Below are 70,981 nucleotides of genomic sequence, written 5' to 3'. Positions count from 1 at the left end.
ACATATGGTGGGATGTCTGTACAGCAAACTGCATTGTGTATGTTGTTTGTGGGGCTCACTTGTAAAAGTGACTCCCTGTATTTTTTTAACTCAATATTGACTCCCTGTATAAATACAGTTGAAATAAAATAAATAAAACGATTCATTATGGGTCACACATATTTTTTGTAAATGTATTAAAAGACCAAAATGCAATAATAATTTGAGAATCATCATGAAGGGTTCATGATATATCAGGGCTTGTGTATAATAACCTAATTGACAGGTCATAATAGTGGTAAAAACACAGATATTACATCTGCATATCTCTCTTACCTGTTGGGTATTGAGACTGCTTGTAGATAGGAGGACTGGTTGGGAGCAAGGGGAGAAGAGCTGACACAACCACCCATTCACAAAGAGCAAGAACGAATACACTTCCTTGGCCTCTAACATACCTGAACCACCTTAATCAACTTGTGGCCTAAAAGAAACCTGGCAATTGATCTCTCTTTCTGGGCTTGATATTTCTGTGTCCGGATTGAGCTTCGAACATTTTAGGATTGTGGTAATCATTAACCACTTGTTTGTTAGCACAACTTTCCACCATCCCACATAAGTCCAAAGGCCCACAAACCAAAAGGTGTTGTTCCATAGTCCATGAAGCGGGACCGATAAATGTCAACATTATTGCCTATAAGTCTTTTTGTGTGGGTGGCCTTTAAAGTAAGAAGTGTTTGAGCATTTACCCAATTTTAGGAAATAGGCCTGCTTGTACACCCCCTATTCTCCTCACCCTCCATCAGCCCACATGTTGGTGGATGGGTTTCAATATGACTGTCATTTCTGCAGTCTACACTGGTTATGCACATCCCACAGGTTATTGAGGTTATCTTGTTTTGCAAGACAGTATCACAGCGCTAGAGTATCTACCAAGCGGTGTCAACGTAATGAATTATCCCTGTGCTATGCATTAGGGCCAGGAGTGTTCCTGACTATGTGAGCCTGAACAGGAAAAACTCCTGGCACACTACCATACACATACTCAACTTTTTGAGTGTTTCATGCAGTAGGTAGACCTGAATAGGATGTCCTTGTTTTCTGATTTTTGAACAACGGTATTGTGCATATTCATTTGACTCGTGTCTGGAAGATAACGTTTTGATGAGGAGAACAAAGAGAACATTGCTTCCATTTGCTGCAGTCGGATCAACTTTTCAGGGGTTCTTTGTCTCTTAAATGGAATACGCCTGACATTATGTCATTCTCTCTCTCTCTATACATACTAACAATGTCACACAACTACCCACTGGGCACAAACTGGTTGAATAACCGTTTCAATGTAATTTGTCTATGCATCGTGACATGGAATCTGTGTGGAAAATACATTGGATTTGAAAAAAAGTAATCAACGTCAACGGTTGTTCTGAGGGTGAAATTTCAACCACCGGATGATGTTATCATGGTCACTGTAGTGTTATGCTTTATGTGAAGAATCTGGAGGTGAATGTCCCTTTGGTTGACTAATGAAACAATACGTAACATAACACAGGAGACTTCACTGGACTTGTTACGACGGATGCACGCGGACCGACTTGCCCAATCACCTTTTATATGACGCCATGAATATACCTGTGCCATGCGCTATAATAAAATAGTTCCAATACAACACATCACCCTTTCTTCTTCTTTTAAGACACGTGTTTCTAAAATGTCAAAACATCACATACTATTTATAGTTCATCACTCTGTAACAAACTTTTCTGTCTTTACAGTTCAACAACTCGTGAAACATCGACCCATTTTCTGTCTTTTACATTCGTTAAAACAGTCGTCGTTTCTTCAACACTAACTATATTCTACTCTAAGGTGAGCTGGGTGGACTGCCAGTCACCTTCATAGCTGCAGTGGGGTTCTCCTATCGCATAATGCAGGCTGTGTGTTAATTACTGCACATGCTGTCCGTCTGGTGGTTTGACAACTGTACCACGAGAAGTCATGTGTACCGGAGTCTGTGGTTCGGTGACAGGAGGTGGGTCGGCATCTGGAATAGGTAAGTGCAACTCTGCGTCAAACTCTGGGTGTTCCTCTCCACCGTTTTGACAAGTCTCTGAAGCACTGTGGAAGGGTTTCAGGTGGTGTGGATTCCTGCGCAGCACTCCCGTATCTGTCTGGACCAAGTATGACCTGGGTGTGTCACATCGTTGAAGCACTGAAGCCGTCTTTGTCCAGCCTTGTTCGTCGCCCAGCTTCACGTCGACGTTCACTCCGTGCTGGAGTTCTGGAAGGGCTTCTGATTTTATACCTGTTATACTTTGGCTGCATACTTAGGCCATCCTGTTGTCACATCGTGTTTCACCATCTGCAGCTCTGCATCTTGTTGTGTCTGCTTCTTGACGACATCAAGCTTGGTGGGTGAGATAAGCCGTGGTGTATGAACTGCATCCTCATAGGCCTCGATTTCACTGGTCTGCTCTGCAATATCTCCTGTAACAGCTGCCTGGGGATGTCTGGAAAGGGTGTATGTTATAACAAGCAGTTCCCCCGGCACATACTTGGCTGTAGGGTTATAACGCATCATGCGCATCAACAGTCTCTGACACCTCAAAAGGCACTAAGTCAAGGTCTTTACAGTTTATTAAGAGGTTTGTGATCACTCTGCAGTGTGAATGTATCTAGGCCATACAGATATCTGGTAAACTTCTCATAAGCCCAGACTGCTGTGAGTCACTCCTTTTCTATCTGTGCATGGGGCTTCTCTGCATATGTGAGACTCCTGGAGCAATAAGCTACTGGCTTTAACTATCCACCTTGTTTCTGTAGTAGGACCCCACCTTACCCATAACTACTGACTATCGTAGGCTTTGTCATATCATAGTCAGGATCGAGGGAAAGATGAACGGAGCAAAGTACAGAGAGATCCTTGATGAAAACCTGCTCCAGAGTGCTCAGGACCTCAGCAAAACAAAACAAACAAGCACAAACTAAACGTGAAGCTTTGCGAATAGTGCAGACAGGCAACTAAACATAGAACAAGATCCCACAAACACCAAAGGAAAATGGCTACCTAAATATGATCCCCAATCAGAGACAACGATAAACAGCTGTCTCTGATTGGGAACCATATCAGGCCAACATAGAATTACAAAACCCTAGACATACAAAAACTCTAGACAATACAAAACTAGCGTACCCACCCTAGTCACACCCTGACCTAATCAAAATATAAAGAAAACAGAGATATCTCAGGTCAGGGCGTGACACTTAGGGACAAGTCTCTGAATGTCCTTGAGTGGCCCAGCCAGAGCCCGGACTTGAACCCGATCGAACATCTCTGGAGAGAGATGAAAATAGCTGTGTAGCGACGCTCCCTATCCAACCTGACAGAGCTTGAGAGGATCTACAGAGAATGGGAGAAATTGCCCAAATACAGGTGTGACAAGCTTGTAGCGTCATACCCTAGAAGACTCAAGGCTGTAATCACTACCAAAGTGCTTCAACAAAGGGTCTGAATACTTAAGTGATATTTCAGGGTTGTTGTTTTTTTAAATACATTTGCAAAAATGTCTCAAAATCAGTTCTTGCTTCGTCATTATGGGGTATTGTGTGTAGATGGGCTTTTTTCGTCATCAATTTAATCACTTTTAGAAAAAGGCTGTAAGGTAACAAAATGTGGGAAAGTCAAGGGGTCTGAATACTTTCCGAATGCACCGTATGTTAGATTCACGTCTCCAAATAAAGGTTAAAGAACTGGATTAAGCCAGTGGCTCAAATGGAACTATCCAACCAGTAGATACATCTCCTTTATATGTTGACAATTGGTTGCATTGTCAACCAAACACAATTCAATATTGCTTTTGTAATACAGTAAATAGCCTAAAGTTAAGGCTATCTTACAAACTGATGTAACATTCAACCTTAAAATGAGTAACATCCATGGCCACATTGAGGTTACTGTAACTATAAATGTCTTCTTATGCAGGTTAATCATATAAGGCGCTCATGTTCAAGATAGCATGCATAAAATAGCATTCACAATTGCTGTAATAATCAGCTTAACATCTCGAACGGAATTGATCACTTGCTCCATCTCTTTTTAATATAATCTAAGGTCACTTGGTTCTGCTATTAGACGAAGCACAGTGATAACACAATCTGTTGTATAAATAAACAACATTTCTGACATTGTCTTCTCATTTGAACTTTGCTGTGCTTTTAAAACCTGTTAGATGGTCAGGGGTCCTGCATGGTTCTGGTACAGACCGACATTTTCGCTTATAAATCGTTCTGTGGATACCGTAGATATAAACGGCTTGCATTGAGCGACAGCCCTGGTTCCCACCGACACTGTAGTATTTTTGAGCCTGTGTGACGTAGGATGTGATATCTGAAACCACCTACCATTTCATTCGTTTTTCGGACTGTCCATCAACTCCTAGCTGAACACCACATCACAGCAACCGAGCCACAGACAAAGCACATGCCTGCAATAGTTGCCTGCAATAGTTACCTGCAATAGTTACATGCAACCAACGTCCTAGCGCAGTAGGAGACAGCGATTTCATCACGGTAGCACATTCAGAGATCGATTTATAGCCATTAATGTAAAATAATTTGTATATTTTAAACAAAAAAACAACACTTTTCTGTCATAAATAATATGAAAAGGCAAGGTGTATTTGCATGTGGGAATCAGACTATAAAGGGAAATATGTATCTAACGCCCCCTGATGGACAATCTAGGGCTAGAATGTTTGCAGATCTGGTTGAGTTTGTGTGGTGGTGATCCCTTTTATTGGCCTAAAGTAATGTCATAGTCAACATAGCTAATAGAACTAACGTGTTAGTAAACTCACTACAATCATGCAGTACAGTGTACAGTCAGCAAGCAGTTACACCGGCAGGCCCCGGTGGCAATAAATTAGTAAAACCAGAATCTTACCTTGACTTGGAAGAGTTTCAGTGTTGGATAGTCATAGCCAGCTAGTTAACATAGCATCTCTCTCTGTTTGAGCTGGGTGTTGAGTAGGCTAAACTAGCTAGCTGCATTTCTCTCTCTCTTGCTTCTCCTTCATTTTTGAATAAATTATTTTGTTCAAAGCTGTTCAACTATTGTCTTTCTCTTTGAGTCAACTACTCACCACACTTTATGCACTGCATTGATAGCTAGCTGTAGCTAATGCTTTCAGTACTAGATTCATTCTCTAACCCTTTGATTGGGTGGACAACATGTCAGTTCACGTTGCAAGAGCTCTGATAGCTTCTGGAGGACGTCCTCCAACCTGTCATGATTACTTTGTAAGTCTATGGAAGGGGGTGAGAACCATGAGCCTCTTATGTTTTGTTTTGAAGTCAATGTACCCAGAGGAGGACGGAAGCTAGCTGTCCTCCAGCTACACCATGGTGCTACCCTACAGAGAGTTGTTGAGGCTACTGTAGACCTTCATTGCAAAACAGTATGTTTTAATCAATTATTTGGTGATGTGAATATATTTAGCATAGTTCTCTAAAAATGATAACTTTTTAAATGTTTCACTATTTTTATTTTTGTGAAATTCACTGAGGAGGATGGTTAATCAATCTGATTTATTTCTAAAGCCCTTTTTACATCAGCCGATGAAATGCAGATGTAGAAGCACGTTCACCTTCACACCCCTGGGCCAGACTTCACTCAATCATAGGACCTACTGAAGAGATGGGTCTTCAATAAAGACTTAAAGGTCGAGACCGAGTTTGCATCTCTCACATGGTTAAACAGACCATTCCATAAAAATTGAGCTCTATAGGAGAAAGCCCTGCATCCAGCTGTTTGCTTAGAAATTCTAGGGACAATCAGGAGGCCTGCGTCTTGTGACCGTAGCGTACGTGTAGGTATGTACGGCAGGACAAAATCGGAAAGATAGATGGGAGCAAGCCCACATAATGCTTTGTAGGTTAGCAGTAAAACCTTGAAATCAGCCCTAGCCTTTACAGGAAGCCAGTGTTGAGAGGCTGGCACTGGAGTATGAATATGATCAGATTTTATGGTTCTAGTCAAGATTCTAAACTTAAGTTTATTTAGTGCTTTATCTGGGTAGCTGGAAAGTAGGGCACTGCAGTAGTCTAATCTAGAAGTAACAAAAGCATGGATACAAGCATCATTTTTGGACAGTTTCTGATTTTTGCAATGTTGCATAGATGGAAAAAAGCTGTCCTTGAAACAGTCTTGATATGTTCGTCAAAAGAGAGATCAGGGTCCAGAGTAACGCAGAGTTTTATTTGAGACAACTATCAAGATTAATTGTCAGATTCAACAGCAGATCTCTTTGTTTCTTGGGATCTAGAACAAGCATCTCTGTTTTGGTCGAGTTTAAAAGTAAAACATTTGCCGCCATCCACTTCCTTATGTCTGAAACACAGGCTTCCAGGGAGTGCAATTTTGGGGCTTCACCATGTTTCACCATGTACAGCTGTGTATCGTCCGCATAGCAGTGAAAGTTAACATTATGTTTCCGAATGACATCACCAAGAGGTAAAATATATAGTGAAAACAATAGTGATCCTAAAACGGAACCTTGAGGAACACTGAAATGTACAGTTGATTTGTCAGAGGACAAACCATCCACAGAGACAAACTGACATCTTTCCGACAGTTAAGCTCTAAACCAGGCCAGAACTTGTCCGTGTAGACCAATTTGGGTTTCCAATCTCTCCAAAAGAATGTGGAGATCGATGGTATCAAAAGCAGCACTAAGGTCTAGGAGCAAAAGGACAGATGCAGAGCCTTGGTCTGACACCATTAAAAGGTAATTTACCACCTTCACAAGTGCAGTCTCAATGCTATGATGGGGTCTAAAACCAGACCTAAGTGTTTCGTATTCATTGTTTGTCTTCAGGAATGCAGTTAGTTGCTGTGTAACTGCTTTTTCAAAAAAAAATTGACGGGAATGGGAGATTCGATATAGGCCGATAGTTTTTTATATTCTCTGGGTCAAGGTTTGACTTTTTCAAGAGAGGCTTTATTACTGCCACTTTTAGTGAGTTTGATCCACATCCGGTGGATAGGGAGGCATTTATTATGGTCAACATAGGAGGGCCAAGCACAGAAAGCAGCTCTTTCAATAGTTTAGTTGGAATAGGGTCCAGTATGCAGCTTAAAGGTTTAGAAGCCATGACTATTTTCATCAATGTGTCAAGAGATATAGTATTAAAAAACTGGAATGTCTCCCTTTATCCTAGGTCCTGGCAGTGTTGTGCAGACTCAGGACAACTGAGCTTTGGAGAAATACACAGATTTAAAGATGAGTCAGCCAGTGCTTTGCTTTCTAATGATCATGATCTTTTCCTTAAAGAAGTTCATGAATTTATCACTGCTGAAGTGAAAGCCTTCCGCTATTGGGGAATGCTGCTTTTTAGTTCGCTTTGCGACAGTATCAAAAATACATTTTGGATTGTTCTTATTCTCCTCAATTACAGTGCCTTGCGAAAGTATTCGGCCCCCTTGAACTTTGAGACCTTTTGCCACATTTCAGGCTTCAAACATAAAGATATAAAACTGTATTTTTTTGTGAAGAATCAACAACAAGTGGGACACAATCATGAAGTGGAACGACATTTATTGGATATTTCAAACTTTTTTAACAAATCAAAAACTGAAAAATTGGGCGCGCAAAATTATTCAGCCCCTTTACTTTCAGTGCAGCAAACTCTCTCCAGAAGTTCAGTGAGGATCTCTGAATGATCCAATGTTGACCTAAATGACTAATGATGATAAATACAATCCACCTGTGTGTAATCAAGTCTCCGTATAAATGCACCTGCACTGTGATAGTCTCAGAGGTCCGTTAAAAGCGCAGAGAGCATCATGAAGAACAAGGAACACACCAGGCAGGTCCGAGATACTGTTGTGAAGAAGTTTAAAGCCGGATTTGGATACAAAAAGATTTCCCAAGCTTTAAACATCCCAAGGAGCACTGTGCAAGCGATAATATTGAAATGGAAGGAGTATCAGACCACTGCAAATCTACCAAGACCTGGCCGTTCCTCTAAACTTTCAGCTCATACAAGGAGAAGACCAGATCAGAGATGCAGCCAAGAGGCCCATGATCACTCTGGATGAACTGCAGAGTTCTACAGCTGAGGTGGGGGACTCTGTCCATAGGACAACAATCAGTCGTATATTGCACAAATCTGTCCTTTATGGAAGAGTGGCAAGAAGAAAGCCATTTCTTAAAGATATCCATAAAAAGTGTTGTTTAAAGTTTGCCACAAGCCACCTCGGAGACACACCAAACATGTTAAAGAAGGTGCTCTGGTCAGATGAAACCAAAATTGAACTTTTTGGCAACAATGCAAAACGTTATGTTTGGCGTAAAAGCAACACAGCTGAACACACCATCCCCACTGTCAAACATGGTGGTGGCAGCATCATGGTTTGGGCCTGCTTTTCTTCAGCAGGGACAGGGAAGATGGTTAAAATTGATGGGAAGATGGATGGAGCCAAATACAGGACCATTCTGGAAGAAAACCTGATGGAGTCTGCAAAAGACCTGAGACTGGGACGGAGATTTGTCTTCCAACAAAACAATGATCCAAAACATAAAGCAACATCTACAATGGAATGGTTCAAACATAAACATATCCAGGTGTTAGAATGGCCAAGTCAAAGTCCAGACCTGAATCCAATCGAGAATCTGTGGAAAGAACTGAAAACTGCTGTTCACAAATGCTCTCCATCCAACCTCACTGAGCTCGAGCTGTTTTGCAAGGAGGAATGGGAAAAAATGTCAGTCTCTCGATGTGCAAAACTGATAGAGACATACCCCAAGCGACTTACAGCTGTAATCGCAGCAAAAGGTGGCGCTACAAAGTATTAACTTAAGGGGGCTGAATAATTTTGCACGCCCAATTTTTCAGTTTTTGATTTGTTAAAAAAGTTTGAAATATCCAATAAATGTCGTTCCACTTCATGATTGTGTCCCACTTGTTGTTGATTCTTCACAAAAAATACAGTTTTATATCTTTATGTTTGAAGCCTGAAATGTGGCAAAAGGTCGCAAAGTTCAAGGGGGCCGAATACTTTCGCAAGGCACTGTAAGTTGGAAAAATAGGATGATCGAGCAGCAGTGAGGGCTCTTTGATACTGCACGGTACGGTATTTCCATGCTAATTGGAAAACTTCCAGATCGGTGTAGCGCCATTTCCGTTGCTTCAGGGCTCGGGTATTTTCTGTACACCAGGGAGCTAGTTTCTTATGACAAATGCTTTTTGTTTTTAGGGGTGCGACTGCATCTAGGGTATTACGCAAGGTTAAATTTAGTACCTCAGTTAGGTGGTTAATTGATTTTTGTCTTCTGATGTCCTTGGGTATGTGGAGGGAGTCTGGAAGGGCATCTAGGAATCTTTGGGTTGTCCGAGAATTTATAGCACAGCTTTTGATGATCCTTGGTTGGGGTCTGAGCAGATTATTTGTTGCGATTGCAAGCGTAATAAAATGGTGGTCTGATAGTCCAGGATAACGAGGAAAAACTTGAAGATCCACAATATTTATTCCACAGGACAAAACTAGGTCCAGAGTATGACTGTGGCAGTGAGTAGGTCCGGAGACATGTTGGACAAAACCTACTGAGTCGATGATGGCTCCGAATGCCTTTTAGAGTGGGTCTGTGGACTTTTCCTTGTGAATATTAAAGTCCAGAAATTAGAATATTATCTGCCATGACTACAAGGTCCGATAGGAATTCAGGGAACTGAGTGAGGAACACTGTATACGGCCCAGGAGGCCTGTAAACAGTAGCTATTAAAAAGTGATTGGGTAGGCTGCATAGATTTCATTACTAGAAGCTCAAAAGACTAAAATGCATCCTTTTTTTTTGTTGTTGAAATTTGCTATCGTAAATGTTAGCAACACCTTCTCCTTTGCGGGATGCGCGGGGGATATGGTCACTAGTGTAACCAGGAGGAGAGGCCTCATTTAACACAGTAAATTCATCAGGCTTAAGCCATGATTCAGTCAAGCCAATCACATCAAGATTATGACCCGTGATTAACTAGTTCATTAATTATAACTGCCTTGGAAGTGAGGGATGTAACATTAAGTAGCCCTATTTTGAGATGTGAGATATCACAATCTCTTTTAATAATGACAGGAATGGAGGTCTTTATTCCAGTGAGATTGCTAGAGCGAACACTGCCATGTTTAGTTTTTCCCAACCTAGATCGAGGCACAGACACGGGTATAGCTCAATGGGTATAGCTGAACTGACTACACTGACTGTGCTAATGGCAGACTCCACTAAGCTGGCAGGCTGGCTGGCTGGCTATCTCATTGTGGAGCTAGAGGAGTTAGAGCCCTGTCTATGTTCATAGATAAGATGAGAGCACCCCTCCAGCTAGGATGGAGTCAGTCACTCCTCAGCAGGCCAGGCTTGGTCCTGTTTGTGGGTTAGTCCAGGAAAGAGGGCCAATTATCTACAAATTCTATATTTTGGGAGGGGCAGAAAACACTTTTCAACCAGTGATTGAGTTGAGAGACTCTGCTGTAGAGCTCATCAAATCAAATCAAAGTTTATTTGTCACGTGCGCAAATTAAACAGTGAAATGGTTACTTACAGGCTCTAACCAATAGTGCAAAAAAAAGGTGTGTCTGTGTAGGTAAGTAAAGAAATAAAACAACAGTAAAAAGACATTTGAAAATAACAGTAGCAGGGCTATATACAGACACCGGTTAGTCAGGCTTATTGAGGTAGTATGAACACCCCCCTATCCACATCGATGGAACAGTAGTGGAGAGGGTAGCAAGTTTTAAGTTCCTCGGCATACACATCACAGACAAACTGAATTGGTCCACTCACACAGACAGCATTGTGAAGAAGGCGCAGCAGCGCCTCTTCAACCTCAGGAGGCTGAAGAAATTTGGCTTGTCACCAAAAGCACTCACAAACTTCTACAGATGCACAATCGAGAGCATCCTGGCGGGCTGTATCACCGCCTGGTACGGCAACTGCTCCGCCCTCAACCGCAAGGCTCTCCAGAGGGTGGTGAGGTCTGCACAACGCATCACCGGGGGCAAACTACCTGCCCTCCAGGACACCTACACCACCCGATGTCACAGGAAGGCCATAAAGATCATCAAGGACATCAACCACCCGAGCCACTGCCTGTTCACCCCGCTATCATCCAGAAGGCGAGGTCAGTACAGGTGCATCAAAGCTGGGACCGAGAGACTGAAAAACAGCTTCTATCTCAAGGCCATCAGACTGTTAAACAGCCACCACTAACATTGAGTGGCTGCTGCCAACACACTGACACTGACTCAACTCCAGCCACTTTAATAATGGGAATTGATGGGAAATGATGTAAATATATCACTAGCCACTTTAAACAATGCTACCTTATATAATGTTACTTACCCTACATTATTCATCTCATATGCATACGTATATACTGCACTCTATATCATCGACTGTATCCTTATGTAATACATGTATCACTAGCCACTTTAAACTATGCCACTTTGTTTACATACTCATCTCATTTGTACATACTGTACTCGATACCATCTACTGTATCTTGCCTATGCTGCTCTGTACCATCACTCATTCATATATCCTTATGTACATATTCTTTATCCCCTTACACTGTGTACAAGACAGTAGTTTTGGAATTGTTAGTTAGATTACTTGTTGGTTATTACTGCATTGTCGGAACTAGACGCACAAGCATTTCGCTACACTCGCATTAACATCTGCTAACCATGTGTATGTGACAAATACAATTTGATTTGATTTGATTTGATGTACATGTAGGTATGGTTAAAGTGACTATGCATATATGACGAACAGAGAGTAGCAGTAGCGTAAAAAGAGGGGTTGGCGGGTGGTGGGACACAATGCAGATAGCCCGGTTAGCCAATGTGCGGTAGTACTGGTTGGTCGGGCCAATTGAGGTAGTATGTACATGAATGTATAGTTAAAGTGACTATGCATATATGATAAACAGAGAGTAGCAGCAGCGTAAAAGAGGGGTTACATAATGCAAATAGTCCGGGTAACCATTTGGTTACCTGTTCAGGAGTCTTATGGCTTGGGGGTAAAAACTGTTCAGAAGCCTTTTTGTCCTAGACTTGGCACTCCTGTACCGCTTGCCATGTGGTAGTAGAGAGAACAGTCTATGACTGGGGTGGCTGGGGTATTTGACAATTTTTAGGGCCTTCCTCTGACACCACATGGTGTAGAGGTCCTGGATGGCAGGCAGCTTTGCCCCAGTGATGTACTGGGCCGTACGCACTACCCTCTGAAGTGCCTTGCGGTCGGAGGCCGAGCAATTGTTGTACCAGGCAGTGATGCAACCGGTCAGGATGCTCTCGATGTTGCAGCTGTAGAACCTTTAGAGGATCTCAGGACCCATGCCAAATCTTTAGTTTCCTGAGGGGGAATAGGCTTTGTCGTGCCCTCTTCACGACTGTCTTGGTGTGTTTGGACCATTCTAGTTTGTTGTTGATGTGGACACCAAGGAACTTGAAGCTCTCAACCTGCTCCACTACAGCCCCGTCGATGAGAATGGGGGTGTGCTCGGTGCTCCTTTTCCTGTAGTCCACAATCATCTCCTTAGTCTTGGTTACGTTGAGGGATAGGTTGTTATTCTGGCACCACCCAGCCACGTCTCTGCATTCCTCCCTATAGGCTGTCTCGTTGTTGTCGGTGATCAGGCCTACCACTGTTGTGTCGTCTGCAAACTTAATGATGGTGTTGGAGTCGTGCCTGGCCATGCAGTCGTGGGTGAACAGGGAGTACAGGAGGGGACTGAGCACGCACCCCTGGGGAGCTTCAGTGTTGAGGATCAGCATGGCAGATGTGTTGCTACCTACCCTCACCACCTGGGGTCGGCCCGTCAGGAAGTCCAGGGTCCAGTTGCAGAGGGAGGTGTTTAGTCCCAGGGTCCTTAGCTTAGTGATGAGCTTTGAGGGAACTATGGTGTTGAACGCTGAGCAGTAGTCAATGAATAGCGTTCTCACATAAGTGTTCCTTTTGTCCAGGTGGGAAAGGGCAGTGTGGAGTACAAAAGAGATTGCATCATCTGTGGATCTGTTTGGGCGGTATGCAAATTGGAGTGGGTCTAGGGTTTCTGGGATAATGTTGTTGATGTGAGCCATTACCAGCCTTTCAAAGCACTTCATGGCTACGGACGTGAGTGCTACGGGTCTGTAGTAATTTAGGCAGGTTGCCTTTGTGTTCTTGGGCACAGGGACTATGGTGGTCTGCTTGAAACATGTTGGTATTACAGACTCAATCAGGGACATGTTGAAAATGTCTGTGAAGACACCTGCCAGTTGGTCAGCACATGCCCGGAGCACACATCCTGGTAATCCGTCTGGCCCCGCAGCCTTGTGTATGTTGACCTGTTTAAAGGTCTTACTCACGTCGGCTACGGAGTGCGTGATCACACAGTCATCCGGAACAGCTGATGCTCTCATGCATGCCTCAGTGTTGCTTGCCTCGAAGCGAGCATAGAAGTGATTTAGCTCGTCTGGTAGTCTCGTGTCACTGGGCAGCTCGCGGCTGTGCTTCCCTTTGTAGTCTGTAATAGTTTGCAAGCCCTGCCACATCCGACGAGCATCAGAGCCGGTGTAGTATGATTCAATCTTAGCCCTGTATTTACGCTTTGCCTGTTTGATGGTTCCTTGCAGGGCATAGCGGGATTTCTTGTAAGCTTCCGGGTTAGAGTCCCGCACCTTGAAAGCTGCAGTTCTACCCTTTAGCTCAGTGCGAATGTTTCCTGTAATTCATGGCTTCTGGTTGGGGTATGTATGTACAGTCACTGTGGGGACGACGTCCTCGATGCACTTATTGATAAAGCCAGTGACTGATGTGGTGTATTCTTCAATGTCATCGGAAGTATTCCGGAACATGTTCCAGTGTTTGATAGCAAAACAATCTTGTAATTTAGCATCTGCTTCATTCGACCACTTTTTTATAGATCGAGTTCATGGTCCTTCCTACTTTAATTTCTGCTTGTAGGCAGGAATCAGGAGGTTAGAGTTGTGATCGGATTTACCAAATGGAGGGCGAGGGAGAGCTTTGTACGCGTCTCTGTGTGTGGAGTACAGGTGATCTAGAATTTTCTTCCCTCTCGTTGCACATTTAACATGTTGATGGAAATTTGGTAGAACTTATTTAAGTTTCCCTGCATTAAAGTCTCCGGCCACTAGGAGCGCCGCCTCTGGGTGAGTGGTTTCCTATTTGCTTATTTCCTTATACAGCTGACTGAGTGCGGTCTTAGTGCCAGCATCTGTTTGTGGTGGTATATAAACAGTCACAAAAAGTATAGCTAAAAACTCTCTAGGCAAGTAGTGTGGCCTGCAATTTATTACAATATACTCTACTTCAGGCGAGCAAAATCTAGAGACTTCCTTAGATTTTGTGCACCAGCTGTTGTTTACAAATATGCACAGACCCCCCCCCCCCCCCCCTCGTCGTGCTGTTCTATCCTGCCCGTGCAACGTATATCCCGCTAGCTGAATATCCATGTCATCATTCAGCCACGATTCCGTGAAACATGGGATATTACAGTTTTTGATGTCCCGTTGGTAGGATATTCGTGATTGTACCTCGTCTAATTTATTGTCCAATGATTGCACGTTGGTGAGTAATATTGACTGTAACGGCAGCTTTCCTACTAAACCACATAATGGCACAATTGGTTGGGCGCTGTAAAACTGCTGCCATTTCTTCCGCTGCCATTTTGTGGATTTTTATCACCCACTAACTGGGAGGGGGCCAAAGATAATTACTCGATGCTGACACATCTTTCTGATTTACACACTGAATCCACGTTGTGCTTGGTGGTCCTCCCCTTTCTCCTCTGAGGAGCCTCCACTGAACCAAAGCAGTGCAAACAAACATACCAACTAGATTACACATGGGCTATATTCATTACATCAACAGAAACGGTTTACTGTTTAAGAACCAAATGGAATAGGGACCTACCCAAATTTGTCCAATCAAAACTGTTTCAGTTTAGAGTAAACAGTTTATATTGCAAGACATGGTGCATCATCCAGAAATATACAACATATATGTTACACAAAATACGTTTTCATTAGGAATGCAGATAAAGCGTTTGGGAAAACAGATAGAAATAATTACTACACGTGCTTATTACGTCACTTCTGTTTTGAGCTGACTTCTCCATCAGACAGAGCAGGGCACCTGGCTCACGTCCCCAACTCGAATGCCTCAACATTCCGCCGGTGTAAAACATGCCTATACGGGTGTACGCGCGAGATTAATCGAACCTCCTCAAACCAGCACCTGCGCAGATTCGTGGCTCCCGTCCCGTTGTTCAATTGTTGTCTAATTCGGGTGGGTTGTTTGATTTCATTGGCTGTTAGCATCTACTACAGTTCCCGCCTCCCAGACAGCGCGGAAGTGTGCCCTCCCCTGACAACGTTTTGGTGTTGTTGTCAACCAGACACTTTAGTGCAGGTGAAAGGATACAACCCGAGGAAGACCTGAAACTTTTGAGTAGAGATGCACTGTACTCCTTTTCAGGTGTGTGTTTTCCGCCTGCCTTTCTGAATAATGTCAAATTATTTGTAAATGTAAACTAGTTTATGAGTCTGAAGAGGTGGCTATCTGCAAAATGTCTCTTTAGTTTTCTTCATAACTATGTAAAGCTAGATATCTAGCAGTTTCCACTTAAATTCAAATCATCATAAAGTTAGCTGGCTTGCTGAATTCGCACGTGGGAACATGGCAGACAATGACCGCAATTTAATAAACTTTGATGTCTCGGCGGATGAAGATTTAACAGACACTGGCAGCTACACAGATGATGGAGATTCGTCATCCTGGGAAGAATTTGCAGATTACGTGCGTAGTGGGCCAATCCAGCCATACTTGTTCGAACCAATGGTCGGCGATACATCGCCACCGAGGAGAAGAGATTACGACACCGACGAGACCGAGGAAGAAGAACAGGAGGAGTGGGTACCAGTCATCGACCCACCAAGGTAGTTCACCATAGTCTATCCAGCTTGTTTTGTTTAGGCTATATCTATCTTCTGATCAGTTCACTCTCCAAGTAGACTGGATTCCATGAACCGTTACATCAGGTTGGGTTCCTGGCTAGGCTACCAAATTCAGAGGAAAAATAAAGGGTGCATTTCAGTCCAACTTCCAAAGGGACTTCATTAATCTCTTTTCCGATTGCCCTGAGCAGCAGGGGTGTGTTCATTACGTCTTGTAAATGAAACCGTTTACAGTTCAAGAATCCAACGGAAGCAAACGAAACGGGAACTACCAGAATTTGTCCAATAGAAACTCTAGTTTTCGTTTCAAAACTTTTTTTGTTGCAAAACTTTTTGAAACAGTATGTTTAATGAATACACCCCAGGTCTTGACCCTCTGTAAATTGTACTGCCGCTGCCCAGACGCCCAGGCTTTTTGTGGCACGCCATGTTTGCAGCTCTGATCTCTGGATGCACAAGAATGTTTTTAAATGTATGGTTCTGCACAGAGCTGGCTTGTGTGGCAGTGTCTATTAGATGCTTACCTGTGCTGTAGGAGCCACTGTTCAAGTCCCAATTTCAGCTCTCCCTCTAAACTAGTTCCTGGTAGTCATCCATCATCTTACATACTAGAAAATACTCTAGTGGTTAGTCTCTTGATTAGAGTTTCTGTTCAATTAGTAAAATAAAAATGTAGGAAAGGAGATAAAGACGCCAGGATTATTGACATGCACACAGCAATAGACTTTTCTCCTACAAGTGTACCAGCTTCAAAACATGCAAATCCAGACAACATTTATTTATCAGCAGATTATATTTTTGTTTGCATAGTATGTTTCTGCTTTTCAACCGCAATTTATCTTGCAGTTATCAAACAACAAACACGTTTCGAGAAAGGAAAAAAGGAGCACTTTGTTTCCCTTTTATTATACTGTCACCTTCCAGTAATATGAACATAGGGTTGCTGGTTCAAGCCCCACTTGGGGTCTTCTTCCTCTCTCAATCACTACATAACTGTGAATTGATAATCCCAGCGGTCTCAGGCCTTTGTTGGAACTGGAATCCCTGTTCACTTTGGTGGGATGACTTTTAAAGAAAGGAAATCATGTCTCACTTTGTTAATGTGGTCTTGAACCTCTTGGCTCCCCTAATTTCCTACAGGCCTGGTTTTAACAAAAACATCCTCACCTTACTGCTACTATAACTGCACTGGAGATATGATCTAGCTGTCTAGCAGATCCATTTAACAGATATAAGCACAACATGTTGGACTGACTTCATGAGCACATCCCATTTGTTACTGTATGTTTGAAACGTCACAGCTGTTCTGGTAGCTAATCATATGTCACGTTACTTGAACCGCAGTTGCTATCATCATATGAGGAAATAGCTAGCTTTACATTCAACACTGAATAATCGGTGAATAATTGGCAAATATTCGGGTGTAATCGGAAGATTTAACTTCACAGGTAGGAGCTATCGAGTAAGTTAGTAAGTAACTAGCTAGCTAACTTCATACAGCTAATGGGAACGTTAGCTCAGGGCTAGCTCGCAAACTGCTTGCTAAAAGCTAACGCAGCTGTGAGCTACCTAGCTAACTTACTTGTCGTTTTTTTGTCAATATTCGTGTGAAATTGATTGGACCATCACTTTTGTAGAGGTTCCATCTACAATTAATATGGATTTCCATCAAGTGAACGCTGACATGAAAAGGTTTTGTTTGACCATGTTTGCTTCAAGGCATGGATGTTAGCCAGTCAGCTAGTTTAGCTAGATAGCTATGGCAGCTTCCATGAGCGTTAACGTTAGACCACACAGTATCTTTGTTTAGGTAGTAGCTAGCTAACGTTAAAGTTAGCTAGGTAACGACCCAATTTAAATTATATTAGCCACATTATACCATGGATATTGTTGAATCCTCGTTTCTGATTGGCTTCAAGAGCATTTTAGACCGTACATTATCTTCTTATAACGCACGGTACATCAGCATGGTAGAATTCAATGGCCATTTTATACGTTTGAGCTGCTTTTTGATAGCAAAAGTCGAATTGAAAACATTGAAATCGATTTTCCTAATAGCAAGCTAGGACTGATGGCTTGGTTAGCTTAACTAGTAACTCTGTTTGTTTCGTTACCAAGGCAACTATAACAGCAATATAGTTAACTTGCTTGCTACTTCAGTGGATGTGGCAAAAGTGTTAAAGGTGCACTATGCAGAAATAACTGTGCCATTTCCTGTTAGCTAACATTCTAATAGTTTGCCTAATTTAAGTTTAATGACAAAACAGTTTCGAGAATCATTGTATCATCTAAATTTCTGTGAAATATATTTTCCATAACCAAACATATTGTATTTTCAGCTGTTTGAAGCTGGTGTAGTAAAACGAAAGTAAAGGATGAACAAAAAATACTTAAGAACGGAAGCATAGAACTAGCGTACATAGAACATATTTACTGCATATACTTGCTTTCAATGAGAACGACAGATCTATAACTCACTTTTCTATGTGAATTTGGTTAGGTCGCAGCTTTGTTATAACCATGGTATAAAAGAGGTAATCAACTCAGGGCTCTGTGTTCTCAGGAAAATATTGCAACTCTGTGGAAGATTAGTTCCACTCTGCTAGCGCGTAGCCCCTCATTGATTATCCCTTACATAATGATATTCATGACAGCATTGATATGATACTCTATTCTATTGCCCCTGTCACTTTACACACAGGGTGAACGTAACCATGGAGGAACCGGGTGCTGATATAGAGGTGACTGTCAAAACTTTGGACTCCCAGAGCCGAAGTTACACTGTAGGCGGCCAGGTACGTTCTCATTTCCAATGGAGCACTTTCACAGTAGCCTTACATGTACTGGATATAGGCCTAATCTTCACACCAGTGTCTTTTTCTTAGTTGACAGTGAAAGAGTTCAAGGAGCACATTGCCATTTCAGTTGGGATTCCTGTGGACAAACAGAGGCTGATCTACCAGGGCCGAGTCCTGCAGGATGAGAGGACACTGACAGAGTACAGTGAGTAATGCTGTCTGTGGAGCGGTCTGGAATCAATACAAAACGGCCACATGCTAATAAACATGAAATTAGTCCCGACAGTTTGATCTGGAGCAGCACACAGCTGCAGCAAAGCATCTGTCAACACAGAACAGAAACGCAGCAAACAGCCAGACATCTTTGTCTCAATCAAATTTATTTATAAAGCCTGCTTTTTTTTTTTACATCAGCCGATGTCACAAAGTACTGTACAGAAACCCAGCCTAAAACCCCAAACTGCAAGCAATGCAGATGTAGAAGCACATTGTCTAAATGTGATATATAGAATAACTCTCTTATTCACTTATTCCATGACTTACAAGGCCAGTAATGCACAGATGTAAGCCTATTATACAACTGCACACCATCAGAACTCTTGCGAACCCATCATGTAATTGCTGTTTGGCTGCTATGCACATCACCTGATAAGATTGATGGAGCACATGAATAGAGATGATATACCTTGTTCTCTTTTTCCTCTGTGTCTCAGACGTCGGTGGAAAAGTCATCCACCTGGTGGAGCGGGCCCCCCCTCAGCCCTCCCAGCCAGGCTCGGGGTCAGGGGTAGCGGAGGCCGGAGCGACGCCCTCCTCTACCACCTCCCAGGGAACGTCCCAAGTGCCCCCACAGGACCGCAACGCCAACAGCTATGTCATGCTGGGGACCTTCAACCTCCCGGTTAACGTCATGGACCCTCAGCAGATCCAGGTGCAGCTTTTGTGTGTTTTGGATCAAATCTGTCATTGTTCCATGGTTTATAATGATATCCTGAGCGCCTGGTGTGGATCAGTACTGATATCTAGCCTATACCGTCTACTACACTCTTCTTAGATGTCAGTCCAGCAAATGATGTCAGGCTTGGGAGAGAATGCAAGGAATGCCAGAGTCAGCACCAGCACCGGGGTAAGAAATCAAATATATGATTTATAACATAGATAGTATGCATCCTCATGTATGGATTTAATCTATTTCTATACAGTTGAAGTCGGAAGTTTACATACACCTTAGCCAAATACATTTAAACTCAGTTTTTCACAATTCCTGACACTTAAATCCTAGTAAAAATTCCCAGTCTTATGTCAGTTAGGATCACCACTTTATTTTAAGAAAGTACAATGTCAGAATAATAGTAGAGAGAATTATTTATTTCAGCTTTTATTTCTTTCATCACATTCCCAGTGGGTCAGAAGTTTACATACACTCAATTAGTATTTGGTAGCATTGCCTTTAAATTGTTTAACGTGAAACATTTCAGGTAGCCTTCCACAAGCTTCCCACAATAAGTTGGGTGAATTTTGGCCCATTCCTCCTGACAGAGCTGGTTTAACTGAGTCAGGTTTGTAGGCCTCCTTGCTCGCACGTGCTTTTTCAGTTCTGCTCACAAATTTTCTATAGGATTGAGGTCAGGACTTTGTGATGGCCACTTCAATACCTTGACTTTGTTGTCCTTAAGCCATTTTGCCACAACTTTGGAAGTATGCTTTGGATCGTTGTCCATTTGGAAGACCCATTTGCGACCAAGCTTTAACTTCCTGACCGATGTCTTGATGTTGCTTCAATATATCCACATATTGTTCCTTCCTCATGATGCCATCTATTATGTGCACTAGTCCCTCTTGCAGCAAAGCACCCCCACATCATGATGCTGCCACCCCCATGCTTCACGGTTGGGATGGTGTTCTTCGGCTTGCAAGCCTCCCCCTTTTCCTCCAAACATAATGATGGTCATTATTGCCAAACAGTTCTATTTTTGTTTCATCAGACCAGAGGACATTTCTCCAAAAAGTACGATCTTTGTCCCCATGTGCAGTTGCAAACCATAGTCTGGCTTTTTTATGCCGGTTTTGAAGCAGTGGCTTCTTCCTTGCTGAGCAGCCTTTCAGGTTATGTCGATATATGACTCGTTTTACTGTGTATATAGATATAGGTTTAGATACTTTTTTACCTGTTTCCTCCAGCATATTCACAAGGTCCTTTGCTGTTGTTCTGGGATTGATTTGCACTTTTCGCACCAAAGTGCGTTAATCTCTAGGAGATCGAACGCGTCTCCATTCCAGAGCGGTATGACGGCTGCGTGGTCCCATGGTGTTTATACTTGCATACTATTGTTTGTACAGATGAACGTGGTACCTTCAGGCGTTTGGAAATTGCTCCCAAGGATGAACCAGACTTGTGGAGGTCTACACATTTGTTTTCTGAGGTCTTGGCTGATTTCTTTTGACTTTCCCATGATGTCAAGCAAAGAGGCAATGAGTTTGAAGGTAGGCCTTGAAGTACACCCACAGGTACACCTCCAATTGACTCAAATGATGTCAATTAGCCTATCAGAAGCTTCTAAAGCCTGTTATTCATTTTCTGGAATTTCCAAGCTGTTTAAAGGCACAGTCAACTTAGTGTATATAAACTTCTGACCCACTGGAATTGTGATACAGTGAATGGTAAGTGAAATAATCTGTCTGTAAACAATTGTTGAAAAGATTACTTGATTCACGCACAAACTAGATGTCCTAACTGACTTGCCAAAACTATAGTTTGTTAACAAGAAATTTGTGGAGTGGTTGAAAAAACGAGTTTTAATGACTCCAACCTAAGTGTACGTAAACTTCCGACTTCAACTGTATATACAAAATGCTGTGAATTAACATGTTGAGTAGCTGTCAACTAATACTCTTGCTGTCACAGAGCAATGGTTCCATGAATGTGCACATTGATATGGACCAATCGGTTCAGAGTGAGCCCAGGCTGAGACTGCTATTGGCTGAGAACTTGCTGAGGGACACCAATGCTCTCATCGAGAGGATGGAGGTGAGGTTTTAAGTTATAAAGATTATAACAACTAGGAATATCCACAGTATAGACCTAGTTTTTAGTTAATAAACTGGCTCAAACGTGAAACATAAGTATTTGGACAAAATGTTATTTGAAAATATTCTAGGGAGTCTCAGAAAGCAGGTCTATTTGAGTTCGAAGTCATTCAATTAAGATGACTGCGCAACATCCTCCCCTTACCTGCTACCTTGTCGCTCAATCTCAGGGTCAACCAAGCGGCACCTCAGCCCAACCAGATTCTGCTGCTGCAGCACCTCCTCCCTCTTCCTCCTCCACTACCTCTCCCTCCACCCAGCCCATGGACACGTCTCCACCTCCATCTACTACCCCTCCATCCTTCTCTTCCTCCACTCAAACAGAGGGAGCCGCCCAACCTGGACCCAAGTAAGACGTTATTGCTTACTATCGCTGTCCTGCATGTGTTTTTTTTGTTGCTCTATACTGAATAAAAAGGATGCTGGATGAATGTATCAAACTTGTTTTGGGCATTTAATGTGAAATAAGAAGAATAGGGCTTAATCCGGAACTTGAGACATGCACGCAAAATGTTTCACACAGAATCTGCCATTGACATCAACACAATGAAAGTTGACTTTAGACATTGTGGTTGCAGATGACACCATTCTGTATACTTCTGGCCCTTCTTTAGACACTGTGTTAACAAACCACATGGCGAGCTTCAATACCATACAACACTCCTTCCGTGGCCTCCAACTGCTCTTAAATGCTAGTAAAACTAAATGCATGCTCTTCAACCGATCGCATTCCGCACCCGCCCGCCCGACTAGCACACTACTCTGGACAGTTCTGACTTAGGATATGTGGACAAATACCTAGGTGTCTGGTTAGACTGTAAACTCTCATTCCAGACTCACACTAAGCACCTCCCAATCCAAAATTAAATCTAGAATTGGCTTCCTATTTTGCAACAGCCTCCTTAACTCATGCTGCTAAACATACCCTTGTAAAACTGACTATCCTACCAATCCTCGACTTCAGCGATGTCATTTACAAAATAGCCTCCAACACTCTACTCAGACTACATCCAGTTTGCTATCACCATGCCATGTTTTCAGTAAGTAAGTATATTTCACTGGTCATCCCCCAAAGCCAACTCTTCCTTTGGCCGCCTTTCCTTCCTTCCAGTTCTCTGCTGCCAATGACTGGAACGAATTGCAAAAATCACTGAAACTGGAGACTTATATCTCCCTCACTAACTTTAAGCATCAGCTGTCAGAGCAGATCACTGCACCTGTACACAGCCAATCTGTTATTTATTTTTGCACTACAGTATCTCTACTTGCACATCATCATCTGCACATCTATCACTCCAGTGTATAATTGCTAAATTGTAATTATTTCGCCACTATGGCCTATTTATTGCCTTTACCTCCCTAATCCTACTACATTTGCACACACTCTATATAGATTTTTTCTGTTGTGTTATTGACTGTACGTTTGTTTATCCCATGTGTAACTCTGTTGTTTTTGTCGCATTATCTAAGCCAGGTCGCAGTTGTAAATGAGAACTTGTTCTCAACTGGCCTACCTGGTAAAGTAAATTAACCTGTGATGCATGTAAATAAGGACAACTTCTCCCCTTGACAGTCACCCCAGCCCAGCAGAGCTGGTGGAGATGCTTTCAGAGCTGAGGAGGGTGGAGGAGAGATTTCAGCCATTCGTCCAGAGAACACACACTATCCTAGAGTCTGCTACCACCGCAGAATACGCCAACGCCGTAAGCTTTTCACCGCTGCATTCCTCATAACTTAGTGCTTTGTGGTTAGGTACAATTCACACAAACGTCATGCGTGTTTGCTGTATTGCCTTGAATTGCAGTCGGACTCTTACAATACTTGTCACTTTCCCCACAAGACTACCTGAATAAAATATCAAAACACACGTTCTCAGAAAATGTCTTAAGCCCTCTTCTTGTCACACACAGGAAAGAGAGGAGGACCAGCGGATTCTCAACCTGGTGGGCGAGGCCCTCCGTCTCCTGGGCAATGCCCTGGTTGCCCTTAGTGACCTGCGCTGCAACCTGCTGAGCCCCACCCCACGCCACCTACACGTGATCCGGCCAATGTCTCACTACACCTCCCCAGTATCCATGCCTGGAGCCGTGCACCATCACATCCCGCTACATGTTAGTCGGTGTTGTATCCCATTGTCAAACTTGTTTTGTTGCCACCTAGCAGACACTTAGACCTATTACATTATTTCTGTCTTACGTACACTACCAGTCAAAAGTTTGGACACACCTACTCATTCAAGGGTTTTTCTTTATTTTTTCTTTATTTTTACTATTTTCTACATTGCAGAATAATAGTGAAGACATCAAAACTATGAAATAACACATGGAATTATGTAGTAACCATAAAAGTGTTAAACAAATCAACAAATATTTTGTATTTGAGATTCTTCAAAGGAGCCACCCTTTGCTTTGATGGCAGCTTTGCACACTTGGCATTCTCTCAATTAACAGGTGTGCCTTCTTAAAAGTTCATTTGTGGGACACCTGTTAATTGAAATGCATTCCAGGTGACGACCTCATGAAACTGTCAAGGCAAAGGTTGGCTGTTTGAAGAAGCTCAAATATAAAAAATATTTAGATTTGAACACTTTTTTTTTGTTATTTCATGATTCCATATGTTATTTCATCATTTTGATGTCTTCACGATTATTCTACAATGTAGAAAATAGTCAAAAGAAAAACCCTTGAATGAGTAGGTGTTCTAAAACTTTTGACCGGTAGTGTATTTAGTTACATTGGTTCGTGTAAACTTCATTTGATATCGTTTGCCAATGGAACACAGTATGTCAATTACATTTTGAAACTCATCTGCAGATGAACCTGGGAGCCACGGTCACGATGGCGTCCAATGGCAGACCAGCTACAGAGGAACAGGCCCAGCCCAGTCAGGCCGCCGGCCAATCGGACCAGCCAGGTCAGGGACAGACCTCCCCTTCACAGCCTCCTCCGTCCAATCAGCAGGCTGGACAGGGACAGCCCGGCCCCCGGGTCATCAGGATCAGCCACCAGACAATGCCGGTGGTCATGATGCAGATGAACACGGACGGTGTGTTGTCCCCTACCCGCCACTGATTGAATGCTTTACCACAACATGTCCATCCGTTTCTCGTCCACAAATGGCCCATTGGAAGTGAATAACTCTACCGTTGCATTTATTCCCTATTGCCAAATGGTATTTTCTGAGAGAAAGTACCGTACAGGTCCCTGTACTGCTCAAATCGATAGGTCTCGTTCAATTTTGGAAGGGTGTTTTTATTTTATGTGCTTGTTAAACCGAAGTCCATTTGTTTCTACACACTGTTTACAGTTCAAACATTGTGTTTGTGTGTTTACAGACTCTGGTGTTCCTCAGGCAGCTGGACAGCCCAACGCTGCAGGAATGGGGCAGCCAGGTGAGTGTTGGTAACACTTCATGATAATGGTTTAGTACCTGTGGTTGTATCTCTGAAAAACTGGGGACTAGAGGAAAGCCCAATATACCTTAATCCAATATTCAAGGCACAAAGAAACCTTTTCTTATCCTTTCTCCCCAGGCTTCCAAATGCCTCCCGGTGTTCAGATGAACCCAGACTTCATGCAGTCCATCATGCAGCAGATCGCCCAGTACACAGAGGCTGTGGCTGCTGCCACCGGGGGCACCATCCCTGGCCAACCCCTCCAGCCTACCCCCCCAGGCTCCACCGCTACCTCTTCCACCACCACCACTGGCCCTAACACCCCCACCACCACCACCACCACCACTGGCCCTAACACCCCTGCCACCACCCCCACGGCCCCCCCCGCGCCTTCTGGGGCACCCCAGGCCAGGGTGGTGTTTACTCGGCCCACCTTTGCCCCCATGGTCCCTCCACCCGCCTTTGGCACGCGGGGGGCCACCATCAACCTTAGAGCTAGCGTGCCCCCCATGATGGGTCAGCAACCAGGACAGGTGAGCATGTTTGTGATAGGGGGTTTGGTGCAGGACTGAGGTTAATGACTTGTAGAGTTCAGTCAAGTTTTGACAAGGAGTTGTCAGACTTGGAATTTCAGTCGGAGACTTTCATGTTTTGCTAGTCATTGTGGGCATTTTCCATCGACAGTACCAATTGTCTTATGCTGTAGTGCTCTGAAAGTCTTAATGGCATAGCCACGTTTGTATTATATGCTTATAGAAACTGTTGACCTATGACCTCTCCCCCACAGCCCTTCCCTCCTGCTGCCCTCAATCAGATGATCAGTGGACTGGTGGGACAACTCCTAATGCCTGGACAGATGGGTATGCTGTCTTAGAAATACCATATACACCCCACCTCTCTAGACTCCTTTTTTTGGGTGGGTGGTTTTGCTTAGTTAACCATCACACTAAAAGTGAATCCTCTGTGTTAAGCCCATTGTAATTTCTTTCCTCTCTTCCTTTCCCCCCCAGCTGGTCAAACAGCCACCACCTCTGCCTCTCATACCTTCTCCTCAGCTTCTCATACCTTCTCCTCATCCTCCTCCAACTCTTCTTCTTCCTCCTCTGGCCCTATCCCCACCCCTGCTCCTGCTCCTAGCACCACTGTTCCCCCAGGCCAGTCCGGAGCCATCCCCACCATGCCCCAGGGAGCTCCCCCTGACCTGGCCCAGCTCCTGGGCTCTCTCCTGGGGACAGCGGGGACAGTTCCTGGGGCCATGGGACCCTCCATCACTGTGACCATGCCTGGAGTGCCTGCCTTCGTCCAGGGAGTGTCTGACTTCATGCAGGTCAGTGTCTGGATCGGAGTTTGTTCCAAGTGTATTTTGTGGATTAGGACACATAGCCATAGTGCCTGTTAGAACCGAATGGTTGAAACCAAGATGACATCATCCTCCAGTTAACTGACGTGTACCAAAATACCATAATGGTTTCTTAACTACATATCTTTCATATGATACATTTCATTTTCTCCCTGTCCATCATCTCACTCTATCTCAGGCCTCCGGACCAGTCTTCCCACCACCCCCCAATGGTGCCCAACAGCCCTTTGCCTCTGGCACCCCTCCACCCGGGACCACCCCTAACCCTCCCACGGGGGACGGTGCCGGAGCCCAGGGAGAGGCCCTGAATCCGGAGTTGTTCACTGGGATTGTACAGGGGGTCCTGTCTACCATGATGGGCTCCCTGGGCTCTCCTCAGAGCAACACTGAGAGCATCGCCCAGTTCATCCAGAGGCTCTCCGAGACCAGCAACATCTTCACACCCGGCACAGGGGACGCCATGGGTAAGAGTTCCTGTCTTGTTTGCTTTATTTTTTCTTTCTTCCCTTTTTTTCTAGTTTCCCTCTCCCTTTTTCTTGTACCTTGCTCTCTCTTTTTGTCTAGGAAGTGTAATCTCTTTCTCCCGTGCTCTCTCTTTCTCCCGTGCTCTCTCTTCCTCAATGTTTTTGTTCCATGTCCACACAGTTGTCTCTATTCCTTCAGGTTTCTTTGGAGATCTACTGACCCTAGTGTGTCAGAACTTCTCCATGGTGGACCTGGTCTTGCTGCTCCATGGCCAGAACCAGCCCCTGGGTCGCATCCAGACCCAGCTGTCTCAGTTCTTCACCCAGCATTACCTCAACGGGAGCGAGCCCACTGACCACAATGTCGCTGTGAGTGGGCCACCGTCTATATAACCGTCTCTATCTGGGATGTTACTGTCACCTGTCATTACTGTTATGCGTCCATTACGGTCACCTGTCATTAGTGTCACTGCATATGGGGCTAGATGAGCTACTTGATGAGTCTCATTATCTCTCCCGCGTTGGTTCTTTTTCTCGGTTCTTTCATTGTGATCATAGGCTGCTGCTGATGGTCTCATCAATGAACTTGAGGAGTACATTACCGAGAGCTTTGTAAGTACCGTAGTTCACTTAGGCTGCCCCCTTTTATAGTCAGTGGTCTTCAAATTGCTCAATATCAGTCACTTTTTAAATTCTCCCTGTGGCCAGTTGGTCAGAGGTGAATCAATCCCTCACATTTCTCTCTTTGTCTTGGTCCTTCAGTCTTCAGTGGCAGTGTTGGAGGGTGTCAACGTCACTCAGACCAACCTGTCCTTCTTCAGGCGGCAGTTAACGCGTATCGCCACACACATACTCCGCTGCACAGGTAACATTGTCTTTATTGTGCCAAATTGGCGCAATTCATCAGATCTGGCCTATGAATGTCAGTGCTTTTGTCACGTATTGCTGTGTTTTCACCTCCTGCAGACAACACGTTTGGGCCGCAGCTGCTGCAGATGTGCAACCAGGGGCTGTTTGAGTGTCTGGCCCTCAACCTGTACTGTCTGAGAGGAGAGCAGAGTGCCCTCACTTCTGTCATCAACCACCGCATAGTCAGTACACACACACACACTCAATGTTCCTTATGACATGATATACAACCTACAACTCAATGTCTCTTCTCCTTCCCTCCCATTTGTCTCTGTCAGATGATTTATAATACTCTTTCTATAGATTAGAAAAAAATAGCTAAATGGATATGACCAGACTGAAATCTGGTCAGTAGGTTGTGATTGACCCCCTCTCCCGTTACAGAGGACGTTGTCGACTGACATGAACCCCAGCCTGGTGAACTGGCTGACCAGTATGATGACCATGAGGCTGCAGGTCATCCTGGAGCACATCCCCGTCACAGAGGACCAGATACTGCATTATGCCGTCCACACACAGCAGGTAATTACACACACACACACCATCTCTCAAACAGGTCATAATGTTTGTTTTTTTAAGCACACTGTTAGTGTTCTAGAAGGCTCATATACTGGACTACTATCTAACAATGCACATGGATACCATCATTTTCTAATCAAGTGTCCGTTACGATAATTGTCATAGATTCCATTACCAGATTCCACTCAAGCAATATATGTTAAATGGTTTCTTTCCAAGGGGGAGGCTTCTAATGCACAGGAGCCTCAACGTGCCCAGATCATAGAGGTGAGTGTTTCAAAATGTATTTGTAAGATTAATTTTGTTGTCCTCAATATACCTTGGTGTGTTGTCTCTTTTAGTTCCTCACCATAACTCTCTTTTCTCTATCCCACCTTAGATGGAGGACACTCACTCCCCAGCCCCGGCCACCACAGCTGAGGAAGCCATGGCGTCGTCACAGGAGACTAGGGCAGAGCCTAGGGAAACTGGAGCCACCGGAGGGGCTGCGCCATTGGGTGGCGCCATGGCAGCAGCTGAAGCCAGCGGGAGGGAGGAGCCTGGTAGAGAGACCGAGGCCTGGGCTGCTGCCGTCCCTGCTGTAAGATCACTGTTCAGCTCTCTCCCACTACTTGTCCAATTCTCCTCTCGTCCACTTTAGTTGCTTTGCCAATCTCTTTCTTCGTTTTACATACAAGCTTCTAGTTGAATTTATACTGAATTTTTTGCAAACCTTTCGTTGACTTGTAGTTCGGATTCTTGGGAGAAAGAAAATGATCCAACAATGGAAGTGTAATCGCCTAATCAGATCTGCATCCAAACCCATTCAAGTCTTAAAATCCAATGTGCAGTTATATGGTTCTCAATAGTGAGTTTAACTGTCTGTCATTCTGATCATGTCTGTCTCTGTGTGATAGGAGTGGGTACCGATCATCAGACATGACCTGATCACCCAGAGGAAGATGAAGGCCCAGCCTCCCATGTCTGACGCCTATTTACATGGGATGCCTGCCAAACGCAGGAAGGTAAATAGATTGCCTGTGCATGAAACTAACTTATGTACAAAAGACAAGCCCTGATCTCACTAGTCTTCCGTTTATAGGAGGCATCCTGCAAGCTTTGTTGGCAGACTGATTCCTGGCTGTAGCTGTAGTTGACCCTCCATGGCTAAAACATGGGAGCCTTGCTGTATCAGGGCTAACGTAAACTCTGATCACATTGTAGTATCAGCATGCTATGTTCAACATCTGAGTGCGAGGGCTTATTCTTGTACTAAGTTGGATTGGCGTATGACCAGGGTGTGTGTTTTCAGACAGGACAGGGGGACGGCGCTCTTCTCTCCCTCTCCGACGCAGTGAGCAGGGCGGCAAGGACGGCCGAAGTCAGGCCAGTCACTTCCCCAGACCACCTGCAGGAGGAGCTTGACAGCCCTGAGCTCCAGGAGGCATATGCAGAGCAGGTACAGTCCTCCACTAACACTCACTGACAGAAAAACAAGCTGTTCCATCAGTCCATGGCTTCTCCTAATATTACAGATGTCACACATTGACACGATTGTAAATGGTCATTAGGGAGCTGCCACTGACGGTTATATGCCGTTGTGGAAAAAGTACCCATTTTCCAGTCAAGTTACCTTAATAGAAAATGACTCAAGTAAAAGTGAATGTCACCCAGTAAAATACTACTCAAGTATCAAAAGTAAATTCCTTGTAAATTTGGCAAACCAGATGGCACTGTTTGTTCTTCATTTGTGGATAGCCAGGGGCACTCCGACACCCAGACATAATTTACGAACAAAGCATGTGTTTAGTGAGTCCACCAGATCAGAGGCAATAGAGATGACCAGGGATGTTCTCTTGATAAGTGTGCGAATTGGACAATGTCTGTCCTGCTAAGCATTCAAAATCTAACGAGTACTTTTGGGTATCAGGGAAAATGTATGGAGCAAAAAGTACATTTTCTTTAGGAATGTAGTGAAGTAAAAGTTAACTATAAATTGTAAAGCAAACTAAAGCATTTTTCACCACTGGTTGTGATTTTCAATATTGAACGATGATGCAATTTATATGTTGAACGACCCTTTTTTGTAATTGCCACCTTTGTCCTCTGTATCAGGTGAAGAAAGACATAAAGAAACGAGTGAGAGAGGACCCAGACTTCAGCTCTCAGCAGTTCCCCAACACACACAGAGCTTTTTCATCAGACTCATAACCTAACCACAACTTGTTTTGCAACCTGATGAAATTTTACACATAACCAACCTGTACACATCCTCACCATTGTTTTGGATTGCTCAGTATTACAACTGAATGCAGTTAAGCCTAAATCTAATTTATTTATAAAGCCCTTCTTACATCAGCTGATATCTCAGTGCTGTACAGAAACCCAGCCTAAAACCCCAAACAGCAAGGAATGCAGGTGTAGAAGCATGGTGGCTAGGAAAAACTCCCTAGAAAAAGGCCAGAACCTAGGAAAATCAGGTGCCTACCAATTTTTTGTTGTTGTACCAGACACATCTCCTTTTGACTAAATTACAGACTGACTGATTTTTCCAGTGCCTATTTTTTTTCCCGCCCTCCTGGTGATGGAACACTCCTGATTTGACAAGTTTGTCCTTATTTTATGGATGACTTACAGACCTTATATCTGCAATGCTGTTTTGTTTAGTGTTATCATGTTAATATTATCCTGCCTATATATCTTACCTGTTGTGTTTTTCATTAGCTTCCCTGAAAATAAAAGTGGCTTATTTCAAGAGTATGCTTTCATGGGATGAAAATGTGTGCTGAATAAATAACTTGGTGTTTAATGGTGCTTGAGGAAAAACTAGTACCAGCCTTTCAGTTGTCTAGAGCAGTGGTCACCAACATTTGCAATCAAAAAGCAAGCAGAGCCACCAGACTTTAGATTACCTTAATAAAAACAGTTCTGTAAGAATGAGGTTTGTGCAGTAGGCCTAGTGCATCACAGCATATTGGCTATATTTAACCTTATTTTAACTAGGCAAGTCAGTTAAAAACAATTGACTGCCTAGCCCAGCCAAACGACACTCCCCTGACAATATTGTTCTCAGACCAGATAATATTTCATTTGAGCTTTGAATACAAAATAGATCACCAATAGATTGGTGTAGCAACTAGAAGGTACAGCTGAGCATAAATTAAAATAACTTGCTTTTATATTTTACTGGGCTAATTGTAATGGTGCTTTATTTGGGGGTTTCGAGTTGGATGACCGTTCTAAACGATCTTTCCCAGTCGGATCTAGTGTTCTTCCCCTGATTTCCCAATTGTCTTGGACGCACTGAAGTCGGAGATTTAAGTTGTTTTGAACATGGCATTAGTCTCAGCTGAGGGAGAGCACAGCAGCTGGTGCGCCTCACTGTCCCTGCCATCTCCTTCCTTTCCTCCGGTGACACTGACCCGAGAGGGGACACAGTCTTACACCTGATGGCGAAACGCAGTCGCACCACATCTAACTCGTGCACAAATTCGTGTTGTTCCTTTGACCGGAGAAAGTTTAATATTAAAAATAGACCTAATAAATACAGCGGGAGTGAAAGCTTGGATAAGCGCGTTTTGTTTTGCAAGTGTTGAATAAAGATTGACAGTGCTGAATCAAAAATGTTACATTAATTCAGTCATAAAACAGCAGCTCTTTGCTGTATTCTTTGACAATCTCTGTAGTCATGGTTTGAACGTTATGAAATCTTACGTCGGATAGTATTCAACTGTCGCGGCCGAGGTCTTGGAAGCACGGTGATTTGAGCTATCCGATTGGCCAGCACAGTAGGCGCACTCGATTTAGCCCCAGATCTCCCGGTCAGGTGGAGTTTTGTTTTTTTCAGACACATTAAATGGTTCAAAATTGGAACACGTTGCCTCTCGGTGCACATGGTTTCTGAATCAAGTGCGCATGCCGCCAACAGCGCAACACAAAGGGAACGCACGCCTTTATCTTTCGCTTTTCTACAGAAATGTTTGAAGATCGACCGGTTGGTGACCTACTGGTCTAGGGGATTGACAACGATCATTCGCATGGTGAAATATGTTACCACTGCCAGCTAGTGGCACTATACACTAGCAACACTATCACAGAACAGCTCACATGTTACACATGTGCTAAGTTGATCATACAAATATAAAAGAGCCCGTTTGTTTAGCTTTGCTTTAACATTGTGTTAAGAATGATTTACGTATGGTGATGCCTTCATGAACAGGTTGGGCAGCCTATAGAAGAATGAAAGGGACTACACAGTCAGTTCCTGGTTCCTATCCTGTTTGGATGGCAGGAATGTAGCCTAGGCGTGACTAACAGCACTAAGTTACATTTTCTTAGTAGGTCATAAGACTGCATTGCAACTCACTGTGCTCTGTATCTAAAGTAGATCTCAGAGGGGTTTGGCCAAATGAGGCAAGGCAAGTTTCTATGCAAACCCCAATGTTCACTGGAGAACAGTTAAACTAGTGTGAGTTGGATGAAGCATTGAAGTCACACTACCCCATTTCCAGTGAAGAAATCACCTCAGTCAATTATTTCCTTCCTGAATCTCCTTTTGATAATTGTATTTTTTTGGTTGTGACATTGTCAATGCGAGTGATAATAGCCTAAAGTAGATGTTTAGAAATGGGTTGTAATATGAACTGATACAAAATCAGTTTGTAACGCTTGACGCATCCAGATTTCAAATGAATAGGATGATATGGCCTAACCATTTAGAAACACAGACAAAAAAAAAAGCTTAATGTTTGTACTGGTACATGCCCTGTGAAGTGATCAACTCCATCTAAACTTCAGTAGAGTTGAATCTGAAAAAGAAGCCGAATCTGTTGGCATCCGTATGACATCTAATACCACCCCCCCATACACGCAACAAAGACGGCACTGTGAAGGTACCCAAAGAAAGCCGGGTTTGAAACTGGGAATCCACAGACAGCTTACCAGGAAACATTACGCTCTGCCTGTGCTCTGTTTGTATAAGGTTTGCACAGTAGGTTTATGACATTTGATCACGACTCCAATCAGTGACCTCAGTCAAATTTAACCTTAAAGTAACTGCTCTCAATTTCAGTGTCCATCACTCAAGATTCAAATTGATTGGAATTGTTTTCACTAACTTTGTCAAAAAAAAAGTCAATAGTGTTAGATATATCAACGCATAGTTATATTATCACAGCAATGGCAATATCTGAATAGGAAACAGTCGTAGATGAGTCACAGGTTCTAAATACAAATGCATGACAGTGCAAAGTTGAGTTTATGAACAGGCTAGTTATAGAAATGCACCAGAGTTTGGATGGGAATCCTTCTGATTTCTGTATCTGTGTGTTAGCCACACTCCCAGGATCTGAAATTAGATGGGGAAAAAATGAATGTGATTAAATGAATACTAAAGCACAATACATAGTGAGTGTACAAAACATTAGAACACCTTCCTAATATTGAGTTGCACCCACTTTTGCCCTCAAAAGCCTCAATTCATTGGGGAATGGACTTTACAAGGTGAGATGTGTTCCACAGGGATGCTGGCCCATGTTGGACTCCAATGTGTCCAAACGTAGTGTCAAGTTGGCTGGATGTCCTGTCGGACCATTCTTGATACCCATGGGAAAGTGTTGAGTATGAAAACCCCAGCAGCGTCGCAGTTCTTGACACACTCAAACTGGTGAGCCTGGCACCTACCACCATACCCCATTGAAAGGCACTTAAATATTTTTGTCTTGACCATTCACTCCCTAAATGGCAGGCCATGTCTCAAGGCTTGAAAATCCTTCTTTAACTCGTCTCCTCCCTGTCATCTACACTGAAGTGGATTTAACAAGTGACATCAATAAGGGATCATAGCTTTCACCTGGTCAGTCTGTTATGGAAAGGGGAGGTGTTCCTAATGTTTTGTACACTCAGTGTAGATATCAATAGATTTGGAATTGTTGAAATCATTTCTGAAGCCAAAAAGTCAAAATCAAAAGTCTAAAATATAGAGTGTCGATGACATAATATAAAAATGCAGACAGTAAAAGTCCCCACTACAGAGTTATGTTTTCAGTTCCAATTTACATAGTAAAAGGCTGTGGGATTCCTATGTTACACAGCAAGTTCTACCCATTGCCGGTGCATTGCTATGAGGCTACAGCAGGTTGCTAACCTCTGTGAAGCTGAAGAAGCATCCAATCCCACCCACAAAGCGTAAAACCTCCTCAGCATGACTTTGGATGATTGGAGCACAAGGGTCGCAGGATAATGGGCTGGAGAAACAGTCCTGTAGTGTGAGGAAGCAAGTAGACAGGACATCATTTAAGTCATATGTCCATCACTATCTGACAAACATGTTGCTGGTTTACACTGATAACAAGCCAGAGTCTTTACCGCGTCACAGGTGCCATTATAGTCTGGATGGAAGAAGCCACAGCAGTTTAGAGTTTTCTCCACATCCTTCTGAGTGGCCTCGGACTTGTTCCAGCCCACCTCTAGGAGTTCTTTCTACAGTGGGGGAAATGGATGAAGCGGTGCAGGGAGATTTGAATTCTGTGACCAGAACCTCATTCAGTATGTCGTCAATCAGAGTGCTTCTTTGCGATCAACTGGAAATTATTCACACTTTCCATGTATGTTGTGCCTTATCCATTTGTTAAATATCTAATACAGGACACAGAAGGAAAGTATGAATGTTTTCCAGTATTTATTTAAGGTGTTCTACAGATTAAGTGGTCATGAATCACACTATACACATAATATATTGTCACGTACCTGCTGCTCTTTATTGATAGCCAGACATGCGGCAGACACTGACAGCTGCACCATGAACACCAGGAACAGAATAATCATGTACTGAGGCCAATTAAGGAAGCTCACATGTGACAACCCTCTGGAAACAAACCTGGCAACGCAAGACTGTATTTGAAAGAGAATTGTTCATAAAGTGAGAAAATAGCAGTTATTAAGAGTAGTCTGGGTACACATTGCAACTAAGATCCTCTAGTATACAACAGTCCTCTGTTTCAGTAGGTGTTGTAGTTTGTATTCACTTAACCATGTAATGATAGGGGACATGAAGAAAACACATTACAACCACACACCACCACATGAAGGTGATGAAAAGTGAGTGGATCTAGGATCAGCTTCCCAATCTTAATCTTAACCATTAGTTGGGAAAAATGCAAAAAAAACATGACCCAAGTTCAGTGTCTAGGGGCAACGTCACCCTAGTCCTGATTGAAGGATACAAAGAACAGCAGGACCTGGTGGTGCATTAGGGCTCCACAGAGGCCCACGAAGGCCACAAATAACAGGAAGATGCCCACGCCAATGACTCCAGCCACCACCCGAATACTGGAGACCAGGCCAAACCATTTCCCCCAAGCAGCTACTCCAATCAGCAGCAAGCTCACCATCTGAAGACCAAGCACAATACAAAGTGATGACAGAAGTCCACTAGGAACGGAAAAGCACTTAAAAGGACACTTCATGCTGATTTCTTTGATGTGGGCAAAGTCAACACCATCTCATATTTAGGCTACAACCTTCAGGTTGATTAATTAAAGTCTTTAGACAGATGTTAAGATGAAATAAAAACACACATTTGATACATACAATATTTAAGACATTGGGAAAGTATCACATTGAGTATTTTGATTATATTATACATTAATTGCATGATGATAATTTATCACTCTATACAGATATGGTTTAGACAAGTGGTTCCCAACCTTTTTCAGTTACTGTACCACCAACATAAATTTGCTCTGCCCCGAGTAACCCTGAAGTAAAATGTATTTATGGGATTACAAGTAGGCTTATGGTATCATGAGGCTTCTTAAATACCCCAGAGGTCCTAGTACGCCTGGTTGGGAACCAATCATTTAGACTTTGCATTAACTGAGAGACATTGTGTCAACTGTTTGGAATGTAGCCTACTATCATTTTGATAGGTATCACAACGACTTAATTTGCATGATAGCCTTCTTGCCCTGGCTATATCATTCTTGACTAGAATCATGTTGGCTTTTGCACTTTCATTAATAGCCTATCATCGAAAAACAATTCGTACCCATATGGAAACATCTTTGCGTGGTACTTACAACATAAAGTATGTTCAGAGCGCATAGGGAATTCTTCGTGCAAACAAATCCTCCGCAAACCATCTCGAACAAAGCAATTATCAGACTCAAATGTGTCTGAGTTGGAAAAGTAAGAAGTCTTATCATTGAATGAAAAACACTGACTGTGGCGTTTTTAAGGTGTGTAGGATTCCAAGGAGGGACAAGTCCAGGGAAATAGGTTTTCAATTTACCGGATTGGTCGTCTTGAAATGATGACTTCACATATGCAAATGCTGCTAAAAAAATGTGTGATGGCTGAGCAAGTAATTACCCAAGTGTTATTTTAAATCACCAGATACTGTGTATGTTTATTTATTTATCATTTACTTAACTAGGAAAGTCAGTTAAGAACAAATTCTTATTTACAATGACAGTCTAACCTGGTCAAACCCGAACGACGCTGGGCCAATTGTGCGCTGCCCTATGGGACTCACAATCACGACCGGTTGTGATACAGCCTGGAATCGAACCAGGGTATGTAGTGACACCTCTAGCACCGAGACGCTGTGCCTTTTTGACCACTGCGCCACTCTGGAGGTTTACTAGGACTAGGCTGCACTGTAAGACATTTCACATAAAATATTCCCTTACAAAAAAAGATTGCAATCAGAGTGCAGTAAGCTGCAAATAATATGTCCAAAAATAGTTTTTTTTTTTACTACAGTAATTTTGCAGTGTAACTGCAGTTAGAGTGCAGTATAACTGCAGTTCAACTGCAGTACACTACAGTTATTATGTAATTACGGCTCCAAAATACCACAGTGGACTGCAGTTACTGCATTTTACTGCAGTTTCAAAACTGCAATCTTTTTGTAGGGTAAACCCCTACAAAAAAAGGGTAAGCCCCTACAAAAAAAGATTGCAGTTTTGAAACTGCAGTAAAAGTGCAGTAACTGCAGTCCACTGTGGTATTTTGGAGCAGTAATTACAGAATAACTGTAGTGAACTGCAGTTACACTTCAAAATTACTGCAGTAAAAAAAATGCTATTTTTGATGAGGAAAAATACTTTTGAAACAATGGGAGCATATAACGACACTAATGTATCTTTAACCTTTATCCTCTAATTTGAAAATTGATAAACAACACTATTGCTTTTCAATAAAACACCTTAATATTTGTTATACAAGTTATGAAAGTGTGCTCGTGCTTAAGAACAAATGTGATGAATTCTACCACACTAAAACATATTGAAGAACACTGACCGCTAGAGGAACAATGTATACAATACGGTACGTCTAAACGCTTCAACATATCAATAATTAATTTTCTAAACTTCTGTGGAACTGCTAACAAATGTTGAAAAGGGGGAGGAGAATGGGCTTTGAAAGCGGTTCGTATTATGATAAATTATTACGGTGTTGAAATTTTGTATACTGCAATAATATCTATGCATATTATTTACGTTCTGTGTTAATGTCTTCAATGGAAGAGAAAAAGTTGAATGAATTCATATGAATTTCAATGCCCACCCTTGTACTAAACACGTGGTACAGTCTGAAACCACCAGTTTAACCCCAACAGCCAGCTAGCAAGCTTCAGAATGAAAACCAAACAACGTGATAGTCTATAATTTAGTTTCACTCACAATTATCCATATTTGTCTTATGTCATTGACTGATTTTTTTTAAACACACAATTCTAGCCAATATGTCAGCTCCGAAGAAGGGAGATCTATCTCCCACGGAGAGGGAATTATTCGTAGTTATTGCTGCAGGTAAATCCTCTTTACTTTAATGCTAATGCTAGCTAGCTAGCTAGACAGTACGCTTGCTACTGTAGTCTAGATAAGATATCTGAGATTGCTGTGCGATTTCACATTTAACTAGTGCGTTATGTAATGGGTTAAATTATGTTTCTAATGATGGTGACTATATGGCTAACTTGATAGCTCAATTCAGCAAGTTGCATTGGAAAGAAACTTGCTAACTACTGTAGCTAGCTAGCCAAGCTAGTACAGATAGTTATAAAAATCTCTAATCTGCTAACGTTAGTATTGTACAGTACTACTAGACGTTATGTTAGCTAGCTAGCCAGTTCATAACATTTATGAAAACAGTTTTCTAGACAAGATAACTGTTGGTTGTTTCAAGCCTTGGTTAACTTGTGGCAGTGTTCATAACTTTCAATGCAATACAATCCCTTGAAGGTATAGCATGCTTGTACAAGTAATGATTGACCGTTGATGCTTTTTTCAGGAAATGTTCAAGAAGCCTCAAGATTATTGGGCTGCAAGGATGTCAGAGTCAACTGTTTGGATGAGGTTTGATTTTTCAACGATATTATATTGTAACATTCGTTTTTGATTGATTTATGCTCTTCATAATTTGTCTGCAAACTGGACAGTAAGGAAACCACAGACAGCATGTCTCTTTTTGTTTAATAACATTGCCTATGTCTGCTCCTCAAGAGGCAGGCAGTCCATTCCAGGCACTCCACAGTTTAGCAAAAGCTATTTTCCCGCAATCTCATTGTCCTGTATTGTGCATTCTACAATGCTGTACAATGGGAAATATTTTTATGTGGATTTAATTCGGCATCATTTGTCTATAATAGGCTACTTAAATGATGCATATCTACAACATACACTACTGACAGTTCTGTTTCTCCTTCTCAGAATGGGATGACACCCCTCATGCACGCTGCATACAAGGGCAAGGCGGACATGTGCAAGCTGCTACTGCAACATGGGGCAGATGTGAACTGTAATGAACACGAGCATGGATACACGGCACTGATGTTCGCCGGGCTATCAGGTAGGCATATTTTCTCACTGTTCATATTGCTGAGAAAGGATATCCCTGTGTAGATCAGGGTGCCTGCCCCATGGTGAATTCATTAATTTTACTGTGTGCGGTAACTCTTTTCTCCCCACCTTGCCATCTAGGTAAGACTGATATCATCTGGATGATGTTAGATGCAGGAGCGGAGACAGATGTGGTCAACTCCGTCGGGCGAACAGCATCTCAGATGGCTGCGTTTGTCGGTAAGTACAGTAAGGATATCACACATAACAGGAAGTGGATGTGATGTCTGTGACGTAGAATAAACTTGAATGACTCCATATTGGCATTGCCCCCCTTTATTCTGATCGTGTTCATTAGGGCACATTCTGTTTGGAGCCTTATGAATGCAACCTCTGTCACAATGAGACATCGGAGCTTGTTTCTCACCCAGGTGTATCTCCTCTCCTCTCCCCAGGGCAGCACGACTGTGTGACGGTGATCAACAACTTCTTCTCGCGGGCCAAGCTGGAGTATTACACCAAACGCCAGGGGCTGGAGAAGGAGCCCAAGCTGCCCCCCAAACTGGCAGGGCCCCTCCACAAGATCATCATGAGCACCAACCTCAACCCCGTCAAGGTAAATACCACCACCGCTGTCTCTGGGCCACAATATGGAATAGTGGGTTTGGAGTGAGATATTAAGTGATGCATCAAAGCAATGTGTACACCAGACCACTCAGACCAGCAAGGATATCAGGCGGGAAAAAAGTAAGCAGACCTTTTCCGACTAAAGACAAGTCTGTTGGTGAACTGTAAAAGGCAAAACACAAAGACAGACCACCACCAATATAACCTTATCCATGCGTTATGTCACCTTTTTATAAAGCATAGCTTTTTGGGGAATAATGGGTTATGTGACCTTTGGCAATCCATCCTACATAGGGAGCTGTTATGTCACCCTTTATAGTGTATGAGAACCCCCCCTTCTCTGTCTGCCTCTCTCAGATGGTGCTTCTGGTGAAGGAGAACCCGGTGCTGGCCGAGGTGGAGGCCCTGGAGAAGTGCCGGCGGGTGATGGAGCTGATCTGTGAGAAGTGTGTGAAGCAGCAGGACATGAACGAGGTGCTGGCAATGAAGATGCACTACATTAGCTGTGTGCTGCAGAAGTGTGCCTCCTTCCTCAAGGAGCGTGATGACAAGCTGGAAGGACTCATCAAGAGGTGGGCGAGGGGGTTGGACTGTATGGGCTGGTTTCCCAGACATGCGTAGAGTATACACATATGAACATGTAAATACATATGGGGCTGGTTACCCGGACACTATTATTACTATTTATAGATATTTTTTATTAAACTGGACTCACAGAGGATGTCAATGCAAAAAGTCGGTAAGATAAGGAAGAAATTGCTATGAAATGCATATATCTGGCTGCACTGATGATGTGTAGAAATACTCTTGACACACTAAATCTGTTTTTGATTGTTATGTATACTGTATTGCAATGCATACAACCCCAGATGTCATTGCTGTCCCCATGCAGCTTGTTGAAGGGCCGGGACAGTGACGGCTTCCCGCTGTTCCAGGAGAAGTTCATCAGAGAGTGCATCCGCAAGTTCCCCCACCGCGACGCCACGCTGCTGCAGCAGCTGGTACGAAGTATCGCTCCCGTGGAGATCGTGAGTCAATCAGTCATCAATTCAATTGATTTATGAAGCCTCTTTTCCCATCAATATTTGTCACAAAGTGCTTTTACAGTCATGCTCTCTCTCGTGATGTCTGTCTGTGTATTTAATATAGACTCATTTTGCAACGTCAGTTTGAGTGAAGTTGTAATAATGTAACTTGTAATAGTTTCATGTTATGGGCTTAATAACCGTTTCAACGTTTATACTGTTAGGCCCGGTTTCCCAGACAATGATTAAGCTTAGTCATGGACTAAAAAGCATGCTCAATCAGGAATTTACTTTAAAATAGCTTTTTAGTTCATGACTAGGCTTAATCTTTGACCATTAGTGTCATTTTCAATTGTTTGTACTGTATATCTTGTGTATATTTAGAATTTTCTCTACCATTTCCCCTTTCTGTCCTGGTCAGGGTAACGATCCTACAGCCATCTCAGTTTTGACCCAGGCTATAACAGGACAGGTGGGCTTCATGGATGCAGAGTTCTGTACCACCTGTGGGGAGAAGGGAGCAGAGAAGAGATGCTCCATCTGTAAAATGGTAGGCACAATGCGCTTTTCTACAGTAACTCATATCAATACAGTCAAATGCTATATTCATATATCCATTGTCATCATTCATAGAACTGCAATAGCAATGGTCAATCTGTCATTAGGTATCCTTGCATCCGATGCATGGGCCTCTCTTCTTACCCAACGCATGCAACGTTTTTGTATTCCCATAGGTGATTTACTGTGCCCCAGCCTGCCAGAAAATGCACTGGTTCACCCATAAGAAGGTCTGCAAGCAGCTTCAGGAGCAGAGAGAAAAGCACGAGGCAGAGTCAGCCAAGCTGATGGAGCGACAGAGGAAAGGTATTGGAGAAATATTCTTCAGCCGTACATTTTCATGTCACCTCTTGTTTAATTTGTATATGTCTCATTGTAATTTTAAGTGACCAAGGATGACATGAAACACCTACTATACATTGGTTACAAAACAATGCTTGGTTTTGAATAGGATGCTCCAGCTTCAAAAGTGGTAGTTAGGTTAAATCGTCTTTCCATTGCGCCGTGTTACAAGGCATCATGTTAACAGTGGGCCACTTGTGTTTCTCAGAGCAGAGCCAGGCGGTAGAGTCGGCGACAGGCTCCATGCAGGACCTCTCAGTAGGACCCAATGAAGACTCTCCAACTTCCCCGTCAACCTCTGACAACCAAGCAGACCCCCCTCCCCCCAGCCCTGTCTCCACCACTCCAGCCACAGAGAACTGAAGGTGGTCTGTAAGGGACGTCCAACACAGGTGCACAATGCCTATACACCCTGCTGTCTCCCCTACTACAGGTCTACACTGTTGTCCTAGAAGGTCTAAGGGAGGCCTGCCATGTAAGGCCCAACAGTTAACCTGGGGATGAAGTACGCAGGAGCTTCACACAAGCTTAAGGCCTGAACCCATGGGAAAGGATCCCTTATTTATTGATGATCTGACCTTGTTTTCCACCAAAGCAACGCAACACTATTGCACACGATGGAATAAGGGTTAGGGTCACGAGTGTCTATGCTTTAAAAAAAAAAAAAAAAAAAAATTATTCCATGTTTTTTTTCATCATTCATGTCCAATGTTAAATTGTACACTAATGTTTTTTTTTTTCAAGAATAATGCAAAGTGCTTCAGGGAGTGTTATGTAAAGAAGTAGTCGTAGGTTTAATTGCTTTTCTGTTTGTTCATGTCCTTAATTTCCCTAGTTAATAGATAAAGGACATTGTTTCCAAACATACAGTAAAGTGGCTTGAATTTGCCAAGAACAAAATAATTAAGTGACTGTAACCTCCTGAAAAAGCAATTTGGCAAATCCCTCTAACAATGTGGCTTTTTTTTGTTGTTGAATACTGATGTTTCGAAGATGTCAAATGACTGTGATTGCAATACAACAGAATAAGCACCACTACTGTCTCTGTGCTTTTGATTGTATGACAGATTACTCATCTGAGTGTCAGCCTGTTTGTATCAGTCATGCCAAACCTTGCCAATTCTTGTCATGCCAAACAATGTTTCGTATGACACCGCTTTGACATGATAGCACAAACAGATCTGGGATCAGGCTAAGACTAGACTCCACTCACATGGGAACTGTGCTTAACGTAGACCAGTGAGGATTCAGACTCCCAGAGTTCTTCCTCCAGTTCATCCTGTACTGTGTAACATTGAACTGGGGTGTCTGTTTGTTGTGTAGTGGTAATGAGAAAACTGTGATTCTATTGACTGTTATAATTCAGCTAGAGCTCCCTCTACAGGCTCATACAGCATGACACCACAGTGGTATGACCTCCAGGCGAGAATTTCAATTGTATTTCCTCACATCCTCCTCTTCTCAAAGCATATTGGAGAAGATCTGAGGTTCCTCCCCTGGGATCTTCTCCTCCAATGCATTTTGAGAAGAAGCCAAGTAGAGAGGACATGAAGAATCGGTTAAATACAATTGAGATTCACCCCTATTGTTTCTGGTGTAGTTATCTGAACATGACAGTGAGGATGTTGGCCCCTGGATGGTTCCATTCCCCCAGCAGTGGAAATTGCCTTCCAGTCCACAGTGGAGAACTGCATGATGGATTTCTGCATGGCTCTGTGCACACTGGGATATGCTATCTCACCGAATGGGCTCCTGGGCAGAGATAAGCATCACAGAGAAGCGCATATAAATAGACATTGAGAACATTCAATACTTTAGGATTCATACATTCAATTGTAACATTGCAGAATTTGTATCAAGAGATAATCACCCATATCCCTTATTTGTGACTTACTTTAAATGTTGTCTTGATCCATAGTGAACTGCAAGTCGGATGAAAATTATCAAATTGATTGCATATTTTCTCAATTTTTGAATTCAATAAATTAAAAAAGCTGGTGAATTGCAATATAAGGCAAATGCTCTTCTCTTTTGGTACAGTACAGTATTTTACCTTGAGCAAGGTGTCATCCCTCCCCATAGATGCCAGTCTCTCTACTGGCAGGAGTCTCTGCCCAGCTGCCAACTGGGGGACACAATGGTGTTCTATACTAAACGGCTGTAATGAACTGTTCCTCTCCTCCTGCTTCATCTCTGTCAACCGGGAATCACTTTAGGTTCAACAAGGATCCCAGACTTGACACAGCAATGTATTGTAACAGTTTGTAACGAGTTAGTTGCCTATTTTCCCATTTTTGGAATGTGATTTCAATATTTGTTGACATACCTCTTCTATCCAATAGCTTCACTGAAGGCAAGTTATGGACCACATATTGACGATATCCGGTCTGTTGTGAGTAGCGATTCAGGGGAAAAAAGCTGCAAAAGCAATTGTCAAACAAGTTTTCATCTACAATACTGTGTCAAATCTAAAGGAGGCTGGTGGGGGGGAGCTATTGGAGGATGGGCTTGTTGTAATGGCTGGAATGGAATTAATGGAACGGTATCAAACATATGGAAACCACGTTTGACTCCGTTCCATTTGTTCCATTCCAACCATTAAAATGAGTCTGTCTTCTTTTCCTCCACCCACCAGCCTCCACTGGTCATATCTGTTGTTCCTCACATAACCATGTCAAATGTGAGGGCCTTAGACTGTACAGTATCAGTGGAATCCCTATTCACCCACTGACAGTGTGGAGATGCTGCAAGTTCCTCAGCTCAGCCACGCAGTCCTCCAGCCTCTTCATTTGGTGTTTGTGCAGAAGAAGAACCCAATGAAAAGTCAGGTGTCCCAGGGCGTCTAGGAATGGAAAACATACAGTAAGGACTGGCTTGACAATGACAGCAATGGACTTGGCAAGAGCACAAACAGATCTGGGAACAGTCTATAAACAGGACAGGCATGTGTGCACTTGAGGATGGAAAACACAGATCCACATCAAGACAAACTCACACAGAACATGCAATGCAATGTTATAGCATATGCTTAGGAAAATAAAGATGGCAATATTTACCTGAAATATATGTTATTTTTTTATTTTGGAGGTAATTTTCTGTCATGCAACAGTTGAGGGAATGGTAGGAGAGTTCGGTCATTTGAAACATTTACAGAACATTATGAATTGGAAATGGGAAAATTATATTTTTCCTTTCTTGGCTATTCTGATATGACATGCCTAGTGTTTGATTGTCACACATTCCCACATTTAATATAACTGTATGCAGTATCATTATCTGTCTGTGATGTTGGCTACAGTACCTTGTTAAGTATCTCAGCATGGAGAATCTTGAAAAGTCTGGAATATTGACAAGTCCTCTATAATAAAAGTTTGTTCATTTGCATTCTGTGCATTTTATATAACATAATACTGGCATATACTGACATGATTGGTATTTTCCAACAAATAATTTTTTACAGGTCACATCACGTCCACAGCCTTGCAAGGAATAGGGCCTCATTTGAAATACTTAAGTTATAGATTCCATAGAAGTTATGACAAGACTACTTGTTGGCAAGGTAAAGTTGACAGACATCAATGTCCCTCATGATTCCATACTTCTGGAGAGCATCATGAAGCCCCTGTAGGAATGCAGTGGAATTCTAAATATCATTACATCTTCAAAATACTTGATCAATCTTTTAGGTAAAATAAATGAAGTATAGTGATTCAGACATGTCTATCACCCATGAAGGACAAACCATACCAACCACCCTACTAGATCTACCTGGAGCCAGGAAACCCCTGTTTTATATTCTTTATCATAATAAAGAATTCTGTTCTCTTGCCTCATCTTCAGATTGCACAGGTTTCTGAAATGTTTTTTTTTTTTTTGGGGGGGGGGGGGGGGGGGGGTGTAATGTGAGGCTAAATGATAACAACCATGATATTGTTTTATTTATTATTATTATTATTTTAACGTTCATGATATGACATTATTACTCGTGCTGCAATTGAGTTCCTTCAACAATGGCAACGACTGGTCAGTAGATGGCATACTATCTCTACCTAGTGTATTGACTGCAGGGTGACAAAGGTTTCCCTGAATTGCATGCACTTATTTCATTACATTATCGTGGGCCTATTACTGAATTGTAGCCCAAGTTCACAATTCTATTCTTCACAGTAAACTGGGATATTTCACAATTTTGACATAATAATTCATATCAATTATAGTATACAATTGGTAAAATGAAATCAGTACCTTGAATCTGGTGGCTAAAGGCAAACAGGGAACAGCTCTCTCTAGGATAAGACACAAATCCATTGTCTGCATTTATACAGTGGGCTTCCTTGGGGATTCATAGTGAATTCTACACACCCATGAACTTTTTCTCTTGGCTTTGTTCCCATGTTGTCCCTCTCTAGTCCCCCCCCCCCCCCCCTCATATTACCACATGAGGGTCCCTTCCTGCCAATACACACTCCTGTCATGTTGCTTGTCGATATGTTAATAACTCACTGTGTGTGTGTGCATATTTGTGCGTGCAGGAATGTGTGTGGGATTGTGTACCTGTCCTTTTACTTCCCACAGGATTCTGTCACCTGATCTGCTCCTATATGTCAACGTCTCCATGGTCTGGACACCTACAGACGGTGCTGTCTCAGCTTTCTGCTCCTTTAGATAGGAGAAACATGACAGTGGTATATCGTATGAACTTCTGCACCATTCACCCCATCACCTAAAGGACTGTAGATGGGAAAGCCATCCATGTATTACTAGTCTCCTGGGATAAAATGGTTTGATTGTCTTTATTTTGTGGCGGAAGTGAGGTAGGTGAAAGAACTTTTTAGTGAAATATGCCTTGCATTAAAGTAAAAAAGAGACAAGGTCGTTAGTTACAAAATCAACAATAGTACAAACAATTTATTATGGCTTCACCTTTACATGTATTCAGGCAGATATTATATCACAAGATACAGTCATCTGCTTTGTTTTCAATGCTTTGTGGTATTCTGCACAGGAGGAAGGAGGGCCCTATATTTAAGGTTCATATGATAATGACACTGAACAAAAGTGTATCAGATTTCATTCACATAAGCAACAATTAGTGTCTATGTGTGACACTTCTTTTCAAATCTGGAAGACAAGGCTGAAGTGAATGCTCCCACAGAAGTAATTATATCTCTCATTGCCATGAGTTGCGCACACACAAAGACTCCAGTTAGTCTAGGCACTCCAATCATTAGGTATAAAAATGACAAGGGATTGAGAGGTCGAGAGGAAGAGAATGACAGAGACCGAAAGCAAATTACACAGACCGTATCAGCTTTCATTTTTGAATGAAGAAGAATAGGTGAGATTGCATGTCAGAACATGGAAGATGATTAAATGAGGGAATATATATAAAAATATATATAAAAAACATTTAACAGAAGAAGAACACATTACTGCAGAGACCAAAAGTGGAGGGTTCTTCTATTATTTTGAATAGATTAAAAATGTGATGAATAGATTGCGATCTTAAGAAGCATAAATTACGCAATAGCACCAAATCCCATCAATTGGAGAGACAGGGACAGGATCACTCCAGATGTTTTAGACGCACTGGCTCTCTAGCGCACAGACACATGGGCGTGGTTATCCAGTTACGCCCAGCCTTCAGTCAAGAGATCCCATGATGTGCACCTGAGCGGTTGCCAAAACTAGACTCGGGCAGGCCTATATAAAACAAGCTCAGAACGTAGTATCTCTGCCGCAGACATCAGAGGCACAGAATCAATTTACCTGACACGGGATCTGCTTATTCCCTAAATCCCCAGAAGCAAATATGCACTTGAGCGCATGCAAGTCGTGCCACCTTGTATTCTTGTTTTCTATTCTTGTGAGGAGTTGCCAGGCGTTCAATAATGATGCTACGGAGATCCTATACTCGCACGTGGACACTCCTGTGCAGGATGCCCGGAGCAATGTCTCTTTAAATCGGGCAAGAAACGGCGGGAGAGGCGCGGGAAATACTGCTGGGAACGATAGAGTTGGTGAGTATTGTTCAGTATTCTTTCTCAAAACATTGAGAAATTGTGCTTTGTTTTTAACTGATTTACTTTTTTTTTTTTTTTTCTCAAGACAAGTGCATAGACATATTTTTTCCAGCGCAAGCAGGTTTATAGAGGGTTCTACAATTAGGTTGTTGAGATGGTGTTCTCTAAATTATATTTGAAATTAATATACTACATTCTTAATGTAACTGCTAAAATGACATATGATAAGCTCTGGTCAGTAGCTAAGTAGTGACACTCTCCGGAGACAGTATCAGATGCCCCCACTGAGTGAGACCAGGCAAAGCTTGGCACAATGATCTTCAATACACACACACACACACACTCCTGGCAGGCGTCCAAGCAGGACAGCAGAGATGAGTCACCCAGGGCAGCCAGGCTAGCGTTTGGGGAGTGATCGTGTGTCAGCGCCACTGAATGGAGGTGTGTTCCTATACACAGGAAGTCTGTGATTGTGGCGCTGTTTGACTTGAGCTCTCTCAGGACCCCGAGCATGAAGGAGAGAAAGGGAGCCTCTCCTCTCTTCATTCATCAAACTCTGTCATAGAGAAGGGGGCACATTGTCACAGAGGTGTATGGCAGTCTGTGAATGGGGCCCTGGCTTGGATTACAGGGAGAGTGAGGAACTGTAGCCTGGAGCAGAACAGTGCTGATAGTCCTACCAGTTGCCCGCTGATAATCCTACAAGAAAGCCAGCTCCATTGACATAGCTCAGAACACTAAAGCCCTTCCTCTCATGCAAGTGCAATGCACCATTTCCTCCCTACAAGCCAGTAACCAGTATAGGCTTACAGTCTGTGCCAAAAACCTCCAAATGAACCAAATAGATGGCTGTGTTTGGAAGGTTTTCTGATAGAAAACCCTTTATGTTACCTGCAGTAGGATTCAAAGTGAAACCAAATTGTTTGTGGCCACAAAATGACATTTTTAATCTTCAAAGTGGTTTGATTCTCATCGTTTTTCTGTTTCTCTCTTTCACAGACCAGAGAAGCCAAGTTGGCTGTAGAGAGCTGAGGTCCACCAAGTACATCTCTGATGGCCAATGCACAAGCATCAACCCCATAAAGGAGCTAGTATGTGCTGGCGAGTGCCTCCCCGCTCAGATGCTTCCCAACTGGATTGGCGGCGGCTACGGCAGAAAGTTTTGGAGCCGGAGGAACAGTCAGGACTGGCGCTGCGTCAACGACAAGACGCGCACCCAACGCATCCAGCTGCAGTGCCAGGACGGCAGCACAAGAACGTACAAAATCACTGTGGTCACCTCGTGCAAGTGTAAGAGGTACTCCCGGCAACACAACGAGTCGAGCCATATGAAGTTTGAGGAGCCTGCCTTGTCTCGGCCCCAGCTTCTCCACAAACACAAAGCCAAAGCCAAAAGGAGGCTAGGGAAGATTAAGCTAAATGAGAATTGGCATGAAGCAGAGCCCTAAGGCAGGACTGCAGAATGCCTCTGTGACTGTGGTCTTGGATTATCTCTTTATTGGGACTGGCTTGTTGTGAGGAGGACCACTGAAAGTGACTTTGTAAAAGCAAATGGCATTGGTTGCTTGCTACATCTGAGGACCAATGGGCACCATTGAGTCATTAGCTAATAAGATGAAATTAACCTAAATGGGGTCATCATGACCAATAGAACTGTCTGGAACTTTAAGATAACTCGCATCATTTAAGTTCTTGTATGACAATGTAAACCTGCTCATAACTCCATTATACAAACAGTTTTACAGCCAATATAATGTAATAAAATAAGCTCTGCATGAAAAGGGATTCCCAACACAAAAGCACCACAAATACACAACACAATGTAAATATGTGTACATATATAATATGATATCACATGTCCTCTGAAGTATGATAACATATGTATAAACGTTTTCGATAAGATGTATATGATGTAATATATATGTTGTATTGCTATTCATTTGATAAACCTTTTAATATGCATCACATATTTTGCAAAAATCTGTCATTGCTCATGCTTTCATTTTAATAAAACATGTTAACCCAAATTTCCCATTATTGTATGTTGATTCTTACTTTAGAGACCTAATTTACCACTTTTAAAATGGACTATTACCCAGTATTATTTTTTGCATACTTTATTGATGTTCCCCCTGCAATTATTTTATGTCCTGGGGCCATTTTCAAGTTCTTGTTTCATTGATGTAAATCCATGTCCTGTGGCAGGCTACTTACACATAGTAATTTAGTTTTAATCATAACTTGGGTGGCAGCGCATGTCGACCACCTACAAATATGTAGGCCTACCCCAAATTGTTCTATGGAACACTAGATGGCATTTCAATGTTGAAGCATTGAAGTCGGATGTTTACATACACCTTAGCCAAATACATTTAAACTCATTTTTTCACAATTCCTGACATTTAATCCCAGTAAAAATGTCCTGTCTTAGATCAGTTATTATCACCACTTTATTTTAAGAATGAAATGTCAGAATAATAGTTGAGAGAATTATTTATTCCAGCTTTTATATCTTTCATCACATTCCCAGTGGGTCAGAAGTTTACATACACTCAATTAGTATTTGGTAGCATTGCCTTTAAATTGTTTCACTTGGGTCAAACGTTTTCGGGTAGCCTTCCACAAGCTTCCCACAATAAATTGGGTGAATTTCGGCCCATTCCTCCTGACAGAGCTGGTTTAACTGAGTCAGGTTTGTAGGCCTCCTTGCTTGCAGACGCTTTTTCAGTTCGTCCCATTGAGGTCAGGGCTTTGTGATGGCCATTCCAATACGCTTACTTTGTTGTCTTGAAGCCATTTTGCCACAACTTTGGAAGTATGCTTGGGGTCATTGTCCATTTGGAAGACCCATTTGCGACCAAGCTTTAACTTTGTGACTGATGTCTTGAGCTGTTGCTTCAATATATCCACATCACTTTTCTTCTTCATGGCGCCATCTATTTTGTGAAGTGCACTAGTCCCTCCTGCAGCAAAGCACCCCCACAACATGATGCTGCCACTCCCGTGCTTCACAGTTGGGATGGTATTCTTCGGCTTGCAAGCCTCCCTCTTTTTCCTCCAAACATAACGATGGTCATTATGGCCAAACAGTTCTATTTTTTTTCATCAGACCAGAGGACATTTCTCCAAAATGTACAATCTTTGTCCACCCCATGTGCAGTTGCAATCCGTAGTCTGGCTTTTTTATGGCGGGTTTGGAGCAGTGGCTTCTTCCTTGATGAGCAGCTTTTCAGGTTATGTCGATATAGGACTCGTTTTACTGTGGATATAGATACTTTTGTACCTGTTTCCTTCAGCATCTTCACAAGGTCCTTTGCTTTGTTCTGGGATTGATTTGCACTTTTCGTACCAAAGTGCGTTCATCTCTAGGAGACAGAACGCGTCTCCTTCCTGAGCGGTAAGATGACTGCGTGGTCCCCATGATGTTTATACTTGCGTACTATTGTTTGTAGAGATGAATGTGGTACCTTCAGGTGTTTGGAAATTGCTCCCAAGGATGAACCAGACTTGTGGACATATACAATTTTTTTTCTGAGGTCTTGGCTGATTTCTTTTGATTTTCCCATGATGTCAAGCAAAGAGGCACTGAGTTTGAAGGTAGGCCTTGAAATACATCCACAGGTACACCTCCAATTGACTCAAATTATGTCAATTAGCCTATCAGAAGCTTCTAAATCCATGACATCATTTTCTGGAATTTTCCAAGCTGTTTAAATGCACAGTCAACTTAGTGTATGTAAACTTCTGACCCACTGGAAATGTGATACAGTGAATTATAAGTTGGAACAATGACTTGTGTCATGCACAAAGTAGATGTCCTAACCGACTTTCCAAAACTGGTGGAGTAGTTGAAATCGAGTTTTAATGACTCCAACCTAAGTGTATGTAAACTTCTGACTACAACTGTAGGTGAAGTAATCCCGTATCGTATAGGCCTACACATACAATTATCATATCCCACTAGTTATACAGTTGCACCAGATCAAGCAATCTTGAATAAATGAATATGTGGCGGGTAGCCTGGCAGTTAAGAGTGTTGGGCCAGTAACTGAAAGGTTGCTGGTTCAAAACCCTGAGCTGACTAGGTGTAAAATCTCTCAATGTGCCCTTGAGAAATACACGTAACCCTAAATGCTCTTGTAAATCGCTCTGGATAAGAGCATCTACTAAATGACTAAAATGTAAATGTATGCTCAATTGCATCAAGCATTCAACATTTTAAAAGGCATGAAAGTCATAAATAACCACAAATACATAGTAGATATGATGATATCGAAATCTTGAGAACATCAGCAAAGACCCCACAGATAACATCAGTGACGTGTAGCTCGTATTGGGCTTCCTTGACAGCACAAATCGAATCAATCACTAGTCTACGCGACTCCGCCCATAAAAGAATGAATGAAACGGTAGACGGGGATACCGGTAGGATATATTCGTGACATCAATGTTAGTCCATTTTAACTTCAAATTAATTAATTGTCCTGAAGCATGCAAGAGGAAACGGGCGACATGGCCAGGCCTGTTGATCCAGGGCATTTCTCAACATGCGAAGCCCGGTTGGACAAGCACATTGCGGGACTTTGCAGTGTCGATTTCCCGGTAGCTGTGGTTCTTCCAGCCGGTGGCAGTGGAGAAAGAACGGGGATATTGACACCCAAACAGTTCTGCACGTTTCTCAACAGACTTCTGATAAGCTACACAATTCAAACTTTCGAGAGGTAACACTTGAAGTGTCGAATGTTTGCATGCAAAAACATATCTGTCCCGTTTGGAATACTGTAGTTTTATGGTCCTGCCCCTTAACCTTGTCACTGCACAAGACAGTGGCCACATGTAAACAAACCATTTCACTGGGGTGCCAAGCTTTTTTATGTTATCGTTGAATAAATGTGAGGTTTTGTAATGTCTCAAATTATCCCATTCAAAAGATCTTTACTGAATCCATCAGGTCACACATTACAATTTTGAGTCTTTCTACAACGTCCAAAATAGCCTACTTGTTCTTTATACTACCATGTATTTTTGTTTCAATGTGACCATTTCATTGGAATTCTGTTGAAATAATGTATGCAAATAATTGCACCCGAATGTGTTATGTATGGTAATATAACAAGTCATGACACAAGTAATGAAACAAATATACTCAACAAGAATGATATGTTCTAACCACAGTGCGAAAGCTGTTGACTTATGACTAGACATAATGTTTCTTTGACAGAGTGCCATGGATCCAAAGCATCGTTGTGGTGGTTGCCAAGGAGAGCTTAGATTTGATGATGGACATTATCCACGCTTCCACCACAGAAATGTCCTAGTAGTACATGGCGGATCTACTCGCCACAGATCTATATTCAATGGGGTTGGGCCCTCAGTGAGTGAGAGGGTGGTACGGCCCACGTCAAACCAAAGGTGGTCATCATTCATGATGCAGTGCGTCCCTTTGTGGAAGAAGACTTCCTCCTGAAGATAACAATGGCTGCATGGCTGCCAAAGAGCAAGGGGTTTGTACATATTCAAAGTCCTCTATCTCTTCCACCGCGACACAGTCAGTGAGGCTCAGACGGAGCGATTCATTGCTCTCAACTGTAGCCATGTGTACCTACTGTAAGCCATGACAAATGTAAACCACATTGGCTGATATTAGTGGCTAAGGAAGACACTGATATGTTTAGATGGTGATTCATATTTACATTTTACTAGCTGTGACATGATATTGTTGAAGGCTGGTCACAAAAGTGAGAAGTGAGAGCAGGAGCTCTTTGACATTGGGGCTGACATTTTGTGTGTGTGTGTGTGTGAGTGTGAGTGAGTGACTGACTCTCAAAGCCGGCAGTCTGGTCTTCATTAACGTGCCAGTATCCCCGATCGTGATTAAATGTCAGTCTTCTCCGAAGAGCATGAGATTAATTTTGATTTTAACAACATGTGTAACACACATAACACATGTTTGCTTTCATTCCATTTGCAAGTCATTTTGTCCCCACTACCTCATTGACCATACTTGTTCTTGGCACAATGGGGATTTTCATCCTCAATCACGTCATGGTCACAAGAAAATAGGATCTCAGGAATGTTGTTTAAAAAGCATTGTATGCACAAGCTGTTGTTTAGCTAGTATTTATTGTTGTTATCCAGCCATGGCTAGAACAATTGTGGTAAGCCTCAAGACACAATAGCATCGGAACCATTTGATACATTATGGATTGATGTGTGTATTTGCCATAAAGAATAAGGAAGAATGACATATTCTGTTCCGTTTATTATTTTGCAGGCTGCTGGGGCTATCCGACCTCTGGTTTCCACAGTGATTGCTACCACATTGGAGGGCTACTTGGACCATTCTCTGGAGAGAACCAAGTACAGAGCCAGTGAGATGCCCCAGGGATTCATCTATGATGTCATCTACCAGGCTTATCAGAGGGTAGGTACTTCTAGGCAGCTCTTGTACACAAAACATTACTTGTAGTCTACCCAAGGTCCAGTCAATAAAAACTGGTAGCCCGATTTTGGGGCTATGTAAAAAATGCATAGCCCCGTGAACCCAGCCTGATCTCACGAAAACTCACATTCTGTTTCAATTAAACAGAAAGTGAATGCATCAGTCAGTCTGTTTGACCTGGCTAAAAATGACTATGTTTACCGTGCACATTTGAATTAGGGATGTGACTGATATAACAACCAACTATTGAATGATTTTCTTAAATGGAAATATGCCAACAAGGATGCACCTTGAAACAAAGTCCAAACCAAGCCTTGTACAGTAGTTAGTTCTCACGTTTAGATAATGATTTTGTGAAGTTGTCTCCATTTCCGGTCAGGGAAATAGAGAACCTTAGATGTCTGCAAAATGTTTCCAAATCGAGCACTAGTCATGTCCTGCAGGTTTTGAATGTTCCCTCTCAATGTCAAATAATTGCTTTAAAAGATCCCTTGAATCACATAAAATGACAGTCTGAGAGAGATTTATGCTTAAGAAATAATTAATCCCAGCAATGCGACTAGATGACAAAAGACTTTATGATTCTCATACATCACACCAAGTCTTTACAGTCGTCCATTGTTCACCAGATGTGCTCGAACCTGCAGGGTTTCAAGCTGAAGAGATTGTGGTGTGGGTGCCATCATTTTCACTATGGCATGGTTATGTCTGGGAAAGAAATGACACATTAATATACTCTGGCACTGTGCAGCCTATCACTCCATCAAACAACAGGAAAAGACCTCTTGGCTTGGCAAAGGTAACTTAAAAATAACATTGAAGTAACGTGGTTACTATAGGTCTAACTGTCTGTCATATTTTTTAATTTACATGTGAGACGATTTGAACATCCAAGAATACTTGCGAAATAATAATGGAAATAATTTCACCTTGGGGTGATATCTCACAAAACTAGAACAAAAAAACAACATGATTTTGGGGATTTTCACAGCATTTAATCATAGAAGGGTCCTTTGGAGGAATGTTTGTTGACATATATTTGACATTTTTTAAGTATAATTCATATGAAGCTTTACGTCTTGCTCTGTACTATGAGTAGTATTTTGATTTCAATAACAATTTTCTTACAATAATTTATGAAAATGTATCAAATATAAACATGAACGGTGTTTGGATTTGTTACTTGGAAAACCACTCGATTACATATCATCTATTATATTCTCTTTATTTGGCTTTTTTTTTACGCCATCCATTCAGCACGAAGCTCCACTATATGCCTATCCGATGAGCGAAGGTGTAGATTTTCCTTTGGTACTTTTTGCCGTAGTTTACTCGATTTCGTTTGACTTAAATACTGTAGGTCCTTGATGATAAGTAATCCCTTTGATTATATGCCTTTCATGTCAATGCATTATTATGTGTAGGATTCATCTGACATAGTTTGCATTTGCGCCCCGGTCAATTCATGTGCCGGTTATTTGAATCTTGCGATCGGCATTTGAAGTCGGCCTTGTTTTGATTTGATAGCCGGTATTTAATGGCTTTAATATGTAGGCTATGTATCTTTTCGTAAAGCTGCCAGAATGTTTTTGGACAATATCCGTTTGATGTGTTAGATTTACCAAGACATCATTTCGTTGTGATAAAAGGCACATTTTTGAATTGCATTCATCAGATTTTGATTGTTTATATGGAAATTGTGTTAGAACATATTCAATATTTATGTTTTATCGTAATGAGTATAAATGTCTCTTTCACACGTATTTGTGGAACAATTCCATATAGGGTGAGTGTTGGTTAAATGGGACACAGACAAAAGTAGGACTCTTAAGCTTTGTAATAGATATCTTTAAATATGTACAATAACATAATCAACAATCAATACCCATCAAATATTGATGATAAACAATGGGTTCAATGGGTATGACATCATCATTGTGGGTGTGGCATCCCGTGGAATAACAGAGGCATAATGGTAAGTAAAATGACAGTGTTCTGAGGTAAATCATGTTAAGGTTATAAAACATGAAGGAAGGATATTCACTGTCTCATTACAACATATTTTGTAATGGGATGTGATTGAGAATCAAAATGACTGTAAGTGGTTTTTGTACTACAGTACTCTCACCTTTTTAAAATATTACAATTTTGGCAGTTTCCCATTATTTTTACAATAATTATTTTACCAGGTAAGTTGACTGAGAACACATTGTCATTTACAGCAACGACCTGGGGAATAGTTACAGGGTATGAATGAGCCAATTGGAAGCCGGGGATAATTAGGTGGCCATGATGAGGTCCAGATTGGGAATTTGGCCAGAATGCCGAGGGTTAACACCCCTGCTCTTACGATGAGTGCCATGGGATCTTTAGTGACCACAGAGAGTCAGGACACCTGTTTAACGTCCCATCCAAAAGAAGGCACCCTACACAGGGCAATGTCCCCAATCACTGCCCTGGGGCAAGGGATATTTTTGTTGTTGTTGTTGACCCGTGTAAAGAGTGCCTTGTACTGGCCCTCCAACAGTGCTTCCAGCATAATCTGGTCTCCCACCCAGGGACCAACCAGGACCAACTCTGTGTATCAGAGGCAAGCCAGCAGTGGGATTCAGGGTGGTATGCTGCTGCCAATTGCCTACTGTCAAACTGGGAGACCCTGTTACTTTAAAACTGACACTCCCCTAGGTCATTTTAATGGAGAAATACCATTTTGAAATATATGTTTCCTTAACAGATATCCATTTTCTTAATAGGATCAAATGTTCCATTTAATTTTCCTTAATTCTGCTATCGGCTAGCTTGCTAGCGGAAGCTAGCATAGCTTCATTTTACTTGGAAATATATGACCTCACCAACATTAAAAACCTTAGCTATCTATGTACATAACCATACAAGAATACTGCCTTCAGAAAGTGTTCACACCCCTTGACCCTTTTCAAATTTTGTTGTGTCACTGGCCAAGACAATTCCTCATATTGTCAAAGTGGAATAATGTTTTTTGAATTGTTTACAAATAAATAGAAAATAAAAAGCTGAAATGTCTTTTCAATAAGTATTAAACCCCTTTGTCATGGCAAGCCTAAATAAGTTCATAAGTAAAAATGTGAATAAAACATGGACTCACTCTGTGTGCAATAATAGTGTTTAACAATTTTCTGTAAGGTCCCTCAGTCGAGCAGTGAATTTCAAACATAGATTCAACCACAACCACTTTGCCTTGCAAAGAAGGGAACCTATTGGAAGATGGGAAATTTTGTTATAAAAAGCAGACATTGAATATCCCTCTGAGCATGGTGAAGTTATTAACTTACACTTTGGAGGGTGTATCAATACGCCCAGTCACGACACAAATACTTCCTAGCTCAAAAACTCAATTTTTAGCCCAGTTTCTGGAGAGGAAGGAAACTGCTCAGGGATTTCAACATCAGGCCAGTGGTGACTTTAAAACAGTTACATAGTTTAATGGTTGTGATAGGAGAAAACTGAGGATGGATCAACAACATTCTCCATCTCTTCATTCAAAGACTCAATCATGGACACTCTTACTGACAGTTGTGGCTGCTTTGCATGATGTATTGTCTCTACCCTCTTGCCTTTGTGCTGTTGTCTGTACCCAATAATGTTTGTACCCTGTTTCGTACTGCTACCATGTTGTGCTGCTAACATGTTTTTGTCATGTGGTGTTGCTACCATGCTGTGTTGTCATGTGTTGCTGCCATGCTATGTTGTTGTCTTAGGTCTCTCTTTATGTAGTGTTGTGGTATCTTTTCTTGTTGTGATGTGTGTTTTGTCCTCTATATATACACTGCTCAAAAAAAATAAAGGGAACACTAAAATAACACATCCTAGATCTGAATGAATGAAATATTCTTATTAAATACTTTTTGTCTTTACATAGTTGAATGTGCTGACAACAAAATCACACAAAAATTATCAATGGAAATCAAATTTATCAACCCATGGAGGTCTGGATTTGGAGTCACACTCAAAATTAAAGTGGAAAACCACACTACAGGCTGATCCAACTTTGATGTAATGTCCTTAAAACAAGTCAAAATGAGGCTCAGTAGTGTGTGTGGCCTCCACGTGCCTGTATGACCTCCCTACAACGCCTGGGCATGCTCCTGATGAGGTGGCGGATGGTCTCCTGAGGGATCTCCTCCCAGACCTGGACTAAAGCATCCGCCAACTCCTGGACAGTCTGTGGTGCAATGTGGCGTTGGTGGATGGAGCGAGACATGATGTCCCAGATGTGCTCAATTGGATTAAGGTCTGGGGAACGGGCGGGCCAGTCCATAGCATCAATGCCTTCCTCTTGCAGGAACTGCTGACACACTCCAGCCACATGAGGTCTAGCATTGTCTTGCATTAGGAGGAACCCAGGGCCAACCGCACCAGCATATGGTCTCACAAGGGGTCTGAGGATCTCATCTTGGTACCTAATGGCAGTCAGGCTACCTCTGGCGAGCACATGGAGGGCTGTGCGGCCCCCCAAAGAAATACCACCCCACACAATGACTGACCCACCGCCAAACCGGTCATGCTGGAGGATGTTGCAGGCAGCAGAACGTTCTCCACGGCATCTCCAGACTCTGTCACGTCTGTCACGTGCTCAGTGTGAACCTGCTTTCATCTGTGAAGAGCACAGGGCGCCAGTGGCGAATTTGCCAATCTTGGTGTTCTCTGGCAAATGCCAAACGTCCTGCACGGTGTTGGGCTGTTAGCACAACCACTACCTGTGGACGTCGGGCCCTCATACCACCCTCATGGAGTCTGTTTCTGACCGTTTGAGCAGACACATGCACATTTGTGGCCTGCTGGAGGTCATTTTGCAGGGCTCTGGCAGTGTTCCTCCTGCTGCTCCTTGCACAAAGGCGGAGGTAGCGATCCTGCTGCTGGGTTGTTGCCCTCCTACGGCCTCCTCCACGTCTCCTGATGTACTGGCCTGTCTCCTGGCAGCGCCTCCATGCTTTGGACACTACGCTGACAAACAGCAAACCTTCTTGCCACAGCTCGCATTGATGTGCCATTCTGGATGAGCTGCACTACCTGAGCCACTTGTGTGGGTTGTAGACTCCGTCTCATGCTACCACTAGAGTGAAAGAACTGCCAGCATTTAAAAGTGACCAAAACATCAGCCAGGAAGCATAGGAACTGAGAAGTGGTCTGTGGTCACCACCTGCAGAACCACTCCTTTATTGGGGGTGTCTTGCTAATTGCCTATAATTTCCACCTGTTGTCTATTCCATTTGCACAACAGCATGTGAAATTTATTGTCAATCAGTGTTGCTTCCTAAGTGGACAGTTTGATTTCACAGAAGTGTCATTGACTTGGAGTTACATTGTGTTGTTTAAGTGTTCCCTTTATTTTTTTGAGCAGTGTGTGTATATATATATATATATATATATTAAAAAAAAAAAAAAAAAAATTTAATTGTTTTTTATCCCAGCCCCCATCCCCACAGGAGGCCTTTTGGTAGGTAGTCATTGTAAATAAGAATTAGTTCTTAACTGACTTTCCTAGTTAAATAAAGTTTTAAAAAAAAATAATTTAAATAATAATTGTAATTACTCCACAATACTAACCTAATTGACAGAGTGAAAATGAGGAAGCCTGTACAGAATAAAACATTTTCCAAAACATGCATCCTGTTTGAAACAAGGCACTAAATTTATGCTGAAAAAAATTGGCAAAGCAAATCACTTTTTGTCCTGAATACAAAGTGTTATGTTTGGGGAAAATACAATACAACATATTACTGAGTACTTTCTATATTTCCAAGCATAGCGGTGGCTGCATCATGTTATGGGTATGCTTCTAATCTTTAAGGACTCGGGAGTTTTTCAGGTTAAAAAAGAAACGTAATGGAGCTTAGCACAGGCAAAATCCTGGAGGAAAATCTTGTTCAGTATACTTTCCACCAGACACTGGGAGATAAATTCACCTTTCAGCAGGACAGTAACCTAAAACACAAGGCCAAATCTTCACTGGAGTTGCTTACCGAGAAGACAGTAAATGTTCTTGAGTGGCCCAGTTACAGTTTTGATTTAAATCTGCTTGAAAATAAATGGCAAGACTTGAAAATGGTTGTCTAGCAATGATCATCAACCAATTTGACAGAGCTTGAAGAATTTTGATAAGAATAATGGGCAAATGTTGCACAACCCAGGTGTCGAAAGCTCTTTAGAGACTTAGGCAGAAAGACTCACAGCTGTAAGCTATTCCAAAGGGGATTCTAACGTGTTGACTCATGGGGTTGAGTACTTATCTAATCAAAATATATTAGTGCTTTATTTTTCATATTTTCTTTTACAAATGTTAGAATTTTCCCCCCACTTTGACATTGCAGAGTATTTCGTGTAGATCATTAATTATTAATGTTCCACAAAAATACCTAGTGATTTTAATACATTTAATTCATCACGAATATATATTATTCATGTACCCTCTCAATTATCCTTCTATACAATAAATAATTAAGTGTCCCACTTTGCCAATCAAGGTGGCCCAATTTGCCAGTATTGGATGCGTTACTTGAAAAAGTACTATTATAGTATTACAATATTTGAACACAGTAACTTGTTATATTATTCCATTACTGATACAAGTAATACATTACTGTAATGCGGTACTTTTGTAACGCATTACCCCCAACACTGAAAATGTTTTGATTTGCTATATTTTTCAATTTATTGTTGAACATAATATACTCTGTGGGCATCTCAAAGTTCCAGAGTGGGATCTCTTCTACTGTTAAAGTTATGATCCAATTTGTAAGCATTACGAACAGTGATTGGGAAAATCGATTCAAAACAGTTGCCCTCTGCTGGTGATTTGCAGGATGTGCAATGATACAAGTTAAAGGAGGGCTGTGATTGGTTACATTGCCTACTATGACAATTTCTCTGTATAAAATTGTCCATAACATCAAAACTAGCAGAGATCCCACTTTGGAACTTTGATATGCCTGTAGAGTATACTATATTCAACAATATATTGAAACATTTGCCATATCAAAAAGGGTATGTTTTCAATATTCATGTTTCTATTTTTAAATATCCATACATTAATGTAAGAAAATCATCATTGAAATCAAAATGTTACTTATATTACAGAGCAAGTGGCAAAGCTTCATATGAAAACATTTTTCTTTGTAGCACCTACAGATGATACGTTCTAACGTCTTAAAGGAGGCCTGGGTAAGGCCATAATGTCACAAATGTGCCAACTTCAATTCATTATTTCTCAATTGTGCTTTATGATACAAATGTCAAATATGTCAATAATCCTTCCTCCAATGGACCCTTCTATGGATTAAATGTTGGGAAAATCTCCCAAATCATCTTCTTTTTTTTTTAACCTAGATTCGTCAGGAATCACCCCTTTGACCAAAATCATAAATGTGTGGATTCTTATCTTAAAATGTAGGCTTATAACTTTTACATTGTAAGATTTTCTGTCTATCACAAATCCGTCACTGCAAAAATTCACCATATTTATATTTCAACCAGCCCAGATACTTCAGAGCTCTGTTATTTGAACCTTGGGTCGATTTAGATGATGATGCAGTACCAGTGTTTTGAAGGACGTAGGAAGCCTTGACGAAGAGCCGAAGTACGGGTCCAATTGGAGCCCCATTTGTCTGCAGTTATATTGGTTCCTGGCACCTACGAATTTTAGATTACCAGGGAGCCCTGTTGGTTTTGGCTTTGACTCTGAAAATGAGAGCACAATTCACTATGCAAGTGAAGTGGAGTGTCAAGGAAGTCAAGTAGCATTTCACTGACAATTAAGACAAATTTGTTGTGATGTAAGTGTATTTGTGAGAACCAGAGACTCTGGCGCGATGGCGAGTGCCCCACCCCCTCTCCACTTGTGTCCATCGAAGTTGGGGAAGTGTAAGGTGTCTGTCAAGTTGGCACTGTAGGACATATTCTGCATGAGCCTCACTTTTGTAGTTTGACATGCATTGAGCCTGGCAGAACTCTGGTCTGAAAAGACAAAGGGGAGACACGCTATCCTTGTCCCCAGTGCACGCCTTTGTACTGGGAGAGAATTCTACAGGTTCGATTACCACAGGACGCAGTCATATTTCTCCTTCAGTTCCAGGGTCCTGAGAAAAAGGTCCTCTCTTTTATAACCCTGATAAAATATTGCCCGCATATTATCTCAGGTAGCATGAGTTAGCCTTTGATTTAGCCTTTGTAGTCCACACACAGTATCTTAAAAGCCATGAGCTCATCGCTTATATCACTTTTTCAATGCAATGCGATCTACAGCGCCGGCAATCTGATTCCAATGTGTTCTCACTGCACTGGGCCAAAGTGTTATGAACTCAACTTTCCTCTGATTTGGGGTGGCAGGTAGCCTAGTGGTTAAGAGCGTTGGGCCAATAACCGAAAGGTCACTGGTTAGAATCCCCGAGCCGACTAGGTGAAAAATATGTTTAGATGTAACTATGGTTGATGTGAGTTTGTGAGCTATCCTCTTTTGTTTGTCCCCAGAAGACTTTCTCAACTCTGTTTATGAAATAGGAACTAACTCAGTTTGTTGTGCATCGTCAACAATCCCACGTCTCTTGTGTCCTGTCCTCATAGTGCAGCGAGTCGGACTTTGAGTTTGGCACAGAGTGCCTTCATCTGGCTCTGCAGTACTGCGGCACCAATGCCAAGCTCATCGAGGGCCCGCCAACCTTGTGGAAGGTGAGCAAGCCTGGGACACTGGAACTCAGTTTGGGACAATGCCTTTAAGCCTAAATTAGGCCATTGTCGTAGCTCTAGCTGTATTCTTATTACTAGTTTGTTATACAGGGACAAGTACAGATCTGAATTTATACATTGTCTATTGTATTTAATACTACTTGATATGATGACTGAAAGTAAAGTTTTTTTAATGGTTTTTATAGCATTGAAATAAGCCAGTAATGGGGTAAGGCCTATGAATCTAAATATATTTGCACTAAAATGAACAATGCTTTTTAGAACAGGTTTGATGCTAGCATGTTGTGAAACTAAGTTTATTTCTACTGTAGGTGACCTACAAAGGAGATTTGGCTGCAGCAGAGTTCATTGTCAAAGGTATGTATGTATGTATCTGTATACATTTTTATACACAACTTTGTCATTGTACTGTTTTTGTTTGTACTTTATCATCACTTTATCATTGTACTGTTTTTAAGTGCAATATTTCCATGATCGTTGTTTATCTCGACAGTAAAGCCACGTACTTTATAGACCTAATGTACGTTAGCACTATTTTCTATACCACATAAGTGACGAAAAGGCGTTTTGTCCTGTGTGAGACAATGCCAGTTCAGAATGGAATAGAGTGTAGATGAGAAATAAAATAGTATTTTATTGTTCTCCCAGGAAGATATTCTACGAAGTCTTGTTTTTAAGTTTGTCAGAAAGTAAGGGAGGGTGTTTGCAGTCTGTGATGTGAATGCCATCTATACAAGTCAGGGCAGGGTAGAGCCATCATGTTCTCTGCACAGTCAGGGAAACATCCATAAAGTCATCAGTCCTACTCTTTACCTCTGTATGCACCTGGGCCGTCCAACTGGATTATGACATATTTGAGCATAGTAATTATACCAAGAGAGCTTTGTGTGTGAATGAATTCATTGTTAGTGTGTGTTGGGAGCATATGCAAGAATACATCTTCATTCATGTGTGTGCGTGTGTCTTTGGCACATCACTTCCCCACGTAAATCAAGTTGAATTGCGAGTGCTGCTGATTTCAATGAATTCTCGCTATGTTTAAAGATGATTATCATTGCTTAGTAATGGAGATTTGCAGCAAAAGTGGTCAAAGTACACTTTCTTTTTCAGAGACTCTCTCCCAGTCGGCCTGTGTTGTCACAGGTGAGTCTGCACAGGCTACAGAGCTGGCCAACGCTCTGCAGAGGCGCATGAGCGCTTTGGACATGGTATGGTGATAATTATGACGATGATTACAATTACAATGTTTGTGAGATTTTACATGCGATCATCACATTGATGTTTCTTCCACCCCTCCAACAACACCCCTCTCCCAGACCATGTGAGCTCCGCTTGGGTGGGCCCCGGTTAGACTTGCCATCTGCTGTTAGACCTATAATGGAGCTTGTCTGAAGGCTTCCAAACCCTCCTCCCCCATCCCCCCTCTGCCTCTCCACCACTCCACCTCCCCGGCATGACGGAAAGCAGATGGCAGTCATATAGTTCATGCCATGGGAATTATCTGATTAATTGAGTGTTCAGCGATGACTCTTCACTACCGCCCATCATGTTGAAGGGCAACCAGTGTCCCCATACCGTCCCCGTATGACATATCTCCCGTTCATTCTCAGTCATGGTGAAGGGGTCACAGGTTGCCATATTGTCCCCACAAATCACATTGCACTTCTCCATTCTCATGAATTATATAACAGACATTCCCGGCCTCCTACCATACCGTCCCCACATCGCCGTCGAGTCTCTTCCTTCCTGCGTATATCGAAAAGTATATACATCCTCCCTCTGTAGTTGACAACAGAGGGGGGAAATGCATGGCGGATGAAGTGTGTTGGTGATACAGGGAGAGCACAGACACACCGACAGCTCATCCTCCTGTGAAGCAGTGCCAATCCCTTCATCAGGCAGTACGCGTCAAACAGGCAGCGGATCTAGCTGTCGTGGTGCTAGGCAGACCCCTGAGATGTATGGGATCCTAGGAACCTAAGGCTTTGGCTCTGATTGGAACCATCGTTCCTTGCACACGGGTGCCCGGTGGGGTTGTGTTGCGGTGCACGCGTCTGGGACCAGATACATCCTTCCCAGGGGTTCGAGGGAGATGAAAGGAGAGGAAACGGAGGAGTTAGCTTTGTGATCAGTGCCATTAATGAATCTAATACAGGGGATAAGGGAGGTAGAGCCTGAGCTGGAGCTTGGAGGCGAGCACACAGTGTGGTGTGTGTGCAGGTGGAGGATTTGGCTGCGTGTGTGTTATTGTGGGGAGAATATGATTAGGGGGTTCTCATAGCAGGATGAATATGGACGTGATCCCATAATCATAGTGGAAGATGCATATTAATACAATTTCATGTTTATTTTGTAATATATTATAAACAATGTTCTTGTTAGCACTTTTATTTCTTGTTCTGTACATAATGTTGGTCAAATATTATTATTATTTTCTTTTTTTTAGGTTTTTAGTTTTTCTTTGTTGCCACAATAACCCCAGATCACTTGTCCTTTATCAGACATTCCCCAGACCGTTCAAACAAACAGCTTTCTTCACCATTCAGAATTTTTTATTTAATAAGTAAACCTATTAGTGCCACATTTATTTCAGTGTCTTGAGACAAAGGAATTGGAATTTTACCACAAAAACATAATTCTGACATTACAGTAGAGCTGCCACTGAAACATCTGCATGTTTTTTTTTACATTTAGGCTCTGAGTCCATTTGTGTCGGAGCCCAATCTAATAGACATTAGTGTCATGATAGGAAGGGAGGATCTGATGAAGGGAGAACACCTCCATCCCCTCCTTATCTTTAACATTTTGAGCTTGGTATAAGATAGTATTTCATATTCACTCAAGATTAAGTACAATCTTGGAACACATGAATTATATCCCTCCTTTTTCAAAAATATGAACCTTGACCTACTAGATATTTAGTCATGGACACAGCCAGATAGATGAACAGCTAGGTCGGGACAAAGCTCACTGAACTACACTTTGAGCACTATTATTCAAATCATGTCTATCCTTTCTCTTTGTCTAAGTTCCCCGGCATTTCGAACAAGCAACTCATAGTTTGAAAAAGTAATAGGTAACGCTTTATTTTATAGCCTGTTTTAAGCTGGGACTTTGTATTTCTAAGGTCTTTACTAGGAAACAATGTTGGTAACATCTTTCTGAATTGAAACTGAATTGAAACTCAAAGTTAGGGCAGTTCTCTTTTTTTCCTCTGGCAGCCTGGAACTTGATTTCTGCCTCGGTCACGGAATCTCTGGTGTGTCTTGTACTTGGTCTTTGACCTCCTGTCTCCTTGGCTCTCCCAGACAGACTTCTTGAACAAACATCCCATTCCAGAATTTCATGCCCAACTAACCTTGTTTAAATCATGTCAGAAAAGATCATCTCGCAAATCTACATTTCTGACTGATGCTTTTCCCTCAGAACCCACAAGCAACTTATCTTTCTGGATCAAATAACCCTCCACATGTTTCCCGTAACCATTTCATATTTCTAATTGTCGTTGTTATTCTAAACGGTTCAAAGTCAGTGACAAACACAGAGCGTGGATGTTTGTTTCTGTGTTTATTTCCTCTTGTGTATGAAATGTTGGACAGGACCAGGGAAGAATTACTGGGAAAACAGAAGAGATGAACATGAAATGGACACACTGACTGTAGCATGTTGTACAGCTTAATTTCATTGGTATTCAAGGGCTAAATTCGTTGAAAGATACTCAGCTAAAACGTGGTTACAATTACAGTGAACAAAAATGCTTTTACTATTTTGGACTGTGCTGAATTTTGATTCGATTTACAGTGTAATGTCATTTAACTTGGCTCATCTGCAATTCTGTCCCCAGGCTTCTTTGTACGTTTTATCATTCTGCCAGCTCGGAGAAACAAAAAGAACCCAGCAGTGGTTCCTTGTCTCTTTCATTTGTTCTAATGAGCAATCCAGCCATGGAGAGAATTTAGCTTATGATCAATGGTGTTCAACTCTAGTCCTGGAGCTACGTAATGCATGCTGGTTTTGTCCTTGCTTTCTAATCAGGGACTCATTTATTATTGGGTAACCAGGTGTGTGGACTGAGACTCTCCGGTTGAAATGAATTGATGAAGTGCCAGGGAGAAATTAATTCCTGCATGGAAAACCCTCTTGGATTGTAGTTGAGCTCCCCTGCATTCCAATATAATTTAACAGCACTAACTAACATCACAATTTGGTTTATTTCACATTTTAATAAAGGATTTCTGCAAAATGTTTCTTTGTCTCTTTCTTCGAGGAGGTGGATATGATCTCAGACTTGATAAGGAGATGATCTCTGTCAAAAGAGTGGAGCTTTATTCGAGTTTCTGTAAGTTCACACTTCAGGAGTTTAGGAAAACAGAATATAAGTAAGCCTGTTTAAACACTATGAAAATGGTTTATGTTATTGCCAATATGTAAATGTTTTGCTGTTCAGATAGCCAACTCAACTATTCCACTCTTTTCTGACAATTGCTTTTAATTTGTATCCATACGTGAACAGTTCTTGCTTGCCTACAGATGGAAAAACGCTGAGTGCGTTGGAGGAGGGAGACCGAGCACTCCTACATCCAGTGGTCATTAGTTGGGTGAGTTGAGTTCACATGGGGATAACTGTGTGAATAGAGCCTCATACTGGTGATTGGGGACACTGCCCTGTGTAGGGTGCCGTCTTTCCGGTGGGACGTTAAACGGGTGTCCTGACACTCTGAGGTCATTAAAGATCCCATGGCACTTGTCGTAAGAGTAGGGGTGTTAACCCCGGTGTCTTGGCTAAATTCCCAATCTGGCCCTCAAACCATCACGGTCACCTAATAATCCCCAGTTTACAATTGGTTCATTCATCCCCCTCCTCTCCCCTGTAACTATTCCCCAGGTCGTTGCTGTAAATGAGAACGTGTTCTCAGTCAACTTACCTGGTAAAATAACAGAAAAAAATATGAATTCACAGTTGCCTTACCAACACTCTTGTTCTGGTACTGGAAATTAGACTCTCTTCAGTTCTCTATGCTTGGGGCTCTTTGCCCCTTACTGATCACTTTGCTTGTTGTGAGTTGGCCCTGTTGCTTTAAGGAAGGACTGTAAGCTTGCGAAGGCCATGGAACCCTCTGATGTTTGGGTATCCCAGTAGCAATCGCATACATTCAGAACAAGGTGAGTTAGCAGTGTTAACAGAGAACATTGTGTATATGGGTGTTGTCTGTGCTTAGTGGACTTAGTGGACGTTTATCATGGCTCAATCAGGTTTCCCACACTGTGAATGAACTTGTGTTGGGTGTTTTCTAAAGCACACGTCTGGCCCGGGCAAGCTCTAGTTTCCTCAAGGTACATGTACTACATGGCCAGCCAACCTTTTTCCACTTGTAAAATGTTCACTTTGCAGTCTACCTCTGGTCCCTCCGACGAAACGATGTTGCTGTTTAGAAACCCTATACCCCCCCCTGAGAGCACTTCACTCCTTTCACTTACCGTTTGGCTCGGTTCAGATGTCAATATCAACCACAGAGCAACATTAACTCATGACAGCTCAAGTAGAACCCCCCGCGATATAATCTAATTGGAACCCAAAATAAATATTTACGGTATGAAGGTCCTATTGACTTTTTGTGATTTTACCTTTTCACCCCGGGAACAGCACAACTGCCAAAACAAAGTGAGGGGAAAAAGGTGCACTGGGCTTGGGGAAGTTGCATTCTGTTTTTTCTCTAAGCAAGTCTTTACATCTTCAAAACAACTCAGTTTTAATCATTGCAAATGCCATACAGGATAACTTGATTAAACCGCCTGCCTTGATTTGTGTTGTAAGGCCTTGTTAGGTCTTCAGTGAATCTCTGTGCATGCAAGTACACACACACACACACACACACGCACACACACACACACACACATACACACACACACACACACACACACACACACACACACACACACACACACACACACACACACACACATACACACACACACACACACACACACACACACACACACACACACACACATACACACACACACACACACACACAAACAGCTCCTCTCCGGTGGTGTGGAGCTAGGTTCCAGGCTGCATTAGGGTGGGAGCATCGCTCTCCACCACACCAGAGTAAATGCATCTGTGTCTGAGTTTTCCCCACAGCTCTTACTGTGGACCAGATGCCCTTTTTCCCAGGTAGAGAACCCTAGGACTCCCTAGATCCAGCACCTTATTAAAAATACATTTACTCCCGGCCTAAGTCGATTTCATGGCAGCTTAAGAATGTCCTACATTGAACATCGGCATCATGGGAAGGCTTAAATCCAAACAGAGTTAGCGAGGTGGGAGCTGAATTCAAAACAAGAGTTGCCTCACAGAGCGATCTCAGAATTTCCCCGTCTTAAGTGAGGACGCAAAATCAACAGTGAAGGATATCTGGGTGGCGTTAGATGGCACACATTGTTCTTTCTTGAGGACATAGTCCATCGTTTCCCAAACTCGGTTCTCGAGAACCCAAGGGTTGCACATTTTTGTTTTTACCCTAACACTAAACAGCTGATTCAAATGATCAAAAGTGGATGATTAGTTGATTATTTGAATCAGCTGTGTAGTGCTAGGGCAATAAAACAAAATGTGCACCTCTTGGGGTCCAGAGGACCGAGTCTGGGAAACCCTGGCTTAGTCTATTATTAAACAATGACCTAGCAATCAGAATGGGAGATAATCGAGTTTCACAGACAGAGTGTGTGGCAATCGATTCAGTATGTGCCTGGTAATGATCCCGTCTAGACTTAAGCCAAACTGGCACCTTCTACTGCAGCAAAACAAATCAATAATACCATTTATTTGAATTAAAACAGATGTTGATAGATGACAAGTGACTTACTTTACTTATTCAAGAAATACTTGACTTATAGTCATATAATGATGATGTTTATAACAGATTAATTAACACATTTGACATTGAGTTTACAACACAAAAATCCAGTATAAGAAGACATAATTGGAGTGAATTCACCCTGTCGAGCATCAGTCAACAGCCCAATTAGAAATAGACGTTTAGCAGCAGCAGCAGTGTAGACTCACATGCTTTCCCATCCCATGCATGACACACTGTGACTCATCAGTGCTGGTTTATGCTGTCTTAAGGTGGGCCCATCTAGCTACATAAACACTGTGAGGCCTTTCCACCTGAACCAGAGGGATTACTACCCCCAGAGTCCTATCCGACGTGTGTTTACCCCGAACACGACAACACACTCCTCCAACATCCCTCCACAAACGAGGACCTTTAAATAAACATGCTTGTTCAGTCGTAAGCTCGTCTTTCTTAGGAGTGTTTTGAACAATGTGCTTTAATTGATCCAATGGTTTAATCATCCTCTAAGACTCTGTAAGAGATTGTCATTATTGGCAGGAGATGCATGTCTGACTGGGTGTGGCGGGGCTTCTTTTGATAGGTGTATTTGAGCGTGTGGAAGGACGATTCGTCCGCCAGCGAGCCGATGGGAGGAGAGCCGGCGGCCATGATGGAGCCAAGCTCGGAAATATTTTAGTCTATGGGATCCAGCTTTATCACTCATAGGTATGCCCCCTTGTTTTGTTTTTTATGTGTCTGGTCTTACATTCTCCTGGATTTAGAGTCCCCCTGGAATGCACTTTTCAAAAAACCAAACAAAACACAATGAGAACTGTGTAAGTCCTTGTTCCAGAGTCTTGTCTCCTCATGCATTTGGTCTTGAGGCTAATTGTGCTGTCTGTGTTAGATGTTGGATGTGTGTGTGTGTGTGCGTGTGCTTACATGTGTGGGTGGGTGTGTGGATGATTGGTGGGTGGAATATGACCTTTTAACCTTTCCACCCAGACACGGATGTTTTGTTTTTAATAAAAGAAACATGCAGAGGATAAAGATGTCCTC

At 42.3% G+C, this 70,981-nt stretch overlaps 5 protein-coding genes and 1 pseudogene across 15 annotated transcripts in view; 4 read left to right on the top strand and 2 right to left on the bottom strand.

Moving 5' to 3' along the window:
• Positions 1 to 4,299, bottom strand: part of apom (apolipoprotein M) — an 11,656-nt gene extending 7,357 nt beyond the window's left edge. The window contains exon 1 of the mRNA XM_021594686.3: positions 316 to 4,299. Coding sequence (XP_021450361.1) covers positions 316 to 435 — 120 coding nt within the window. The 5' untranslated portion in view covers positions 436 to 4,299. The remainder of the gene's footprint in view (positions 1 to 315) is intronic.
• Positions 4,300 to 14,450: 10,151 nt separating this feature from the next.
• LOC110503977 (large proline-rich protein BAG6) lies at positions 14,451 to 31,253 on the top strand. 10 transcript variants are annotated; one of them, XM_090229176.1, is made up of 26 exons: positions 14,451 to 15,509; positions 15,763 to 15,970; positions 18,690 to 18,783; positions 18,874 to 18,991; positions 19,500 to 19,717; positions 19,841 to 19,912; positions 21,692 to 21,814; positions 22,044 to 22,222; positions 23,447 to 23,576; positions 23,784 to 23,984; positions 24,687 to 24,786; positions 25,208 to 25,264; positions 25,406 to 25,800; positions 26,055 to 26,127; positions 26,278 to 26,594; positions 26,806 to 27,091; positions 27,291 to 27,460; positions 27,650 to 27,703; positions 27,854 to 27,956; positions 28,058 to 28,182; positions 28,385 to 28,522; positions 28,739 to 28,786; positions 28,899 to 29,099; positions 29,416 to 29,523; positions 29,811 to 29,957; positions 30,614 to 31,253. In XM_090229176.1, the coding sequence occupies exons 2-26, from the start codon at positions 15,870 to 15,872 to the stop codon at positions 30,707 to 30,709; spliced, it is 3,654 nt and encodes a 1,217-aa protein (XP_090085302.1). In that variant the 5' UTR covers positions 14,451 to 15,509; positions 15,763 to 15,869; the 3' UTR covers positions 30,710 to 31,253. The 10 variants fall into 10 exon arrangements, with proteins under 10 accessions (XP_090085302.1, XP_036829408.2, XP_036829391.2 ...); XM_036973513.2 differs by having other exon boundaries at positions 24,687 to 24,918; XM_036973496.2 differs by lacking the exon at positions 14,451 to 15,509 and having other exon boundaries at positions 15,603 to 15,970; positions 24,687 to 24,918.
• Positions 31,254 to 33,640: 2,387 nt separating this feature from the next.
• Positions 33,641 to 36,766, bottom strand: LOC110516043 (tetraspanin-13). The gene is made up of 6 exons (XM_021594682.3): positions 36,577 to 36,766; positions 35,722 to 35,889; positions 35,246 to 35,326; positions 34,865 to 34,978; positions 34,644 to 34,757; positions 33,641 to 33,845 (listed from the first exon to the last, which is right to left on the bottom strand). Exons 1-6 carry the CDS (start codon positions 36,700 to 36,702, stop codon positions 33,771 to 33,773), a joined length of 678 nt encoding a protein of 225 aa, XP_021450357.1. The 5' UTR covers positions 36,703 to 36,766; the 3' UTR covers positions 33,641 to 33,770.
• A 1,370-nt stretch (positions 36,767 to 38,136) lies between these two features.
• LOC110516029 (ankyrin repeat and MYND domain-containing protein 2) lies at positions 38,137 to 42,929 on the top strand. Its single transcript, XM_021594678.3, has 10 exons — positions 38,137 to 38,313; positions 38,795 to 38,859; positions 39,214 to 39,352; positions 39,484 to 39,582; positions 39,798 to 39,958; positions 40,327 to 40,541; positions 40,862 to 40,997; positions 41,416 to 41,544; positions 41,729 to 41,858; positions 42,103 to 42,929. The coding sequence occupies exons 1-10, from the start codon at positions 38,247 to 38,249 to the stop codon at positions 42,255 to 42,257; spliced, it is 1,296 nt and encodes a 431-aa protein (XP_021450353.3). The 5' UTR covers positions 38,137 to 38,246; the 3' UTR covers positions 42,258 to 42,929.
• A 4,626-nt stretch (positions 42,930 to 47,555) lies between these two features.
• Positions 47,556 to 49,944, top strand: LOC110516015 (sclerostin domain-containing protein 1-like). Its single transcript, XM_021594671.3, has 2 exons — positions 47,556 to 47,914; positions 48,917 to 49,944. The coding sequence occupies exons 1-2, from the start codon at positions 47,707 to 47,709 to the stop codon at positions 49,363 to 49,365; spliced, it is 657 nt and encodes a 218-aa protein (XP_021450346.1). The 5' UTR covers positions 47,556 to 47,706; the 3' UTR covers positions 49,366 to 49,944.
• Positions 49,945 to 52,315: 2,371 nt separating this feature from the next.
• On the top strand, positions 52,316 to 67,323 carry LOC110515999 (D-ribitol-5-phosphate cytidylyltransferase-like; annotated as a pseudogene). Its single transcript, XR_016494609.1, has 6 exons — positions 52,316 to 52,638; positions 53,139 to 53,421; positions 54,192 to 54,341; positions 62,958 to 63,062; positions 63,392 to 63,437; positions 64,191 to 67,323. The product of XR_016494609.1 is annotated as a D-ribitol-5-phosphate cytidylyltransferase-like (transcript).
• The last annotated feature ends 3,658 nt before the right edge of the window (positions 67,324 to 70,981 follow it).

This window comes from Oncorhynchus mykiss, chromosome 3, assembly GCF_057628025.1.
Source record: "Oncorhynchus mykiss isolate SJ-2025 chromosome 3, ASM5762802v1, whole genome shotgun sequence".
Lineage (NCBI taxonomy): Eukaryota > Metazoa > Chordata > Actinopteri > Salmoniformes > Salmonidae > Oncorhynchus > Oncorhynchus mykiss.
Note: the sequence above shows the minus strand (reverse complement) of the source record. Positions and strands in the feature narration are given on the sequence as shown.

Excerpts from the sequence above, each read along its gene's own strand:
- LOC110503977 (XM_036973496.2), top strand. The coding sequence starts at position 15,711 with ATGGCAGACAATGACCGCAATTTAATAAACTTTGATGTCTCGGCGGAT. Across the intron at positions 19,913-21,691 it reads GAGTCAGCACCAGCACCGGG|AGCAATGGTTCCATGAATGT; the intron begins GTAAGAAATCAA and ends TTGCTGTCACAG. Across the intron at positions 22,223-23,446 it reads GCCGCCCAACCTGGACCCAA|TCACCCCAGCCCAGCAGAGC; the intron begins GTAAGACGTTAT and ends TCCCCTTGACAG.
- LOC110516043 (XM_021594682.3), bottom strand. The coding sequence starts at position 36,702 with ATGATAAGACTTCTTACTTTTCCAACTCAGACACATTTGAGTCTGATA. Across the intron at positions 34,979-35,245 it reads CTATCAATAAAGAGCAGCAG|AAAGAACTCCTAGAGGTGGG; the intron begins GTACGTGACAAT and ends CCCCCACTGTAG. Across the intron at positions 33,846-34,643 it reads GCTTCTTCAGCTTCACAGAG|ATCCTGGGAGTGTGGCTAAC; the intron begins GTTAGCAACCTG and ends ATCTAATTTCAG.
- LOC110516029 (XM_021594678.3), top strand. The coding sequence starts at position 38,247 with ATGTCAGCTCCGAAGAAGGGAGATCTATCTCCCACGGAGAGGGAATTA. Across the intron at positions 39,959-40,326 it reads CCAACCTCAACCCCGTCAAG|ATGGTGCTTCTGGTGAAGGA; the intron begins GTAAATACCACC and ends TGCCTCTCTCAG. Across the intron at positions 40,542-40,861 it reads CTGGAAGGACTCATCAAGAG|CTTGTTGAAGGGCCGGGACA; the intron begins GTGGGCGAGGGG and ends GTCCCCATGCAG.
- LOC110516015 (XM_021594671.3), top strand. The coding sequence starts at position 47,707 with ATGCACTTGAGCGCATGCAAGTCGTGCCACCTTGTATTCTTGTTTTCT. Across the intron at positions 47,915-48,916 it reads TGCTGGGAACGATAGAGTTG|ACCAGAGAAGCCAAGTTGGC; the intron begins GTGAGTATTGTT and ends TCTCTTTCACAG.